Raw genomic sequence first — 72089 nt, 5'->3', positions numbered from 1 at the left:
CGGTCAAGCCAGCCGGCCCTTTACTTATGACACAGGCGCACGCTTGGCACTACTTTGTTGATGCACGTGCGGCTACTGCGCACACAATTCACAAACACAGAAAATAATTTTTTTTTTGGTTTGGACTGGAGTGTACTTTCGGGGGTTACAGCACCCTTAACGGTCAAGCCAGCCGGCCCTTTACTTATGACACAGGCGCACGCTTGGCACTACTTTGTTGATGCACGTGCGGCTACTGCGCACACAATTCACAAACACAGAAAATAATTTTTTTTTTGGTTTGGACTGGAGTGTACTTTGGGGGTTACAGCACCCTTTAACGGTCAAGCCAGCCGGCCCTTTACTTATGACACAGGCGCACGCTTGGCACTACTTTGTTGATGCACGTGTGGCTACTGCGCACACAATTCACAAACACAGAAAATATATTATTTTTTTAGCACTTGGGGGGAGCACCCCTGATGGACAGAGCACCCCCTGGACAACACTACAGCACCCCTTTAGGACTGGGACACTGCACAGGACTTTGGAGTGGACACAGCCCCTATGGAGAACTGACTGCACAACACAGTCCAGCCAGCCCCTATGGACTTTGAAGTAGTGGACACAGCCCCTATTAACAACAGCAGCACAGCCCCTATGGACTTTGAAGTAGTGGACAACAGCAGCACAGCGCAGCACAGCACAACACTACTCTGCATCACACTACACTACACAGCCCAGCCAGCCCTAACTCCCACCCTCCCTCTTCACTGTCCACAGCCGAGTGAGAAAATTGCGCCGACGCGGGTACCTTATATAGGATCCAAAACCCGCGAGACTCGGAAGGCGGGATGATGACGTTTTGCCTCGATTTCAGATCCGAGTCAGCCGGGAAAAGTCGAGCCTGACTCGGATCTGCCTCGGATCGGGGGGGCTCGGGGGGGTTCGGATTTCAGAAATCCGAACCCGCTCACCCCTAGTAAGTAGTTACACACACACCCGGCCTTTAGGGGAGATGCACAAGATGTCACATGTGCTATAGCCAGCGCTATTTGACACTTGCACTGAACATCGGTATGCAGGAGCAGATTGGGAACTAAAGGTAGCCCTGGATATTCTTTTTTGGAAGTGGCCTCATGTGGACGGCACTAATCCACTGCAGGTGGAACCAACACCAAAGTAGGCAGGATAAGTACATAACTATACTTGCAGAACCCACCCCGGCAATGGCTGACACACATGTGTGGTCAGATTGCTTTTGCATGCATTTCACTTCTTAAACATTGCATGGATGGACTCCTTTCAGAGCCCCTGTACTGTGTGTGTGATTAATGATACATCCAGGCAATCAATAGTTTCTTATTGCCACGAATAGCGACGATAAGAAAGTATAATATGGCCCTTGTCACTTCTATGTTTTTTTGCAACTCCTATGTATCCCCTGTGAATGAGTCTTTTCTTACCTATATGATTTCTCTGCAACGGGGAACCTCTGAAGAAATTGATCCTCCCTGGACAGGCAGTGTATTGCGTCGGTATTCATGTAGATCAATCACATGGTCTGAAAGCTGCCTGTTTACGTGAGAATAAAGCCAATGTCATCACCATGCAACAGAGGTTCAACCAAATCATACATAATAACAGAGGTTTTGGGGCAGGGCAAAATGTGACTCTTCCGAATCAAACAATTTTATATTAATAAAATATTTATTTTATTTATTTATTTATTACCAGTTATTTATATAGCGCACACATATTCCACAGCGCTTTACAGAGAATATTTGGCCACTCACATCAATCCCTGCCCCAGTGGAGCTTACAATCTTTATTCCCTACCACATGCGCACACACACACACACTATGGTCAATTTTTGTCGGGAGCCAATTAACCTACCAGTATATTTTTGGCATGTGGGAGGAAACCGGAGTGCCCAGAGGAAACCCACGCAACCACAGGGAGAATATACAAACTCCGCACAGGTAGGGCCATGGTGGGAATCGAACCCATGACCTCAGTGCTGTGAAGCAGTAATGCTAACCATTACACCATCTGTGCTACTATATATTACTAAGTTGGTACCATTTGTATAAGTAATATGATTTCTTTAGAGTTGTTGCCTTTCTGAAGATAACTGCCTACCAGCCTTTTTTTCCAATACTACAACGGTCCTACCTGTGTGTCTCCAGCACCAGCCTCCCCTTCCTCCCCCATGTGTCTCTCTAGTACTAATTCCCTGTGTCTCTCCAGCACCATCTCCCTGTGTATCTCCAACACCAGCCCCCATCCCCTGTGTGTCACTCCAGCACCATCCCCATTTCTCTCTAGCAACATCCATATGCCATCTCCTTTATTCTCAGCATCAACTCCTCTCCACCAGCACCATCTCATGTATTCCTAGCTCTATCTGCTCTCCCCAGTGCCATCTCCTGTATCCCTAACTCCATTTCCTCTCCCCATGACCATCTCCTGAGTCCCTAGCTCCATCTCCTCTCCACCAGCACCATTTCCTCTCTCCCAGCTCCATCTCCTGTGTCCCCAGCTCCATCTCCTCTCCCAGTACCATCCCCTATGTCCCCAGAACCATCTCCTGTATCCCCGGCATCAACTCCTCTCTACCAGCACCATCTCATGTGTTCTTAGCTTTATCTGCTCTCCCCAGTGCCATTTCCTGTATCCCTAACTCCATTCCTATCCCCATGACCATCTCCTGTGTCCCTAGCTACATCTCCTCTCCGCCATTTTTTCTCTACCAGCTCAATTTTTTGTGTCTCCAGCTCCATCTCCTCCCAGTACCATCTACTGTGTACCCAGTGCCATTTCAACTCACCCAACGCCATCTCCTATGTCCCCAGCATCATCTCCTCTCCCCCAGAGTTATCTCCTATGTCCCAAGATCCATCTCCTTTCACCCAGCACCATCTCCTGTATCCACAGCTCATTCGCCTCTTTGTCTATACAGCTCCATTCCCCTGTATCTCCAGCAGCAAGCAATACTTTCCTTTATTTTTTTTTTGCCTTTGTTCCTCTTCGTGGCTCATCTTCACTTTGGTGGCATGGCGCAGCAAATCATCATGATGTCATCCATGTGTGCTGGAAAAGAAAAAATGTATTGAGCTATCTGGCTGCTTGAGAGAACCCCCCCCTCTTCATGCTTGTGCCAAATAGTGCAGCAGCACAGGCAGTGGTCTAAAGACTACCATACTCAATGGTGACAGGCATGGGGTAAAATATCAGGGGACATGATGTAACAACATCTACAGATACCAGTGGGTGGCCCAAGGCACTGAAAATGGCCTGGCACAAGGGCATATTTGCCTACACTCCCGGAAGTTTCGGGAGGCTGCTGATTTTTTGGATAGCCCCCTGAAAGTGTAGGAAGATCTCCCGCATCCTGCCCACTTTCCAGTGAAGTGGGCAGGATGGGGAGATTTTCCTAGGAATAAATGGCTCACTGGAAAGTGGGCGGGGCTAAAACATCGCACATTGCGTCATTTAGCCCCACCCCCTTCTTTCAGACCAGTGAATCTCTGTATTTTCCTGTGGTGGGTGGGGCATAATGATGTCTACAGTGCGGCCCCACCCCCCAAAGATGTTTGCAGAATCTCCTCTCCAGGCTGCTTCCGAGGAGGAGTTCTGCAAAGTAGGAAAGTGTGCCCAGGGAGCATTTAGCACCCTGCACCCCTGGCTCAACCTTACTGAACTTCCCAACACCCTTAACCCAGCCTTACCACATCCCGTGTCCCTGTCTACTCAGCCATACTGCACCTTATGTTACCCTGGTGCCCAGCTTCTGGTCCAGGTACGGCTTGGTCTTCACTATATCTTGGCCATGCTACTGGGGAGAGGAGAGTGTGAGGCTGCAGGAGCTGAGGCAGCAGGTAGGCCTCTTACTTGTTACTGCTTGGGAGAGACTTTACACTGCTTTTAACAATGGATAGAAAAGGATTTAGATGCAATCAGTCATTTCCAGACATCACTAATTTCTCTATAGGAAAGTGGTATACAGCCTTATGGCCTAATTGCGATCACAGCTACAACTACGCACGCAGTTCAACTGCGATAGTATGCTAATTAATTGCGAACACTGGGCCTGATTCAGACCCGGTCGCAAGCGGGTCGATGGTGGGCCAGTGCGCATGCGCACGACAGATGTCTCCGGGTGTCACAACAAAGGGGGCGTGCTGTCGATGTTGAGTGACAGTACACCCCCTTTGGTGGGCGGGCCGGGGGAGTGACTGCCCAAACTGAGGCGTTCCCATGTGAACGCCTCCGTCTGGGGCCGGCCCCACTAACATCATGAGCCAAAATCTCTCTGGGACTTGCGGCAACGAGACCCTACCACAAGGGTCTCGTCGCAAGCCCGATAGTCTCGATGGTCTTGACCATCGCGGCCATCTTCCTGGCCACTCGCTATAGCTGTGGGTGGTCAACCACAGCTATGAGAGCGGCCAGGAGGCCGCTCAAAAAAAAAAAAACAAGCCCGGCCCTGATTCAGAGCGAGCGGCTCTGAATCAGGGCCACTATGCCGCCGCAGCACTACATAAGGATGCCCACTTTACTTTACACACAAACGTAATGTTTAGCAAGAGTGCAAAACCATCAGTACAATCAAGTACCATCACAGCCTCATGCACACTTGCACAAGCTCTGACCTTACTCAGAAATTGCTAACTTCAGCGCATGCTATGAGGCTGCATAGGGCATTGATTATGTGGCACTCACAGGACTTGCCGATAACAGTATAGTCAGATGACTACCCCCTAATCATAGCAGATATCCAAATAGCTGTCAATGTTTCATTATTATTCCAAAAAATGTCGTCCTGACAATTATAACACTCCAGGAATCTACATTTGGACACCAATCCTCTGTCATACTCAGGATTCAAACCCATCACATTGCAGTCAGACCCCTTACACCTGAATCTATTAACTCCTATATTAAAGATCTGTGAATTCTCTATGAAGGTACTTGTATTTGTTGGTTTAAAGTACCCTTTTCAACTAGGCAGATGTATGTAGTGTGCAGCCCCACGTCCAATCCCCTGCAGAGAGATGTCAGGTCTCAAAGAGGAGAAAGATACAAGAATAAAAACGTCGGCGGAGCGGGGAAGGCGCCTCTCCGGCCTGGCAATGCTTACCCCACTTACCACATTGTGCCAGCCCTGAGCACAGCCTAACCAATGGGGACCACTTTCCAGTTACAGCATGTACTGGGGCTAGGCCACATACAGAGCCGGCCCTAGCCAATTTGGAGCCCTAGGCAAGATTTTGGCTGGTGCCCCCTAGCAGATAATCCCACCACCAATACATATATACAATATATATACATACTTACACATATACACGTATATATACATATACATTGGCCGTGGCCTCTATGTACGGTGGGTACACCCCTTTCCCAAACCCAGGCCGGGAGTGCATAGTCACTCAGCAGCATCCCAGCACCACATTTTAGACTCGGTCAGATCCATCCAGCAGGCAGTAACCCTCTCTTCCCAGTGCCCATGCCCATCAGCACTCCAGGCAGCCAGTACCTCTGAGGGGTAAATTTACTAATAATCGAGATAGGTCGAGATGACCATCTCGGGTGATTTATTGATTTTTTTCCTGCTTGTAAATTTACTAAAGGTAAAGTCGGGTGAGTTAGAGAGAGATTTCTCTCATCTCACTCGTAAAACTCGGGTGAGATAGCAATCTCGAATCAAATCACCATCAGGGCAAATCAGAAGTGCTTTTCACCTAAAACATACATCTCTCAAATCTACCAAAAATCGGGATGACAAGCTCGGGTGAGATAGGAGCAAACTCTCTGTCAAAATCACTTTTCAAACTCTCAACCCCCTGAGCTGCACGATGTTCTCCGCAGAATTACAATACGTGCCCCGGATACAGTGTAACAACATGCTTCTGCATGCTGTTACACTGCGCTAATGTCAGCTCGTGGGAACAAGTTGACTTCAGTCCCGGGCCGCTGGCCAATCAGCGGCGGCTAACATTAGCGGCCGTTCATTGGCTGGGACCCACGTGGAGGAGCTGCTCATTGGCTAAGCCCGTGTGGGTCCCAGCCAATGAGTGTCCACTAATGTTAGCCGCCGCTGATTGGCCAGCGGCCCGGGACTGAAGTCAACTCGTTCCCACGAGCTGATATTAGCGCAGTGTAACAGCATGCAGAAGCATGTTGTTACACTGTATCCGTGGCACGTATTGTATTTCTGCGGAGAACATCGTGCAGCTCAGGGGGTTGAGAGTTTGAAAAGTGATTTTGACAGAGAGTTTGCTCTCTGAACATCGAGGGACATAAAGGTGAGTATTGGATTTTTTTTACAGGTAATTCGATGGGATACTTTATGTTGACAAGGGGACATGAACATCTGGAAACAGGTGAGTATGTGTAAGTGTGTTTATGGATGCAATAAAGCTTTATTTTCATGGTGTGTTGTATGTTTTATTAACCATTTCTTTACAGGTATCAGTGGGTCCTTAATGCCCTGCATGCTGGTACTTGTGGTTCTCCAAGTACCAGCATGTGGGGGAGGCTTGCTGGGACCTGTAGTTCCACTGTAAAGACAATGAAGAAAAGTCTAATTTTTACACTACACCTAACAGTATCAACCCGCCACCCACAACCCAGGGGTGGCGGGGATAGCCCCAGGCTATCAGACTAGGCCAGCGGTGCCCTGGAGAAGGTGACCCCTTTATTGGGGGGTCCCAACTCCCCAGGGATCCCTGGCCTGGACTGACTAACGGTCAGGGCTGATGCTGTGGCTGGGGGGCCTGGTGAAGGGCACCCGTGGGTGTGGTATCAGTCCCCCGTTAGAAAGGGTACAGGGCTGGTTTTAAATATACAGGGTACCTCACGTAAATTTTTTCTCCGTATATTTAAAACCAGCTCTATCCCTGCTGCCTGTTGCTGGTTCGTAATTTACAGTGGAACCCTACACATTTTTTTCCCTGTAAATTAAGAACCAGGACAGGCTGGCAAGCCCGGGGCTGGTTAGTGTTTTGGGGGGATATCTCACGTCATTTTTAAAAAAAAACATTTATCTATTTTTTACAAGTCTTAACACACAAGCAGAAAGCACATATCTCACTGATATGTGCAGGCTGCTAGCTCGGGAGAGATTTGCAGAGAGAAAACACTGCAATCTCGGGTGAGTAATCTCCTGCAAAACGAGTTACTCGGGAGAGATATCTCGTTCTGCTTCACCATTGGCAAACTTGTTTAGCCTCAAATCACCTGTTGGTAAATTTGATTAAAAAAAAGGGATCAAATCACCTGAATTTTGGCGAGTACCAGTGAGATAAATCACTTTTAAAATTGGGACCATCTCGAATGTTAGTAAATTTACCCCTGAGAGTCAGGCTCAGATTTCATCCAGTAGGCAGCAGCATCCATCTGCCCAGTGCCCTCCCCTCTCCCAGCTGAGCTAACTTACTTAGATACAGAGTGACTCTGGTCTACCTACCGTCTATCAGTCTGTCTGTCTCTTCTTTAGCCAGACCTGGGGGAGTGGGTCTGTCCCTGCTGCAGCACAGTGGCTTCCCCTGATTGGCTATGGGATGCAATCGGGAAACCGGCTGTCTTAATCCCGACAGCCGGCTTCCCGACTGCTTTATCCCGGCGAGGGTTAAATGACAGGCGTCTATATCTAGACGCCTGTCATTTTCCCGATGCCGGGAGACAGGCGCCCGGCATCCCGATCGAAGGGATGGCGGGCACCGTGGGCAGACAGCCGCAGGGGGGAGGGTTAGGTTTAGGGCACCCGAGGAGGGCTTAGGGTTAGGCACCCCCCCGGGAGGGTTAGGGTTAGGCTAGGGGGAGGGAGGGTTAGGGTTAGGCACCCCGGGGGGGCACTTAGGGTTAGGCAGCAGGGAAGGGGGGGGTTAGGGTTAGGCACTTACAGGGGGAATTAGGTATAGGCACTTGTGGGGGAGGTTAGGGTTAGGCACCCCTAAAGAGGGTTAGGGGGTTAGGTTAGTTTTTACTTACCTACGGACGATCGGTATTTCCAGCGTTGTCGGGCTTCCGCTGCCAGGATCTCTGCTTCTGTCGGCCTGCCGCGGATGGGATTCGAACTGCCGGCCAGAGGGACGGCGGTATTTCATACCGTTTCCATTGGCGATATATGTATCACTTGATGCATCCAGCCAAGTGTCTGAAAATGGGACTTACCAACAGAAATCAGGATAGTTGGGAGGTATGCAGTCCATCATACTCAGATATCGATGCTTGCTCCGGGTGACCGTGACCTGCAGTCAAGGAATAATTACTCTTTGGAGGAAGGCTGACACGGAATGGCATAGGGAGAGCAGATGAACTTTTCATTCATTCACTCACAATAATGTCTGCAAACATTGCAGCGCTGGGGCATGAAGAGTGCATTGGAGGACTGGAAGGTCAGGAGCCCATGAAATAGTGTGTTGCTCTCCACTAGAGAGGCAAGAACAGCCACTAGGGGATGTGCAGAAAGAAGAATCAGTGTTCTAGGCACCTCACCATTCTTCTTTATGTAAGGGACAGGATGAAAGATTGTAGGAGGAGAGGGGTGAAGGGAGGGGGACTACCACAGAAAAAAAAATCAGGTGGAGAAAGAATGATTGTCTGGAGCATATTAATAGTAATTACTGATGTGCTACTGTAGGTTGCGAGCACCGTCAAAACATGCAAACAGGCAGGGAGAGGGCACATGGAGACACAGAGGGGGCACATAGAGACATTGAGTGAGCACATAGAGACATTGAGGGGGCACAAATAGACATTGAGGGGGCACATAGAGACAATGAGGGAGCACATAGAGACATGGAGGGGGCACATAGAGACATGGAGGGGTCACATAGAGACAATGAGGGAGCACATAGAGACATGGAGGGGGCACATAGAGACATTGAGATGGCACATAGAGACAATGAGGGGGCACATAGTGACATATGGAAGAACAAAAAAAGAAAAATGAAAACAGAATAATTTAAACAGAAAATATTTAGTGATTGCAATATTATTGTTAGTATAAAAGCTATATAAATATATAAACCTCAAAATGTCTTATAGAGAAGGTTCATGGGGTCTGTAGTTAGAATAGATAATTGTGAATATTTAATATGTCAGTAATATTCTATAACTACAGAAGCAGTTACCTTCTCTATAAGATATTTTATGGTTTATATATTTGGATAGATACCCTCTATAAATAACATTACTATTGCAATAATAATATATACAGTATTCAGTACAGTATTCTATTTCTTCTGCAGCAGCAGCGAGTGTGTGGTAAGTGTATTGTTGTTAGGGGTGTGCACCGGCCACTTTTCGTGTTTTGTGTTTTGGTTTTGGATCTGGATCTTTCTTCGTGTTTTGGATCTGGATTGGTTTTGCCAAAACCACCCTTCCGTGTTTTGGGTTCTGGGTTTTGTGTTTTGGATCTGTATTTTTTTTAAAAAAAGCATAAAAACAGCTAAAATCACAGAATTTGTTGGTTTCTCTGCTCCTATGCTATTATTAACCTCAATAACCTTAATTTCCACTCATTTCCAGTCTATTCTGAACACCTCACACCTCACAATAGTGTTTTCATGTCCAAAAGGTTGCACCGAGGTAGCTGGATGACTATGCTAAGCGACACGAGTGGGCGGCACAAACACGTGACCCATCTAGGAGTGACACTGCAGTGGCAGACAGGATGGCAGTTAGAAAAACTAGGCCCCAAACTGTACATAATGCAAAGAAAAAAAAGAAGTGCAAGATGGAATTGTCCTTGGGCCCTCCCACCCACCCTTATGTTGTATAAACAGGACATGCACACTTTAACAAATCAATCATTTCAGCGCCAGGGTCTGCCACACAACTGTGGCTGAAATGATTGGTTCGTTTGGGCCCCCACAAAACAAGCTGGCAATTAATGTGTCCCTGCACAAACTGGCTCTACGGAGGCAAGATGTCATCCTCATCCTCCTCATCCACCGATTCCTCACCCTCTTCAGTGTGTACATCCTCATCCTCACAAAGTATTAACTCGTCCCCACTTGAATCCACCACCACAGGTCCCTCTGTACCTTCTGGAGGCTGGTCTCCCTGGAAGAGCTGATAATTCATTTTGATGAACATCATCTTCTCCACATTCTGTGGAAGCAACCTCCTACGCCTTTCGCTGACAAGGTTCCCGGCTGCACTAAACACTCTTTCGGAGTACACACTGGAGGGGGGGCAACTCAGGTAAAATAGAGCCAGCTTGTACAGGGGCCTCCAAATTGCCTCTTTTTCCTGCCAGTACAGGTATGGACTGTCTGACATGCCTACTTGGATGCTGTCACCGATGTAATCCTCCACCATTCTGTCAATGGTGACAGTATCATATGCAGTGACAGTAGACATGTCAGAAATTGTTGCCAGGTCCTTCAGTCCGGACCAGATGTCCAAACTTGGTCCTGCCTGCCCTGCATCACCGCCAGCGGGTTGCTTAGGATACCTAAGTTTTTTCCTGGCAGCCCCAGTTGCGGGAGAAAATGAAGAAGGAGCCGTTGACGTGTCACATTCCGCTTCAGCTGACAGTGTGTTCACCAGCAGGTCTTTGCACCTCTGCAGGCTTGTGTCGGCCGGAAAGAGAGACACCACATAGGCTTTAAACCTAGGATCAAGCACGGTGGCCAAAATGTAGTGGTCTGATTTCAACAGATTGACCACCCTGGAATCCTGGCAAAGCGAATGAAGGGCTTCATCCACAAGTCCCACATGCCGAGCGGAATCGCTCCGTCTTAGCTCCTCCTTCACTTTCTCCAGCTGCTTCTGCAAAAGCCTGATGAGGGGAATGACCTGACTCAAGCTGGCTGTGTCTGAACTAACTTCACGTGTGGCAAGTTCGAAGGGCTGGAGAACCTTGCACAACACGGAAATCATTCTCCACTGCGCTTGAGTCAGGTGCATACCCCCTCCTTTGCCTATGTCATAGGTGGATGTATAGGCTTGTATGGCCTTTTGCTGCTCCTCCATCCTCTGAAGCATATAGAGGGTTGAGTTCCACCGCGTCACAACCTCTTGCTTCAGGTGATGGCGGGGTAGGTTCAAGAGTGTTTGCTGGCGCTCCAGTCTTCGGCACGCAGTCGCTGAATGGCGAAAGTGGCCAGAAATTTTTCGGGCCACCCAAAGCGTCTCCTGCACGCCCCTGTCGCTTTTCAGAAAATTCTGCACCACCAAGTTTATTGTGTGAGCAAAACATGGGACGTGCTGGAATTTGCCCAGATGTAATGCCCGCACAATATTGGTGGCGTTGTCAGATATCACAAATCCCCAGGAGAGTCTAAGTGGGGTAAGCCACTGGGCGATGATTTCCCTCAGTTTCTCTAAGAGGTTGTCGGCGGTGTGCCTCTTACTGAAACCGGTGATACACAGCGTAGCCTGCCTTGTAACGAGCTGGCGTTTCTGAGATGCTGCTACTGGTGACGCTGCTGCTGTTGCTGCGTAAGGTGATACATCTACCCAGTGGGCTGTCACAGTCATATAGTCCTTAGTCTGCCCTGTTCCACTTGTCCACATGTCCGTGGTTAAGTGGACATTGTGTACAACGGCATTTTTCAGGACACTGAGGACACTTTTTCTGACGTTTCTGTACAGTCTCGGTATCGCCTGCCTAGTGAAGTGGAATCTAGACGGGATTTGGAACCGGGGACACACTACCTCCATCAATTGTCTAAATCCCACTGCACTAATGGCGGATACCGGACGCACGTCTAACACCAACATAGCAGTCAAGGCCTCAGTTATACGTTTTGCTTCAGGATGACTGCTGTCGTACTTCATCCTCCTCGCTAAGGACTGTTGGAGGGTCAATTGTTTAGTAAAAGTAGTGGTGTTCCTACTTCCTCTCTGGGATGATGAACGACTCCCAGCAGCAGCAACAGCAGCAGCGGCAGCAGTAGGCGTAGCAATGCAGGATCCTCCAGAGGAATCCCGGATAGGAGAGTCAGTCATGCCAGTGACATGGCCTGCAGGACTACTTCCGATCCTGACTAAGGAGGAAATTGACGAGGAGGGAGTTGACGGTGTGGTTTGCAGGCGCTTGGATACAACAGGACAACGGGATTTAGGTGTCCCTGGACTGCTTACGGTCTTAGCCAAAGTTTCTGAACTTGACAGTAACTTTTTATGAACGCGCTGCAGGTGCCGTATAAGGGAGGATGTTCCTAGGTGGTTGACGTCCCTACCCCTACTTATTTCACCTTTACATATGGTACATATGGCAAGACAGTTGTTGTCCGGATTTGGATAGAAATATTGCCAGACCAAAGAGGTGGAATGTTTGGTCTTCTGCCCAGGCATGACCGCGATGGGCTTTTTCATCCCACGGACAACAACTGTCTCCCCCGGAGCCTGATTTAAACAAACCACATCACCATCAGAATCCTCCTCGCCAACTTCCTCCTCAGCGCCAGCTACACCAGTATCCTCATCCTGTTGTACTTCAACAGTGACATCTTCAATTTGCATATCAGCAAGTGGACTGTGGGTGCTCCTTTCAGCACTTGCAGGGGGCGTGCAAATGGTGGAAAGAGCCACCTCTTCCCGTCCAGTGCTGGGAAGGTCAGGCATCGCAACCACCACCACACTTGGACTCTCCTTGGGGATTTGTGATATCTTCTTAGAAAGCACAGTTCTTCGCTGTGCTTTTGCCAGCTTAACTCTTTTGATTTTTTTAGTGGGAGGAGGGCTTCCATCGTCATGTGAAGCTGAACCACTAGTCATGAACATACTAGGGATCGACCTTAACCGTTCCTTGCCACTCCGTGTCGTAAATGGCATATTGGCAAGTTTACGTTTCTCTTCAGCTGATTTAAATGTCTTTTTCAAGGTCATTTTCCTGAACTTTGCCATTTGGGATTGTATGTGCCCTCTACTATGACATTGGGCATCGGCCTTGGCAGACGACGTTGATGGCATGTTATCGTCTATGTCATGACTAGTGGCAGCAGCTTCAGCACTAGGAGGAAGTGGTTCTTGATCTTTCTCTATTTTATTTTTATCGGAGAAAGTTTGGTCCTCCATTTATGTTATATCGATTTGATATATACGTGCGGCTAAACACAGAAAATAATTTTTTTTTTGGTTTGGACTGGAGTGTACTTTCAGGGGTTACAGCACCCTTTAACGGTCAAGCCAGCCGGCCCTTTACTTATGACACAGGCGCACGCTTGGCACTACTTTGTTGATGCACGTGCGGCTACTGCGCACACAATTCACAAACACAGAAAATAATTTTTTTTTTGGTTTGGACTGGAGTGTACTTTCGGGGGTTACAGCACCCTTAACGGTCAAGCCAGCCGGCCCTTTACTTATGACACAGGCGCACGCTTGGCACTACTTTGTTGATGCACGTGCGGCTACTGCGCACACAATTCACAAACACAGAAAATAATTTTTTTTTTGGTTTGGACTGGAGTGTACTTTCGGGGGGTTACAGCACCCTTAATGGTCAAGCCAGCCGGCCCTTTACTTATGACACAGGCGCACGCTTGGCACTACTTTGTTGATGCACGTGCGGCTACTGCGCACACAATTCACAAACACAGAAAATAATTTTTTTTTTGGTTTGGACTGGAGTGTACTTTCGGGGGTTACAGCACCCTTAACGGTCAAGCCAGCCGGCCCTTTACTTATGACACAGGCGCACGCTTGGCACTACTTTGTTGATGCACGTGCGGCTACTGCGCACACAATTCACAAACACAGAAAATAATTTTTTTTTTGGTTTGGACTGGAGTGTACTTTCGGGGGTTACAGCACCCTTAATGGTCAAGCCAGCCGGCCCTTTACTTATGACACAGGCGCACGCTTGGCACTACTTTGTTGATGCACGTGCGGCTACTGCGCACACAATTCACAAACACAGAAAATAATTTTTTTTTTGGTTTGGACTGGAGTGTACTTTGGGGGTTACAGCACCCTTTAACGGTCAAGCCAGCCGGCCCTTTACTTATGACACAGGCGCACTCTTGGCACTACTTTGTTGATGCACGTGCGGCTACTGCGCACACAATTCACAAACACAGAAAATAATTTTTTTTTTGGTTTGGACTGGAGTGTACTTTCGGGGGTTACAGCACCCTTTAACAGTCAAGCCAGCCGGCCCTTTACTTATGACACAGGCGCACGCTTGGCACTACTTTGTTGATGCACGTGCGGCTACTGCGCACACAATTCACAAACACAGAAAATATTTTTTTTTTTGGTTTGGACTGGAGTGTACTTTGGGGGTTACAGCACCCTTTAACGGTCAAGCCAGCCGGCCCTTTACTTATGACACAGGCGCACGCTTGGCACTACTTTGTTGATGCACATGCGGCTACTGCGCACACAATTCACAAACACAGAAAATAATTTTTTTTTTGGTTTGGACTGGAGTGTACTTTCGGGGGTTACAGCACCCTTAACGGTCAAGCCAGCCGGCCCTTTACTTATGACACAGGCGCACGCTTGGCACTACTTTGTTGATGCACGTGCGGCTACTGCGCACACAATTCACAAACACAGAAAATAATTTTTTTTTTGGTTTGGACTGGAGTGTACTTTCGGGGGTTACAGCACCCTTAACGGTCAAGCCAGCCGGCCCTTTACTTATGACACAGGCGCACGCTTGGCACTACTTTGTTGATGCACGTGCGGCTACTGCGCACACAATTCACAAACACAGAAAATAATTTTTTTTTGGTTTGGACTGGAGTGTACTTTCGGGGGTTACAGCACCCTTTAACGGTCAAGCCAGCCGGCCCTTTACTTATGACACAGGCGCACGCTTGGCACTACTTTGTTGATGCACGTGCGGCTACTGCGCACACAATTCACAAACACAGAAAATAATTTTTTTTTTGGTTTGGACTGGAGTGTACTTTGGGGGTTACAGCACCCTTTAACGGTCAAGCCAGCCGGCCCTTTACTTATGACACAGGCGCACGCTTGGCACTACTTTGTTGATGCACGTGCGGCTACTGCGCACACAATTCACAAACACAGAAAATAATTTTTTTTTTGGTTTGGACTGGAGTGTACTTTCGGGGGTTACAGCACCCTTAACGGTCAAGCCAGCCGGCCCTTTACTTATGACACAGGCGCACGCTTGGCACTACTTTGTTGATGCACGTGCGGCTACTGCGCACACAATTCACAAACACAGAAAATAATTTTTTTTTTGGTTTGGACTGGAGTGTACTTTCGGGGGTTACAGCACCCTTAACGGTCAAGCCAGCCGGCCCTTTACTTATGACACAGGCGCACGCTTGGCACTACTTTGTTGATGCACGTGCGGCTACTGCGCACACAATTCACAAACACAGAAAATAATTTTTTTTTTGGTTTGGACTGGAGTGTACTTTCGGGGGTTACAGCACCCTTAACGGTCAAGCCAGCCGGCCCTTTACTTATGACACAGGCGCACGCTTGGCACTACTTTGTTGATGCACGTGCGGCTACTGCGCACACAATTCACAAACACAGAAAATAATTTTTTTTTTGGTTTGGACTGGAGTGTACTTTGGGGGTTACAGCACCCTTTAACGGTCAAGCCAGCCGGCCCTTTACTTATGACACAGGCGCACTCTTGGCACTACTTTGTTGATGCACGTGCGGCTACTGCGCACACAATTCACAAACACAGAAAATATTTTTTTTTTTGGTTTGGACTGGAGTGTACTTTCGGGGGTTACAGCACCCTTTAACGGTCAAGCCAGCCGGCCCTTTACTTATGACACAGGCGCACGCTTGGCACTACTTTGTTGATGCACGTGCGGCTACTGCGCACACAATTCACAAACACAGAAAATATTATTTTTTTTGGTTTGGACTGGAGTGTACTTTGGGGGTTACAGCACCCTTTAACGGTCAAGCCAGCCGGCCCTTTACTTATGACACAGGCGCACGCTTGGCACTACTTTGTTGATGCACGTGCGGCTACTGCGCACACAATTCACAAACACAGAAAATAATTTTTTTTTTGGTTTGGACTGGAGTGTACTTTCGGGGGTTACAGCACCCTTAACGGTCAAGCCAGCCGGCCCTTTACTTATGACACAGGCGCACGCTTGGCACTACTTTGTTGATGCACGTGCGGCTACTGCGCACACAATTCACAAACACAGAAAATAATTTTTTTTTGGTTTGGACTGGAGTGTACTTTCGGGGGTTACAGCACCCTTTAACGGTCAAGCCAGCCGGCCCTTTACTTATGACACAGGCGCACGCTTGGCACTACTTTGTTGATGCACGTGCGGCTACTGCGCACACAATTCACAAACACAGAAAATAATTTTTTTTTTGGTTTGGACTGGAGTGTACTTTGGGGGTTACAGCACCCTTTAACGGTCAAGCCAGCCGGCCCTTTACTTATGACACAGGCGCACGCTTGGCACTACTTTGTTGATGCACGTGCGGCTACTGCGCACACAATTCACAAACACAGAAAATTATTTTTTTTTTGGTTTGGACTGGAGTGTACTTTCGGGGGTTACAGCACCCTTAACGGTCAAGCCAGCCGGCCCTTTACTTATGACACAGGCGCACGCTTGGCACTACTTTGTTGATGCACGTGCGGCTACTGCGCACACAATTCACAAACACAGAAAATAATTTTTTTTTTGGTTTGGACTGGAGTGTACTTTCGGGGGTTACAGCACCCTTAACGGTCAAGCCAGCCGGCCCTTTACTTATGACACAGGCGCACGCTTGGCACTACTTTGTTGATGCACGTGCGGCTACTGCGCACACAATTCACAAACACAGAAAATAATTTTTTTTTTGGTTTGGACTGGAGTGTACTTTCGGGGGTTACAGCACCCTTAACGGTCAAGCCAGCCGGCCCTTTACTTATGACACAGGCGCACGCTTGGCACTACTTTGTTGATGCACGTGCGGCTACTGCGCACACAATTCACAAACACAGAAAATAATTTTTTTTTTGGTTTGGACTGGAGTGTACTTTGGGGGTTACAGCACCCTTTAACGGTCAAGCCAGCCGGCCCTTTACTTATGACACAGGCGCACTCTTGGCACTACTTTGTTGATGCACGTGCGGCTACTGCGCACACAATTCACAAACACAGAAAATAATTTTTTTTTTGGTTTGGACTGGAGTGTACTTTCGGGGGTTACAGCACCCTTTAACGGTCAAGCCAGCCGGCCCTTTACTTATGACACAGGCGCACGCTTGGCACTACTTTGTTGATGCACGTGCGGCTACTGCGCACACAATTCACAAACACAGAAAATATTATTTTTTTTGGTTTGGACTGGAGTGTACTTTGGGGGTTACAGCACCCTTTAACGGTCAAGCCAGCCGGCCCTTTACTTATGACACAGGCGCACGCTTGGCACTACTTTGTTGATGCACGTGCGGCTACTGCGCACACAATTCACAAACACAGAAAATAATTTTTTTTTTGGTTTGGACTGGAGTGTACTTTGGGGGTTACAGCACCCTTTAACGGTCAAGCCAGCCGGCCCTTTACTTATGACACAGGCGCACGCTTGGCACTACTTTGTTGATGCACGTGCGGCTACTGCGCACACAATTCACAAACACAGAAAATAATTTTTTTTTTGGTTTGGACTGGAGTGTACTTTCGGGGGTTACAGCACCCTTAACGGTCAAGCCAGCCGGCCCTTTACTTATGACACAGGCGCACGCTTGGCACTACTTTGTTGATGCACGTGCGGCTACTGCGCACACAATTCACAAACACAGAAAATAATTTTTTTTGGGGTTTGGACTGGAGTGTACTTTCGGGGGTTACAGCACCCTTAACGGTCAAGCCAGCCGGCCCTTTACTTATGACACAGGCGCACGCTTGGCACTACTTTGTTGATGCACGTGCGGCTACTGCGCACACAATTCACAAACACAGAAAATAATTTTTTTTTTGGTTTGGACTGGAGTGTACTTTGGGGGTTACAGCACCCTTTAACGGTCAAGCCAGCCGGCCCTTTACTTATGACACAGGCGCACTCTTGGCACTACTTTGTTGATGCACGTGCGGCTACTGCGCACACAATTCACAAACACAGAAAATAATTTTTTTTTTGGTTTGGACTGGAGTGTACTTTCGGGGGTTACAGCACCCTTTAACGGTCAAGCCAGCCGGCCCTTTACTTATGACACAGGCGCACGCTTGGCACTACTTTGTTGATGCACGTGCGGCTACTGCGCACACAATTCACAAACACAGAAAATATTTTTTTTTTTGGTTTGGACTGGAGTGTACTTTGGGGGTTACAGCACCCTTTAACGGTCAAGCCAGCCGGCCCTTTACTTATGACACAGGCGCACGCTTGGCACTACTTTGTTGATGCACGTGCGGCTACTGCGCACACAATTCACAAACACAGAAAATAATTTTTTTTTTGGTTTGGACTGGAGTGTACTTTCGGGGGTTACAGCACCCTTAACGGTCAAGCCAGCCGGCCCTTTACTTATGACACAGGCGCACGCTTGGCACTACTTTGTTGATGCACGTGCGGCTACTGCGCACACAATTCACAAACACAGAAAATAATTTTTTTTTTGGTTTGGACTGGAGTGTACTTTCGGGGGTTACAGCACCCTTAACGGTCAAGCCAGCCGGCCCTTTACTTATGACACAGGCGCACGCTTGGCACTACTTTGTTGATGCACGTGCGGCTACTGCGCACACAATTCACAAACACAGAAAATAATTTTTTTTTGGTTTGGACTGGAGTGTACTTTCGGGGGTTACAGCACCCTTTAACGGTCAAGCCAGCCGGCCCTTTACTTATGACACAGGCGCACGCTTGGCACTACTTTGTTGATGCACGTGCGGCTACTGCGCACACAATTCACAAACACAGAAAATAATTTTTTTTTTGGTTTGGACTGGAGTGTACTTTGGGGGTTACAGCACCCTTTAACGGTCAAGCCAGCCGGCCCTTTACTTATGACACAGGCGCACGCTTGGCACTACTTTGTTGATGCACGTGCGGCTACTGCGCACACAATTCACAAACACAGAAAATAATTTTTTTTTTGGTTTGGACTGGAGTGTACTTTCGGGGGTTACAGCACCCTTAACGGTCAAGCCAGCCGGCCCTTTACTTATGACACAGGCGCACGCTTGGCACTACTTTGTTGATGCACGTGCGGCTACTGCGCACACAATTCACAAACACAGAAAATAATTTTTTTTTTGGTTTGGACTGGAGTGTACTTTCGGGGGTTACAGCACCCTTAACGGTCAAGCCAGCCGGCCCTTTACTTATGACACAGGCGCACGCTTGGCACTACTTTGTTGATGCACGTGCGGCTACTGCGCACACAATTCACAAACACAGAAAATAATTTTTTTTTTGGTTTGGACTGGAGTGTACTTTCGGGGGTTACAGCACCCTTAACGGTCAAGCCAGCCGGCCCTTTACTTATGACACAGGCGCACGCTTGGCACTACTTTGTTGATGCACGTGCGGCTACTGCGCACACAATTCACAAACACAGAAAATAATTTTTTTTTTGGTTTGGACTGGAGTGTACTTTCGGGGGTTACAGCACCCTTAACGGTCAAGCCAGCCGGCCCTTTACTTATGACACAGGCGCACGCTTGGCACTACTTTGTTGATGCACGTGCGGCTACTGCGCACACAATTCACAAACACAGAAAATAATTTCTTTTTGGTTTGGACTGGAGTGTACTTTCGGGGGTTACAGCACCCTTTAACGGTCAAGCCAGCCGGCCCTTTACTTATGACACAGGCGCACGCTTGGCACTACTTTGTTGATGCACGTGCGGCTACTGCGCACACAATTCACAAACACAGAAAATATATAATTTTTTTAGCACTTGGGGGGAGCACCCCTGATGGACAGAGCACCCCCTGGACAACACTACAGCACTCCTTTAGGACTGGGACACTGCACAGGACTTTGGAGTGGACACAGCCCCTATGGAGAACTGACTGCACAACACAGTCCAGCCAGCCCCTATGGACTTTGAAGTAGTGGACACAGCCCCTATTAACAACAGCAGCACAGCACAACACAGCCAGCCCCTATGGACTTTGAAGTAGTGGACAACAGCAGCACTACACTACACTACACTACACAGCCCTAACTCCCACCCTCCCTCTTCACTGTCCACAGCCGAGTGAGAAAATGGCGCCGACGCGGGTACCTTATATAGGATCCAAAACCCGCGAGACTCGGAAGGCGGGATGATGACGTTTTGCCTCGATTTCAGATCCGAGTCAGGCGGGAAAAGTCGAGCCTGACTCGGATCAGACTCGGATCGGGGGGGTTCGGGGGGGTTCGGATTTCAGAAATCCGAACCCGCTCACCCCTAATTGTTGTCTCTCTCTCTCTCTATATATATATATATATTATATATGCAGAGGTGTAAAAGTGTGTGCTATATAATATAACTGCTATATATATATATATATATATATATATATATATATATATATGGCAGGGTCACACATACATACAGGCTGGGTCACACATACATACATACATTCATACATACATACACAGACAGGCAGGATCACACATACATGCATACATACACATACAGGCAGGATCCCACATACATACATACACATACAGGCAGGATCACACATACAGGCAGGATCACACATACATACATACATACATACATACATACACATACAGGCAGGATCACACATACATACATACATACATACATACATACACATACAGGCAGGATCACACATACATACACATACAGGCAGGGTCACACATACAGGGCTGCCAAGAGAAATCCTGGGCCCCGGTACAGCAAGCACCTGGGGCCCCCCCAGCCATACGCAGCGCATGACATTACCGCTGTCTATTGGAGGGGAAGACAGGGCAAGATGTTATTGGCCGCAGTGCATAGCAGCCGGATTAGTGTTCCCGCTAGACCACGGACAGGAAGTCTCAGTGCACTGCCAAGGCGTAGCTGACCGGGGAGGAGGCATGTCCTTGTAACACGCTCAAAAATCAGCACACTTGGGGGAATGCCCAACACTCACAGAGGTCCTAGCAGGAACACTACTGGATGCTATTGTCTGATGTGCATCTCATCTGTCATTAGTTGCAGAGCGCATCCCCCAGGACCCCATTATTTTGCAAAAGTGGGTCCTCCACTCTAATGCCGCATACACTCAATATGATAAAGTGAACGATCTGAATAATATTGTTCAGATCATCCAGTGTGTATGCCCAATATTGTTAACGATGCGCGCTCCCGAGAATCGCTAATGATGTCTTTAGTCGGCTGAACATGCAGGAACTGCATGTTCGGGGAGGTTAGTGTTCACTCTAGGTCCGGCAGCAGGCAGGGTGCTGGACCTAGAGCTAGGGTACATGTGCGCGCGCCGAAGGTGGGCGTGGCCAATGAAAAGGGGGCATGTCTTTATGACGCTTCCCCTTTTCGTCACTTTTGGGGGCGTGCCCGGCACTTACGGAAATGCCGAGCAGCCCCCAAGCGTCGCGGTCACTGTGAATGGATGCCGGGCGCATGCGCCCGCCGTCCATTCACCGGTAGTGACAGCTGCTCTGCCGTTTTCCCCATCCGCAGGACATTGCGGCCCGCGGGTGGAGGACAGAACCCGCAGGCTGTTCAGCGGGGCATGGTGTTTTCTGCCCTTCAGAAATAGCGCAGGGCGCGGTGCCCCACTGAAACAGCCTAGCAGGAAAGCTAGAGGTGCTGAGTGACGTCACTGAACAATATCCATCAGTCACACTTTACACCACCCCGAGCCCAGCCTTCCTTTCTATTGTCCTTCCCAGTCCCCGCCCACCTCACAGAGCCTGGTGAAGAATGAGAGGGCCTTGCAAGATGATGCCGTCATCATCTCGCAGGACTATTAGCTCTGCAGTGGCGCGGCAGCTGGGTGTTAGTGACACACAGTTGGGTGACCAAGACATCCCCCCCACAAACTCTTACACCTGAACTGCTTGCCGCTGTTAGCGGGGATTTAATAAAGGCGATTATTTTTAATAAAAAGGTAAAAAAAAAAAAAAGCTAACTACTATGCACCCCTTCATATGTTTACACCCATGTCTAAATTGATATACCTATTATAAATACGATGTACAGTATTATGATATATATTATATATATCTATAGTTGTCCATTCTTGTATTGATATATACCCCTCCAGTTGCAAAGCACTATATTGAAAAAGGCCACAGCATGTTGGACTTTAAGGTTATCCCCATCGATCATGTTGCTCCCCTTAAACGTGGTGGTAACCGAGAACAGCTTCTACTTCAAAAAGAAGCACGCTGAATTTATGATTTAAACTGCCTAGCACCAGCAGGGTTAAATGAAGAATTCAACCTAACCTGTTTTCTTTAATTATTACTTGTGGTTTTTTGTCCTACACAGAATTGATTTTCTTTTTTTCATGTAACATGTGGTTAAATAACTGTGTAACATTATTTTTGTTGTATGTTTATTTCATCCCCTATGTGTGACCATATTGGGTCTCCTAAACTCACCTGCTCTATTCTGTTCCTTTGACTAATATACCTCTATCAATTATTAGCTTTTATGCACCCTGGATTTTTCCGGCATAACATAGTCACCATGGTTACCATGGTAATCGATTGTTTTCTATTCCACTGATTTTTGTCCCTAGTGGTACTGCCGTTGTTGTTGCTTGGCAGTTGGAACGCTATGCCCGATTCACTATCACCTCCGGGTTTTCCGTTGGTTGACACGCACGCGTCACTTCTGGGTTTTCCGGTGGTTGAGACGCTGCATGTATGTGTCTCTTTTGAGACTGATTGATTTCTTATAGCAGGTGAGTATTGTTCCTAATTATGGTCATGCATTGGGTGGGCGTTTTGCCACTTTATATACTCTTGCTTTGGTTGTACACCTTAGTTGGTGTTGTGCCCCGTGATGACGGTCATCGGGCTGCCTTTGCTTTTAGATCATAAGCTTTTTTTGCACTATGCACTTTAATATGTGACTGACGGTACCTTTCCAGAAGCTGATATGCTTTATTAAAACATGCACAATACAGAATACTTTGCATCTATATAAAGGTGTACTGGTAGTTCCTTTGCTTTTGGAATAGCTGCTATATATATATATATATATATATATATATATATATACACACACACGGGCACATATATATATATATATATATATAATATGTTAACATACATGCAGATATATACATGCATATGCATATATATATATTATATATATATATACACAAACATACATATATATTTATATATATATATATATATATGTGTATATATATATTAGTTATCTAATATACTCTTGATGGGCAGTGTCATAGTCACCCACACAGTGACAGACTCACAGTCAGTGGCGTGCTCGGGCTCTTCCTTTACACAATGCAGTGCACCTGCCTCGGCCTCAAACAGGATGCCGGGCGCACGCTGTCATTCGCTTATCTGTGATCCCTCCCAGTCTCCGCCCGCCGCTTCCCGGAGCCTAGAAATGGTGCGTGCCTGCTGGTGATAAGAGAGTCTTGCGAGATGATGATGACATCTCGCAAGAGCATCGGCTCCGCAGCGGCGTGGCTGCAGCCTACGGCATATAAGTGACACCGTCTGTGTGACACATTGACACACAGACAGTGCAGTGATAGAGACCTCCCGCCCCCTATCACCCCCTCCCCCCCTCCCTGAACTGATGCCCGCCACCACCAGTGGTAGTTTAGTAAAGGTGAATTAAAAAAAAAAAAACTTGAAAAACATATAAAAACGGTGGTGTGCTGTGGGCGGCCCGGGCCCCCTGCCATGCCCGGGCTCCGGTAATCTGTACCCGCTCCCCTCCCCTCTTGGCGCCCCTGCACACATACATACATACACACACACGCATACAGGCAGGGTCACATACATACACACATACATACACATAAAGGCAGGATCACACATACATGCATACATACATACATACACACACACAGGCAGGGTCACAAATACATACATACACACACACACATACAGGCAAGGTCACATACATACATACATACACACACATACAGGCAGGGTCACATACATATATACATACAGACATGAAGGGTTACACATACAGGCAGGGAGGGTGATAGACATAACCGGGGTACCTCACTCACCTTAATGTGGACCCTGCAGCTTCTTCCTCATCGACAACATGCTGTTGTAGCCCCGACCTCTGCTGGGGTCAGAGGAACATCATGTGCTAAGCTACACCAATCAGGGCTCAGCACAAGCTCCTCTGACCACAGAGTCTCTCACTAGAGCAGCAGGTAGTAGGGATGGACAGATGATCGATTCCCGTACTGAGTTGTCTCGAGACAGTCTTGGGAAATGGCTCTTTAGAGCTGTAGGTAGCAGCTGAGTGACTCGCTGACAGCTTCGCCCCCCGCAGCTGATCAGTGCAGATCATGCTTCTGCACAGAACACCCCCGAGCACTGGCAGTAGCAGCGCGACTACGAGTGAGTCGCTGACAGATCTACCCCCTACACTGCTGATCCGACCTGATCATACTTCTGCACTGATTCAGTGCAGAAGTATGATCAGGTCAGATCAGCAGTATAGAGGGTGAAGCTGCCACTGACTCAGGCTCCCACTGAGAAAGAGGCTAGGGAGGTGAGTGTCTCGACACACCAATCGTTGAATGACTCAAATCATTCGAACATCTGAATTTGAGTCATTGTGTTGAGACACTCACTCAGTAGCCATCTCTAGCAGGAAGGCAGGACAGGACGCTGCTGCTGCAGCTGCTCTGTATCACAGCACCTGGCAGTCTGGACAGGGACCCGGCAGGATGTCAACTACTTGACAGCTGCTTCTGGAGTCTGACTTCAGGGCGTCCTCTGGCAACTAAGGTGCCTGGAGCTCACGCTCCGGTGGAACTGCCCACCCTATGCCAGTGCTGTCTTAGCAGTGTGGGCCCTGGGCAAAGCAATGCACTAGGGCCCCTACCCACCCATTCATGGGGTGGAGGGCTCCCGGCGTAGGTCTAATGACAGGCGTCGAGATTTCAACGTCTGTCATTTCTACTTTGCCAGGATTTGACAGTCAGGAAGCCGGCGGTCGGCATTGCGACCGTCGGCTTCCTGACTGCATCCCCAGACAGACACAGAGGTAAGAGGGCCCCTGATAACTATTAACATTAAGGTACAAACATTATCCCATCTAGGATGGATACAAAATGGTGTATGCAAGAAAACTGCTCCCTCCTGCGACTACCCTGTCACACTCACTTCACTTCAGCCTAAGGCAATGTAGCGCCAGCCACCGCATCCAGTCTCTAGTGATCCCTCTTAAAACCCAGCAATATTGTTGATAACCATGTAGCTGGAGTTAGGAACCCGGCTATAGCGCTTCCTTGCCTCCTAGGGCTTACATGACGCACCTTACTACTGCACTCTGTGGTGGCTCGCCTGTCAGAGGAGAGGAGTCTCGTGTCCTGACTCTGAAGAGGCTGTGAGAGACCGGGATGGACGACGACGGAGACGGACTAGACCTGTACGGATCGTCAAGTGACCAGCAGCCCGGCTCCAGACACTGCCTGTGCGGCAGGCAGTGGGCGGAAGCAGAACAGCAGAAGGAGCCAGGGACGGAGCTGCTGTGGCTTGCGCGTCCAATCAGCAGTCGTTTCTTTGACTGGCGCAGGTGGCACAATGGAGCAATGGTGTCGGCGGTGGGTCTGGGTGAGTACTTTTCTACTGCAGAGCAGAGGGAGGGGTTGTGAGGGGGGTCCGCGGTCATCTCGTCACCGATGAAACACAGTGGTGCTTTGAAAAAAAAAAGAGAAAAAACTGGCCACGGCTGCAGGGGGCTGGCGGGCCCCTTGATGCTCCTGGCCCTTGGGCACCTGCCCAACAAGCCCAATGGAAGAGACGGCCCTGCTCTACGTCCCTGTATATGTGGACTTACTAGTTAAAACACACATCACAGGCAGACAACAATCCAACATATCTGTAATTCAAACGAAAAAACCTGGGTGATACAAATGCCCATCTTGCATTACGTGTGGCTTTATGGAGGCAGGACATTACTTAAGCATCCCCACACGGGCTCTAAGTATAAAATCCGTCATGTCCTCACATGTACCACACAATTTGTGGTATACTTAATCATTTGTCCGTATGGACTCTACTATGTGGGCCAAACTATAAGAAACTTCAGAGAAAGAATGGCACTACACAGGTCAGCAATCAGAGCTGCACTTCAAGGAAAGAACATTGACCAACCTGTGGCCCGCCACTTCAAGATAAAAAATCATACCTTAACCAGCCTGAGATATAAAATCATAGACCACATACCAAGTTCCATACAAGGGGGGGACAGGAACAAATTATTCGCACAGTGCGAATCGAAATGGATTTTTCAACTAGAAACGTTAGCACCCAGGGGTCTAAATGAAACTAACTCCTGGAATATACACCTATAGGAAACACAACCACCAGAGGATGTCCTAAGATTCACAGACATCCATCTAGCCCCTTACAAAACTAGTCCAGGAAAAAGGAGGACACAATTATTGGGCTTCCTGGATACAAACTGTCACCGTTTTTATAAGAACCTCGACACATCACGTAATGTTTACAGGCATAATCATTACGGAGCCTCATTGAGTATCAGAAAGTCGATAACATCCATTTCATCATTGAGGAGCCACATTGACTCTATGTTTCCCGTTTGTATATTTTTGCTTGACATCCCTTTCTCTTGGATTTTCATTGCATGATAAGCATATACAGTTTTTTTTTTATGTACAGTGATGTACACAGCTACATATATAGCTTTTGATACATAGTCCCTGACAGTATGATTCTACAAACATACTTACTTTGCATTTTGTTACAACATTCTTTCAATAGTTACACTATACAGTATTTAGAGTAATATTTTATTGGTTTTAATCACTTCACGTAGCATTTTAATCCCTGTTGGTATCATTCTTGCGGTAGCTGCCGCACACAGCACACAGTAACACTTTGCACATTTTTTTCACTTCTCTTTCCCAGTCAGCGGGACAGCGCACAGCGTCCGGGTTGCCATAGATACGTCATCACGGCAGGACGGGTCCGGGCTCCCCCCATCGGGTGTGCGAGACCCATGTGAGTACACGCGCCCAGCATATTACCTACACACTATTTAAGGTAAGACATTTTGATGGTTTCACTTTATATACACTAGTCCTGAGGAAAAGACCCGCCGTGGTCTTGAAATGTTGACACATTTTTGTGTACTATGTAATTGTTTCAATACAAATACTTTTTTTCATCATTCGGAGTGCCGCCTATCCTTTTGCTTTGGAGCTTGCATAGCTCCTAAGAGAAAATACCTCATTTATCTATCTATCTATCTATCTATCTATCTATCTATCTATCTATCTATCTATCTATCTATCTATCTATAACTCCCAGAATGAACGGCACTAGGAGGCAACAGAAATTGTAATCAAATGTATTAAGTCTAACGTTTTCAGGGTCTCAGTCCCGTCATCAGGACAATACACACAAACAAACACATAACACTTACCCCATCATTGTAAACCCCTCTCGTGGCCATTGGCTGTCCCACTGCGTTCCGGACGTAGGCACCACCCACCAGTTCCAGTCACTGACGCACTTCCGGGATCCGCTGCAGCCGTAACCATAGGAACGACACGCTTGCGTGCCACCGGCCGTCCGCAAGTGTTCCTGCTACGTTCACTCGATGTCCTGGACATGGGGGGCCACCTTCGACAAACCTGGAGCCGGGGAAGCTGTGGACACCACAAGAATAATAATTATATTATTGACAAGCAAACAAATAAAATACAAGTACAAAACAACAAACACAGTGTATAAATAAAATATCAAATACATGGCATACACCACCATACTAACCCATGACCCCATGGGGCAATAGAGCCCTCATCAAATACAGAAGCTATAGCAAAACATTATACTAAATTAAGATGAAATGCTATAGATAAGTTAAGGAAAAATAATATATCGTAACTAGGGCAGCCTAATAAAGTGTAAAATAGCTATAGAAGGCTACTCCAATTAATTTTATCGTTAAGTCCACCTGGCTTAGTGTTACCAAGTCGGGTAATCCATCTAGATTCTTTAAATAGTAGGGTTTTAGTCCGATCACCCCCTCGTAGAGAGGGCGGAACATAATCAATGATAAAATATCTTAGGGAGTCCAACGAATGGCCTGCCTCCGAAAAGTGTCTGGCAACTGGCTGATCTATATTTTTACCATTCAGTAACATACAAATGGCCGAACGGTTCCCAGTCATGCATTCCCTGAATTTCCTTATTGTTTTGCCCACGTAGTAGAGACCACAGGGGCATATAATAACATACACAACGTGGGTGGTCATACCGGTATGTACAAATCTGATGTCATAGAAAATGTTTTTATGAGGATGTTTAAGCTTTTTGCAGGATACCAGGAATTTACAAGTCGTGCACCCACTACACTTATAGCACCCCGGTGGCTTAAATTATACATTAGGATGGTGTGTTTTATCAAAGTCAGAAATGTCTGAATGGACCAGTCTGTCTTTTAAATTATGGCCCCTTTGAAAGGCCGCTAAAGGTCTCTTATTACGTAACATGGGTAAATCCTTGTCTGTACTAACAATTGGCCACAAAGCCTTAGTGGCCCTCCTTATTACTAAACTAGCAACTGCAAATTCACTGGTCCATGGGATCACAATATCTTCATCCCGTTTCAGTGGATTCAATAGCACAGACCTCTGCATATTAAGAATTTCCTGTTTCTGCTCCTTAAGTAGATCAGCATTATAGCCCCTCGCTACAAATTTGTCAATCAAGATGTCCAGCTCAACTTCAACACCAGCGGGATCACTGGTGATGTGAGCCACACGCATCATTTGAGATCTTGGCAGACCTTTCTTTAAAGCTGGTGGATGGTGACTGGACGCCATCAAAAATGTGTTCCTATCACTGGTTTTACGGAATAGCCCTGTATGTATTACACTATCTACCACTGTTACATTTACATCCAAAAGTGGCCACTATTGGGGCTATGGGAAAATGTAAATTTAATTGGTGAATTCAGCTGATTAATTTCATGCATAAGGAGTTCAAAACATTCAACTCTCCCTAGCCAAATGAGGAACACATCATCTATGTATCTAGTGAACATAAATATGTATTTGCTTTTCTCTGGATCATTGAAAAACATGCGTGCTTCTTGGTCAAACATATAAATATTAGCTTACGAAGGGGCCACAGATGAACCCATGGCACACCCTCGCATCTGTAAAAAGTCAGATCATCAAATAAAAAATAATTGCGACGCAATGTTAATTCCAACAAATTCAGGAAAAGCTCATGATCAAACACTGAGACAGATTGTCCCTCAAAAACTTTTGCATAGCCATCATGCCCCCTTCATGGGGCATAAAGGTATATAGGCTGCACACATCTAAACAGCACAATAGTGCCCCCTCGGGTAACCTATCAATGTCAATCAGCTTCTTATATATATAGTCAAAAAAAGGTACTAGATATAGCGCTTCACCCTAGTATTCTGAATGTCCGAATAACATGAAGTATTAGATACTTCCACGGAATACACTTCCCAAAAACTGGTGGCCACTGAATGTTCTCCAAAAGGATTATTGTTGTAAATCCCAAATGATTATGAAAGACAAAAGGTGAGAACACAGCGCCTTATAGTGTAATAATCAAATTATTATGTGGAATATGGTAATAGTAATATATTATGCATACCACATAGGTTAGAATAAAGTGCATATAATCAAATGCTCCTACGTCTCTATGGCAAAGTTCTCCCCTCTTTTAGGTGGTTCTGATTCATCAATGCCCCACGTTGTTTATAGTTCCATATGATGTATAAGATGTATACATAGGGAGAGAACAAAAAACTCTCATAGTGCAGAAGCATAAACATTTATTACATATAATACACAAAGAGTGGATAAAAAAATCGCAATTACAATAAAAAATTATTTAAAAGCTTATCTGAGTATTCCCGACTGAAGGGAGTTTGTGTCACGGTAACCTCTACGCGTTTCATCCCTTACGCTCACATTACCTGGACTTGGACAGCCCCTACTAGAACCACCTACGCCTCTGTTCCAGGCCAATGTTGAATACAGCAGCAGTCTCAAGCTGAAAGAAAGCCTCAGAGAAATACAGTTGTCAGGAGAAGGAATGAATAGAAATGGTGCCATTTAGAGGTGGAACAATTATATTTAAGAAATAAATACGGTGTTTATTTTATTTGTGAGATTTTGGATAGGGTATTTCTGTGGGTGAAGTATAGTGCCAGGGGGCGGTATTACAGTGATAAAGGCATAGTGTCAAGGATGGGTAGTGGGTGAGAGGTACTGTATTTCAATGGGTGAGGTATGACTTCAGGGAGTGATATGAGTGAGGGGTATTACAGTGAGTAAGGCTTGGGGGCCCATTTATCAATGTATATTTGAGGTATAACCCCCGAAAAAAATTTTTTTTCGGGGTTTAACCACAAATATTTAGTATCCCCCTGATCAGGGGAGTTTCTAGTGAGGAGGGGGCCCGTGTGCAGTCTCCCACATGGGTCCCCTCCTCTCCGTCCAGCTGTGCACTGAGCAGTCTAGAGTGTGCCCAAAGTCTATAGCGCACGCACAGGTCACCGGGAAAATGGCAGCGGCGGCCATATTCCTTGTACTGCGCTTGCGTAAATGACGAGAAAATGGCTGCAGTGGCCATTTTCCAGCCATTTTTACAGGCGGAGACACCGGAGCTGATGTGGGACTCCGGAGAGGTAAGTTTTATGGGTGCAGGGTGTGCGGTGGAGGCCCCCCTGGACTCAGGGGCCCGTGTGCCCCACACACCCTGCACGCATTATAAATACACCCCTGCCCCGGATGTATGAAGGAGGGACAGCAGCATATATCGCCGATACCTGCTGTGATCCCTCCATTTCCACAGGCAACTGCATCCCCCTGCCAAATTCACCAATTCCGGATATTGGCCCCCGCAGTAAACGCCATCGGAAGATGGCATTAGCCTATGGACTACACCGCATATAATTAGCCCGCAGCTCTGCGGGCACATCCTTTCAGAGCCCGTGCCCCTGCATTTCCCAGGTGATAAATCTGGGTACTATGACCGCATATTGCAATGTGATCATACGCAGTAATGTCATGCCCAGATCACATTGTGGTCATTAATAAATGGGGGCCTTGGTGTCAGGGAGTGATGGTGAGTGAGGGAAATTATAGTGGGTGAGGTATGTTGCCAAAGGTTGGTGTGAGGAGTATTATGTGGATGAGGTATTATATTATTTTATGGGGCCCCTCTTATTTTTTCTGCCTCGGGCCCTGCAAAACCTAGGGCCCATGTGCACACGTGGAGGTGGAACCGCCCCTGGGCATAACACCATCTTCTAGGGACTGCATCGGCTGCAGCTCCTAGAAGTCAGGTAGGGCTGCCTAAAAGGCAGTGGAGCGAAGTGGAAGCACGCTCTCTGCTAATTGCAGTGCGGAATGGCAGTTCCAGGGGAAGATTTTTGTATGTGGCTGGCAGGTCATACTTTCAGTGGGAAGCTAGTGCCAGTCATTGTAAAGCCAGTGCAGTCACGGACTGCAACTGGCTCACTGAGGCGGCAGATTTTACTGGGGGGCTGCAACCCCAAGAGAAAATTCGCCGCTGGATGTATACATTCAAATGGGATCATCAGTGCTATTTCCCTGCATTAGTTATAAGGCACAATAATCCCTATGACTACATGTATTTTCAAATAATGTTTCTCTTGGCCACTTATATGGAATCACTTGTGAGTAAAACACAATATATGAACAAGCCCTCTAAAGTACCAGTGTATTGACATCAACAAATAGATCTTACTGAGTAACAACTGCAACATACAGTTGCAGATAAGTGGTTGGAGGGCAGTGGCGCAACTATAAATTTTACTCCCTCCTGCCAAAAAAGTTTCTGGCTCCCTCTCCCTCATGGCATTTTGGTAAAACTAATACAGGGTCGTTTCTAGACAATTTGGCTCCCAGTGTGAACAGTTAAAAATGCGCCCCCACCCCCGTAGACAGTTTACATTATTTGTCATTTTTCCTCCTTATAGTAATGCCCCTTACACATTATGCTACACACTGTAATGCCCCTTACACATTATGCCACACACTGTATTGACCCTTACACATTATGCCACACACTGTAATGCCCATTACACATTATGGGACACACCGTAATGCCCAATACACATTATTCCACAAACCGTAATGCCCATTACACATTATGCCACACCGTAATGCCCATTACACATTATGCCACATACAGTTATGACCCAGACACCATTTTATGCCCCGCAGTAAGGCTTCTAATTACTTTTAAATTACCTGCTCATTGTCAGGGGTCTCATGCTCATTGTAAGGGGTTTCATGCTCTGGGTTCCATGCTCGTTGCCAAGGGTTTCATGCTATGGGTTTCCATGCTCATTGTCAGGGGTTCCATGCTAGTTGCCAGTGGTTTCATGGCAGAAGATGCAGCTTTCTGCATCTTCTCCAGGTGGCGCCTCCATTCCTGGCAATTCCAAGTAATACTATGGGCCTGATTCAGACCCGCTCGCAAGCGCATTGCGCTTGCAAGCGGGTCGATGGTGGCTCAGTGCGCATGCGCGGCGTGTGCACTGCGCGTGCGCAAGCCCCGGAGCGAGTGCTTTTTTCGGACTCACTACAAAAGGGGTGGCTATCGATGTTGATCGACAGCTCGCCCCATTTTGTAGGCGTGGCCGGGGGGTGGCTTCACAAATGGAGGCATTCCCATGCGAACACCTGCCGATTGTGGGTGGCCCCACTGACATCACCAGTGATGTCAGTGGGAGAGCTTCCGGCTCTATTTGAGCCAGCAGCTCTCTGGGGCTTGCGGCCACGAGACCCTACCACACGCAAGCCCGATGGTCGCGATAGTCTTGACCATCGCGACCATCATCATGACCACTCGCTATAGCTGTGGGTGGTCACCCACAGCTATGCCAGAAGCCAGGAGGCCGCTCCTAAAAAAACCGGCGCCCGCCCTGATTCAGAGCAAGCGCCCGCCCTGATTCAGAGCGAGCGAGCGCCTCTGAATCAGGCCCTATGTGCGCTGTGCTTCACTGACAGATGTTAGGTCATTTAGGACCTCTAGCATCTGTCTCCTCCTAGGCTGTGGCCATTTTTGGGGGGCCATTTTTGACAGATTCCATGCAGACTGCTAGCCCGCATTGGAATCTGCAAAAACATTGCCCCCCAAGCCACAGCTATTGTTAAACCCTTGTTGGAGGGTATACTGGTCTTTGTAGTGCCACTTGGAGGATACTGGGGTGCCTGTGGGTGAGTTACTCTCAATTTAGAAATATATAAATATGTGTGCTAATATCATATAGCATAACAATAAATTAAAATGTATGACCCAAAGTGGGTGCTATTATCATGTAGTGTTAGGACCACCATATTAAATACACTGTGAAGTGGCTGGTGGCATATGTGTGCGCATATATGTGTAAACTGAGATCTCTGCATTTCTACTATCATATAGGATGTAAATCTCATTTACATATCTATTATGGTGAGCTGGGGGAATTTTGTGTTTCTTGTATTCTAGACTAGCCCCTCCCATACAAGCACCAGTAGTATTTGGCAGAAATTTGATTTATTAAAGGAGTAAAATTTGACTTATATAAGTCGTTTCATTTGGACAGTATATATATATATATATATATATATATATATATATGTGTGTATTTACATTTTGAGGAGGCAAGGTGGAATTTAGTGATAGCTGATGCAATATCCAGGGAGAAAGGTGAAGAGGTGACAGAGAAGTTCGGATGTGTTCATGTTAATTTTAAAAACAGTGAAGACACCGAAAGACAATAATAATATCAAGGAGTGCAGGAATGGAGGTGGCAGGGTCAGAAATAAACATCATATCGCCTGCAAACAATGTAGGTTTCAACTCAGTTTTATTCAAATGAATACCACGAAATGTAGTGGCGGCAGGGCTGCCATCAGAAATAGTGGGACCCAGAACTGTCAAAATATTAATGGCCCCTCTAGTGACATAAGTTCATCACAGATGCCCGGAGGCAAGTTATAATTTGGTGCCCCCCCCTATAAAGATAGTGAAAATAAATATGGTTCATATCTATCAATCTAATTTGTCTATTACATTTACACAAAAACACTTTTAAAATAGCCTTAAGTGGGGTGAATATATTGTGGGCAAAGGAAGAGGTGCCCCTCCAATGCTGCCGCCCGATATGTTTTATCACTCTGTAATGTTAGGGGGGTGGGAGATTTGAGCATATGTTTTATCATTCTGTCATGTTAAATAATTTAACATGGCACTTGCAGAGTGATAAGAGATATGATCTTTAACTATACCCCCCCTAACATGACTGAGTGATAAAATATGTGCTTTTTAAATATATAATCCCTCCCACTGAGTCCTACGCCCTGTGACGACCCCACCCCACCCCACCCTCATAGGGCTTGCACTTGACAGGCACTGAGACAGACTTATAATGTTTTATACTGCCTGCAGTGCCACAGTCCACAGAGACTCTCTCCCGGATCCCGGCCACTCTTTCTCCCCGCAGCCAGCCGCCGGTGCTAAGTAAGTTGCAGCAGTGTGTCGGAATCTCGGCTACTTAGAAGGGGCAGGCACAGGGTCGCAGGCGGTCACGATACGTGACGTCCACGCAGTGGCGGAACTTGTGAGTGGTGGGCCCAGGTGCAAAAATTTGCTTTGGGCCACCCTCCTCCAAGTTCGAAGTGCAGTGGGTGACAAGGATAGCTAGAGGGTAATAGGGAGAGGCAAGAGGTAGACAAAGAGAGGCAAGAAGGTGACAAGCAGATAGTGACAGGGAGAAGCAGTGGGTGACAGGGAGAGATAACATGCAGTGCAGTAGCAGAACTAGCAAGTGGTGGGCCCACTACGCAAAAGAAAAACTGTGGACACAGGAGATTACCAATTTAATTTAGCTTGTATTTATTACACTGTGTGACACAAATATTGTAATAAATGCAACACAAATTACATTTGTAATTTCCTGATATGACAATGAGCCAGATATTGGGCCTAATGATGTCCCTACATTTACAATATAATGGGCATATTACTACTTGCACACATAATGGTGCATACACACGATCAGATTTTTCCTTCAGATATGAACGATAACGATTTAAAAATCGTTCAGTCGTTCATATCTGAAGGAAAATCGTTCATATCTGACATGCCTGAACGATGGATGATCAACGATGCGCGTTCCCGTTTGTCAGATAACGATATCTGACATCTGATGGGTTTGCAGTCAGACTTGGACGATTCCATTCATTTTAATGCAGCCAAAAATCGTTCAATCGTTCAAATCGTTCAAAACTTTGGTAAAATCGTTCAAATCGTTCAGATCGTTTAATCGTTCAATCGTTCATCTGACAAATCTGACAAGTCTGACAAATCTGACCGTGTGTACGCTCCATTAGACTACACTATGTAGAAGAAAACTAGCTGCATTCTAATGTCTATTCAAAAACTGTTTGTCTGATCTGCACCAATCATAACATGTTTGAACCCTTAAATATAACAAGAAATTTCTGGTAAAAAGCACTACATATTCTGGAAATTAGCATATTTTTACTAGAGGTGAGCGGTTCGGATTCTGAGGAATCCAACCGCTCCGAACAGGTGGAATCCGAGTTCACCCGAAGTGCAAGTTCGGGTGTTCCCGTCTGACTCGGATTCACCTCGAGGCCGAACATCACCCGGCCGGCGTCGGATTCTCGCGAGACCTGGGTGACGTTCGACCTCTATAAAAGGCACCCGGCAGTCGGCGCCATTTCGCGTGACTGTGTCGGACAGAAGTCACGCTTAGTTAGTTAGTGCTAGTGTTAGAGAGAATAGAGAGAATTGAGTGAGACTAGAGTTAGAGAGAGTAGGCAGTGTTCTTGCAGCTGGCATTTAGAATATAAAAAATAACCTCTGTGACTTTACTGGGCAGTGGGCATAAGCCCACTGTGTGTGCTCTGTGACTGGGCATAGCCCACTGTGTGTATTAAACAAGCTCAGTTACAGGGCATAGCCCACTGTGTGTATTATACAAGCTCCATGACAGGGCATAGCCCACTGTGTGTATAATACAAGCTCCATGACAGGGCATAGCCCACTGTGTGTATTATACAAGATCTGTTACTTGGCATAGCCCACTGTGTGTATTATACAAGTTCCGTGACAGGGCATAGCCCACTGTGTATATTATACAAGCTCCGTGACAGGGCTTAGCCCACTGTGTGTATTATACAAGCTCCGTGACTGGGCATAGCCCACTGTGTGTATTATACAAGCTCCGTGACAGGGCTTAGCCCACTGTGTGTATTATACAAGCTCCGTGAAAGGGCATAGCCCACTGTGTGTATTATACAAGCTCCGTGGCAGGGCATAGCCCACTGTGTGTATTATACAAGCTCCGTGACAGGGCTTAGCCCACTGTGTGTATATACTAGCTCTATATTTTTTTTCTTCCATTTCATTTCCCTCCATTTCACACTGCCCCCCTTGCAGCACACACTTACCTACTCTCATCTCACAGCACCCTTCACAGCTCACTGTCCCAACACAACACTAACTGCAACCATCACACACAGCTTATATCCCCCTTATAGACCACTGTCCCTCCTTGCAGTACTCACTGCCCCCTTATAACACACACTGACTCCCTAACAGCTCACCTCCCCCTCAAAGTTCACTGCACACCCACTTGCAGCACTTACTGATCCCCTCCAAAGCTTACAACCCCCTCATTGTACACAATGACCCCCTCACAGCCTACCTCCCTCTCAGAGAGCACTGCTCCTCCCACAGATCATGACCCCATCATAGCAGGCACTAACCCCCTCATAGCTCACAGTCCTCCCCTCACAGCTTAGCTCCCCATCATAACCCCCCCCAACAGCTTACTGTTCCCCCTTGCAGCACACATTGGCACCTCTCCCTGGCAGCACCAGCACACTTACCTGCAGTGGCGTCCCTTCCTCAGCTTGCACCAGGAGCGGGCAGGGACCTATACAACACTGATAAATAAGGGGCGTGGCCTCATGGATAGGGGCGTGGCCTCACATATGGGGGCATGGCCTTGTGACCCGGACCCCCGTTTTTTCCCAGAGGTGCAGGCTACTCCAGGGCCCCTGTTGCAACTGTGGATGTTCTGCCTTTGGGGACCTTCCCTCCTATGGCCGGACCACGCCAGCATACTCCTTCTTTGTTAGCGTCTGGCCTGGGCATACTGTAATGAGTCAATCTGACTCATTAGTATGCATCTGATAAAGCCGTGGTGGAGCCGGAGGAGGAGCGCCGCTGATGCTGATCGGCTCTCAGCTCAGCGGCTCCTCTACTACTCGTTAGAACTGAAGCCAGTAGGTGGAATGGCCGGGACCAGGGTGACAATGAAGCCAGGTGTGGCGCCCGGCGGCAACTGACTCCATTGTCTCCGGGAGTTCCGCCACTGGCCCCCTCTAATGCGTGGAGCTACAGCGCAGAAGGGGCATCAATTGGTGTGTAAACTACTTTTTTAAGAAAATGACAAAGTTTGAGCTGTGGGTGTGGGTGTTATTATGAAATGTCAATCTATCATACAATTTATATGATACCTAGCCCTGCCTCAGCAACCTTTTAATGGTGCATAAATAGCTTCATGGCAGCTCCACCTCACTCACGCACACACACCAACCATCTCTCTGCCCCAGCCACCTCCCTCTCACACACATATACCCCAGCCACCTCCATCTCATACATATATGCTCCTGCACCAGCCACCTCCCTCTCACACACATATACCCCAGCCACCTCCATCTCATACATATATACTCCTGCACCAGCCACCTCCATCTCATACATATATACTCCTGCAACAGCCACCTCCCTCTCACACATATATACCCCAGCCACCTCCCTCTCATACATGTATGCTCCAGCACCAGCCACCTCCCTCTCACACACATATACCCCAGCCACCTCCATCTCATACATATTTGCTCCTGCACCAGCCACCTCCCTCTCATACATATATACTCCTGCACCAGCCACCTCCATCTCATACATATTTGCTCCTGCACCAGCCACCTCCCTCTCACACACATATATACACAGCCACCTCCCTCTCATACATATATACTCCTGCACCAGCAACCTCCCTCTCACACACATATATACACAGCCACCTCCCTCTCATACATATATACTCCTGCACCAGCCACCTTCCTCTCACACACATATATACACAGCCACCTCCCTCTCATACATATATACTCCTGCACCAGCCACCTCCCTCTCACACACATATATACACAGCCACCTCCCTCTCATACATATATGCTCCAGCACCAGCCACCTCCCTCTCACACACATATACCCCAGCCATCTCCATCTCATACATATTTGCTCCTGCACCAGCCACCTCCCTCTCACACACATATATACACAGCCACCTCCCTCTCATACATATATACTCCTGCACCAGCCACCTCCCTCTCACACACATATATACACAGCCACCTCCCTCTCATACATATATACTCCTGCACCAGCCACCTCCCTCTCACACACATATATACACAGCCACCTCCCTCTCACACACATATACCCCAGCCGCCATCTCATACATATACAGGTTGAGTCTCCCATATCCAAATATTCCGAAATACGGAATATTCCAAAATATGGAATATTTTTAGCATGACTGAGATAGTGAAACCTTTGCTTTTTGATGGTTCAAAGTGCACAAACTTTGTTTAAGGTACAAAATTATTAAGAATAAAGGATAAAACTACCTATAGGCTGTGTGTATAAGGTGTATATGAAATATAAAGGAATTTCATGTATGTACACTCACTTTGTTTGAGCCACAAAATTATTGAAAATATTGTATAAAATTACCTTCAGGCTGTGTGTATAAGGTGTATAAGGTGTATATATTTCACATAAATACATTCTGTGTATAGATTTGGGCTCTATTCTTAAGACATTTCAATATGAAATGCAAATATTCCAAAATAAGGAATATTCCAATATCCAAAATACCCCTGGTTCCAAGCATTTTTGATATGGGAGACTCAACCTGTATGCTCCTGCACGAGCCACCTCCTTCTCATACATACATACTCCTGCACCAGCCACCTCCCTCTCACACACATATACCCCAGCACCTCCATCTCATACATATATACTCCTGCACCAGCCACCTCCCTCTCATACATATATACTCCTGCACCAGCCACCTCCCTCTCATACATATATACTCCTGCACCAGCCACCTCCCTCTCACACACATATACCCCAGCCACCTCCATCTCATACATATATACTCCTGCACCAGCCACCTCCCTCTCATACATATATACTCCTGCACCAGACACCTCCCTCTCATACATATATACTCCTGCACCAGCCACCTCCCTCTCACACACATATACTCCAGCACCTCCATCTCATACATATATACTCCTGCACCAGCCACCTTCCTCTCATACATATATACTCCTGCACCAGCCACCTCCCTCTCACACACATATACCCCAGCACCTCCATCTCATACATATATACTCCTGCACCAGCCACCTCCCTCTCATACATATATACTCCTGCACCAGCCACCTCCCTCTCATACATATATACTCCTGCACCAGCCACCTCCCTCTCACACACATATACCCCAGCCACCTCCATCTCATACATATATACTCCTGCACCAGCCACCTCCCTCTCATACATATATACTCCTGCACCAGACACCTCCCTCTCATACATATATACTCCTGCACCAGCCACCTCCCTCTCACACACATATACTCCAGCACCTCCATCTCATACATATATACTCCTGCACCAGCCACCTTCCTCTCATACATATATACTCCTGCACCAGCCACCTCCCTCTCATACATATATGCTCCTGCACCAGCCACCTCCCTCTCACACACATATACCCCAGCCACCTCCATCTCATACATATATACTCCTGCACCAGCCACCTCCCTCTCATACATATATACTATTGATACCGTTTGAACAGCATCGATATTAGAGAGATTTGATTGCACAGACCAGATTGCCCATACCTCCCATTTCAATATAAAATAACTTTGTCACACAGAAACAGTTTGCGGTTCCAACACACACAAAGGTACTATATTGTAAAAAGGGTATAATCAGCCTTAATCTATACAATGCAGCTATATACAGGATAAAGACAAAGATACAATTACCAACACTTCGCCATGCGGTCTGGATCCTAGACTAACAGTTGTCCATCAGGATTGCTGTGTGTTTCTTTAGGGTCAGGCAGGGAGAAAGGTAGCAAAGGAAAAGGGGCTGGGATCCAGACAGCATGGCAATTTATAGGTGTACAATTACCTTTGAACATAAGCTGAATACTCAGAGGGGTTCCCTATTGGCCCTTTATTACTGAGTCACAATGGTTGTTGCTATTCATTTGTTAGTAAATGGTTGACGTCACTGGAGGTTGCACTGTTAGAAAATCCCTTTGTACTAACATTTGGCATGCAAATCTACAGGGGAGGTGTACAGTGATTTATACAGTATAGAGTATAATTCTTGGCAGGTCTTCATAACTCGATAGTGATCCCTTCCATATTCATTCTGTTGGTTTCATATTCCTGTTGAGACAGAGGGAAATCGGTAGATACTACTCATGACCCATTTATCTTATTCCTAATCCCAGATATCATATAACTGCTATTTAACATGTAACATTCACTGCATACCTTTAAAACACATAGCATTGTGCGTATCTCAGTCAGTTTAGGGTTAAATGGGATATAAGTTTATTGTAAGGAAAGGCTGCTGTCCGTCGGGGTAAGGTTTCCGACAATAATACTTAAAAGCTGGCTATGCGATTGAAACGCAAAACTGTATTTAAACAGTATTGCTGTACTAACTTTATGTGTTTATGTAATGTAAAAATGGCGCTTAACTGTTGTGAGCACAGAAGCATGGCTCGCCATTCACAATATGATGAGTTGCGGGGGCATGGGATGCGTGTGCATGTATAGCGAGCATGTGCAATTGCGCGTGTGCAAGTGCGTGCGCAAATGCGGCGGGAGCCTGTGTTCGCATAAAATGGCCGTGGACGATCAAATCGTCCAATGGATGTCATGTTGCGATTCGTGCGCAATTAAGTGATCGCAACCAATTTATACGGTTTCGACAGTCCACCCTTTGATAGCAATTATACGCTATCACCATACGCAAGCAACAATTAATAATTGGTTATCTGATTAGCCATACTATAAGACATTAGTTAATGTTATTGTTATGGGATGGCATGAGTTGTTAATTTACCCATCAATGAAGCGCTCTTGGGGGAAGGGACATAAAACTAGCCTTATGTGCACACCACAGGCCAGACTGAAGAGGTCGTGACCATATGTTAGATGTGGGAATGCACCTAACCCCTAAGGATAATTTTGAATTGTTTAGAGACTTCATTTTAAGATGTTTTGAAATAGCATTAATAACACTTTTATGCACTGCTAAACAAATCCAAATCACATCATTACAAGGTACGTGTTCTTATGGGACTTCTACTATCATTCGGCTCTTATTTCATGTGGACACTGTATTATAAAGTATTGTTCAATGTTCTTAACGATATGACTCCGTGTGGTCATTTGAATCGTTGAATAATGCGCCCCTGGGGACATAAAGTAGCCCCTCGTACGCATACCACGTGGACTCTAAGTCGAGGACCAATGGGGAGCTAGTGTGGGAAAGCACCACTCCATGGAGAGGACAACATTGGAAGAAAGGGGAGATGAAGACTACATTTAAACTAGGGTGTTCTAAAGAAACATTGACAATACTTTATTATACATGGCAATATGCAAGCAAACATTAGATCGTACTCTCTAATTCAGGGTTATAATGTAGGGTATTAGTTACATTAGTATTCACAGCATCATGGGTAACTACCATCATTATTTCATTTTCCTGGTTTCCATTGGAACAACCTTTTGCACACTTCATAGCCGCTGGAACACATCTGATACATATGCCAATTATTAGGATGACCACCAACACTAGGATCAGGAGTTTCCCTATACTCACAATCAGTCCTTGGACCCACTCTCCTAGACCCGAGAACCATTTCATAGGGTTCAACCAGGAGAACCACTCTTCGACCTGTTCCTCCACTTCAGCGATTGAAGCATTATGGTTCTTCCGAAATTCCCATTTCAACTGCAGAATTTCATCCATTTTCCGGTCTATCACCTCCTTGGGGTCACTAGTGCTATTGGTGATATAAGTACAACATTTAACACCAAACTGGGTGGCTAGGGTTACGCAATACCCTCCAGTGACAGCAGTTAAATAATTCAGCACTAAATGATGTTGGACCAGCTCTTTCTTGTACACTTGCAACTCCTTACCAGTGTACCTAAAGGTGTCATCATATAGCTCGGTGATATTATCTATTAATTTTGCGAGATCTTGAATATACCTAAAATTTAGAGATCCCCGAGCAATCCTGGTGGGATCAAGTGCAACTAAAATCTGGAAGCCAGTCGTCTTACTTATCATTTGAGTGGCTTTATGCACATCACCAGGAATCATGTTTCTCTTATTTCTGTGTTCATAATGCGTATGAAGGTATGGAGAAGGTATGTTCCTATGGACATCAATCATTTCATTATGTGCAAGAGTCATGACTTCAGGGAGTACCTTTCCCAAATAGCATAGTCCACTGGAACTTGGAGAGAGCCATTTATACGCTTTTCTACCACAAATATAATATACATCATCTGGGAGGATGAATGGGATGGAATGTTTCATGATACCGGTACACATCTTTTCTATGAATGATCCCATCCCTATGTCCTCCATTTGGCTAATACAAGTATCAGGTTGTGTGATCTTCGCACAGTACCCGGGTGGTACTCTAACCAAACCATCACTTTAACATTACTCCGCGTATACCTGTACCTATAGAATTTCCCACTTGTAACAATGTTGTATAAAAGTGCTGAGTCTATAGATACATTATCGGCTCTCAGTGAGAAGGTCATTGTCTGATTAATTCCTGTGACTTCCCAATTCCCAGGTTTGTTGGGATTGGTGAAGTTGAAACATAACAGGGATTTATCTACTTGATATTGGTGGAGCTTCAAATTAGGGGAATCGGATATGTTAAATTTTCTGTCCACCGGTTTGCCTCCCTGTATGTCAATGACTTCAGAGACCTTTAAGGGGAATGGGACTAACCCTACATTATGCTGTCCTTGAGGAACCTGGGAGCATACCCAACATTCGGTTTGGTTCAAAACCTTGCCTACTAGGGAATGGTAGTCCTCTAACGGATGCTCGCCCAAGTATAAATTACTCTGGGTCTGACATCGTAGGATGCATTTATCATTGACTACAGGCCCACAATTTGCGCATATACAATACTCTTCAGACAATAAACCTTCACACTGCCACCGAGATTCCAAGAGAGCAGATCTTTTAAACATTACTGTGCTAATATTGGTCAGGTACTGGCCTTGTTTTTGCAGCTCTTTCTCTCCCAGCTCCTCTCCACCGACACCACTACCGATCTCTCTCTCCATCCTCTGACCACCAGCACAGAACCAGGACATCCCGAACCACAACAGTATTATATGAACTCTGGGAGGATACACAAAAGCAGTTACAACCTGAAACCCCATCACCATACCAGGTCTTACCAGCCTTGTTCAAGTGCTACTGATACAATTAGTAGCTTTCACGGAACAGGCTTGCAATCGACAGGTCCAGGTTCTCTGTCTCTCCCCTGGTCTGGTTCTCCTCAGGATTTTTGACCTTCCGACAATGGCTGGAATGGACCCAGGTGTCTCTCTCAGCTACTTTCACGGATGTTGTACTTGTCAGTAGCACTTGGTATGGTCCTTCCCAACGGTCAGTCAAACAACCTGAACGTAAAAAGTTTTGGATCATAACATACTCTCCAGGTTCAACATCATGACAGTTCATTTGAGGCATATCAGGTGATAACAGTTTTCGTTTCTGCTGCTGCTGTTGGAGCTGCTTACTCATCCCTATAAGGTACCTCACAGTAACCTCGTTGTTACTTTTCAAATCTTCCTGAGGACTTATAATTAAATGAGGTTGCCTCCCGAACAGTATTTCGAATGGGGAAAGATTAAGAGGGGATCTAGGGGTGGTCCTGATACTATGGAGCACAAGAGGCAGAGCTTCTGGCCATCCCAAACCAGTTTCAGCCATGATTTTACTCAGCTTGTTTTTAATAGTACCATTTACCCTCTCCACCTTGGCACTGGCCTGCGGTCGATATGGGGTGTGAAGCTTACTATTAATACCCATCAACTTACACATACATTGAAAAACATCTCCGGTAAAATGGGTACCCCTATCACTTTCAATTACTCTAGGGATACCATACCTACATACAAACTCCTGAACTATTTTCTTTGCCGTGAATGCAGCAGTGTTGGTAGCAGCTGGGTATGCCTCTACCCAATTAGAGAATACATCTATGCAAACCAAAACATACTTCAAGTTCCTGCAGGGTGGTAACTGGATGAAGTCAATTTGTATGACCTGGAAAGGGCCGTCTGCTGGAGGGATGTGAGATGGTTTGGTGGGTACAGTTTTTCCTATATTCTTCCTTAAGCAGGTCAAACAGGACATTGCCCTCTTCTCTGCTTGGGAAGAAAAGCCAGGTGCATACCAGTATGCCTTCACTAACTTACACATACCCTGCTTACCCAGATGGGTCAGACCATGTGCTGCTTCTGCTAAGCTTGGGTAGTATGCCTTAGGAGCTACTGGCTTCCCTTGTCCATTTCTCCAGAGCCCAGAGGACTCTTGCTCACATCCCTTGGATCTCCAGCTTGCCTTTTCCTGATGGGTACACACACCTTGCATTTCAACCAGTTTCTGCATGTCAACCGTTTCAAATACCAACACTTTATCCATTTGATTAAATTTTAAACCTGCTGCCCATTTGGCAGCTTCATCAGCCCTGTTGTTACCCAATGATACTGGATCATCTTCGCAGGTGTGGGCTTTACACTTAATGACAGCTACTGTCTTGGGTAGCTGTATTGCCGTCAACAGTCGTTTTATGTGATGTGCATGTGCGATTGGTGTGCCTGCTGCCGTTAGAAAATTTCTTAGACGCCATAGGGCCCCTAAATCGTGCACCACCCCAAAAGCGTACCTGGAGTCTGTGTAAATATTGGCCGTTTTTCCTTCGGCCAACTCACACGCTCTCCTTAGTGCCACGAGTTCCGCCACCTGCGCTGAATGGGGTGGACCGAGTGGTTCAGCCACTATAACGTCCTTGTCATCAACCACAGCATAACCTGTACATAACTCACCTGTATCAGTCTGTCTATGGCAACTCCCATCCGTGTAAAACGTTAAGTCTGCATTTTCTAACGGTGTGTCATGAATGTCAGGCCTAGCTGTAAAATTTTGATTTAAATACTCCATACAGTCATGCCTATTAATTCCTGTACCAAACTCACCTTCTACCACTGGTAACGATTCACCTTTACCTTCCACCCTTTGTGCATCATGAGGCACACTTGGTAAATATGTAGCAGGGTTTAAAGTATTACACCTCTTTATAGTAATGTTGGTCGGTGCAATTAACGCTAGTTCCCATTTAGTGAACCTAGCGGAGGAAACGTGTCTGGTCTGGGCTGAATTTAACAGGGCAGAAACAGCATGTGGTGTATGTACAGTCATGTCATGGCCTAACACTACATCCTCACTCTTTTCCACTAAGAGTGCGGTTGCAGCTACGCTCCTTAAACACGTTGGGAGTGCTCTTGCCATAGCGTCCAACTGGGCATTGTAGTATGCTACTGGTCTATTGGCATCACCATGTTTTTGTGTGAGAACTCCTACCGCACAACCAGCAGCCTCCGTACAAAATAAATCAAAGGGTTTCCCATAGTCTGGAATCCCCAATGCAGGTGCTCTTATCAGACTGTCCTTAAGATTAAGGAAGGCTTGCTCTGACTCTTCAGAGTGCAAGACACGGTCTGGTTTTGTGGAAGATACTAACTCCTGCAGTGGTAAAGCCAGAATGGAAAAACCGGGTATCCATGACCAGCAATACCCACACATGCCCAAGAAGGTACGGATCTGGTGCTGGTTCTGCGGTAGTGTCATGGTCTGTATGGCGTGGATTCTGTCCGCTGTCAGATGTCGGAGGCCTTGGGTAAGACAGTGTCCCAAGTATTTAACCCTGGTCTGGCACGGCTGTAACTTGTCCTTAGCAACCTTATGCCCTGTGTGCGAGAGGTGAAGCAACAAAAGTTTAGTATCATTTAAACATGACATAAACGAATCAGAGCATAACAACAAATCATCTACATATTGGATTAGTACCGATCCATTGGCAGGTTGAAAAGACTGTAAACAATCATGTAAGGCCTGGGAGAAGATACTGGGGCTGTCAATGAAGCCCTGGGGTAGTCGTGTCCATGTGTACTGTACGCCTTTGTATGTGAAGGCAAATAGGTATTGGCAATCAGGATGGACGGAGAAGAAAGCGGAGCATAAATCTATTACCGTGAAATAGTTGCGGTTGATGGGATTTGCATAAGGATGACAGCTGGGTTAGGCACTACGGGAAATTGACTTTCTACCACCTTATTAACCCCTCTAAGGTCCTGTACCAGCCTGTACCCCTCCCACCACTCTTTTTCACAGGGAAGATGGGACTGTTGGCTACACTGGCTGTACGGACTAAAATTCCCTGCTGTAGTAAACGCTCAATTATGGGGTGAACCCCTAACTCCACTTCTGGCTTTAATGGGTATTGGGGAATTTTAGGAGCGTGTCTACCGTTTTTCAGGTTTACCATGACGGGAGCTACATTTGCCATTAACCCAGTGTCCTGTCCATCCTTAGTCCAAAGGAAACTAGGTATTTGTTCTAACATTTCATCTACCTGAGCTGAACCCTTGTCTGATGTTATGGTGTGCAGCATTAACCTTTGGGGAGTGTCTAGCACATCCCTTACCTCGTGTGCAAACCTTCCTGGGACATCCATAAATATCCCGTCAGGGGTACAATAGATAATACATCCCATTTTGCACAATAAATCTCTTCCCAGGAGATTAGTAGGGGCTGTTGCTGCCAGGAGGAAAGAATGCCTGGCATGCAAAGGCCCAATGGTAACCTCCGTGGGTTTGGTTAAAGGGTAATGATGTACGCTACCTGTTACACCCATTGCTGGTACTGTCTGGTTTGTTATCTGTAGATTTTCAAGAGATTTTAAAACAGACCTGGTCGCCCCTGTGTCTACTAGGAAGGAACGTTCAGTACCAGCTACATTAACCTTTATTACCGGCTCTTCCCTAGTACCTCCCGTTATCCTGACTGCCTGCAGACTACAGGTATGACCTAACCCCTATAGTTGGCTATCTTCCCCCAGCAAGGCATTTGCAGCAACTATGTGGGCAGGATTTATCTGGTAGTTCTTATGGTTACGAGATGCATCAATACGTTGCTGCATGTGGGATTCCTGAATTATGACTCTACAGTCCTTCCTAAAGTGTCCTACTTGGTTACAGTTAAAACATTTCTTAGCTGATCTGTTGGGGAAATTTTGTTGAAATCCGGGAGGAGGGGATTTTGAGTGTGGGTATGATGGTTTTGGGTGTGTGTGAAGAGTGTGTTGTGGTCTGGTGTGGTATGTGTGAGGGAATTGTATGGGTTGGGCCTGCGCAGGATGGTAGGTGTTTAAAACTTGTAACTGTGCAGGTGGATATGTGTCTGTTGGCTGTAAGTGCATATCTTCTAGAGCTCGAATGCTAACAGCCATCAATTTCTCGCTCTGAGCTTCACGTTTCCTGGTGATATTTTTGTCATGGTCTATTGCAGTTTTCCTGAGCGCGTCAACTGTTATCCCTCTCCAACCAGGGTGTGAGGTCTGAACTCTGTCTTTCAAACTGTCTTTTACACCGTCCATTAGAACAGTGATGACCATTCCCCGGTAGTGCGTGCTATCCTTAATGTTTTCGATCCCAGTGTACTGAGTGATCGTCTGCAGCCCACGATTAAAGTAATCTTCTGCAGGTTCACTTTCCTTTTGTTTAATGGAGAAGATTTTACTCCAATTAACAACTAACGGGAAAAATATGGCTAGTTGGGCAACTATACGGGCAATGCAATCCTGATTACCTTGATCAGTTAAGGGGATGTCTGCATCCAGAGTACATGCTGTGACAAACTTTTTCACATCTGTACCTTCTGGGAGACATGCTCTTAACACCACTCGCCAATCCTTGTTGGTTGGCTCATGGGCATTGCCTAGATCCTTTATGAAATGCTGACATTTTGCCAGATGTTTCTTGGGGTCAGGAAATTCAGACATAATGGAATGTAGTTCCGCCCGTGTCCAAGGACAGTGCATCGCTACTTCCCTTGTGGGTACGACACCATTCGCATCTGCGTTCCCATTAGGGACAATAATTGTCCTTACAGGGTGGATGCCTCCCACCTCTATACCTTTAAGCCTATTACTGCAGCGAACGGTATTAGTAACCTCCGCTATTGAAACAGTTGGTTCTAATACTTCCTGCACCCTTATTAAAGGAGCCTCCCCCACCATGGGTTCTACTAGGGCCTCCCCCCATGAGCTAAGGATCCCTCCCCCCCTCTTGATGCCATAGGGGCAGCTACTTGTACTTGCTGGGAAGGGACATTTAATAACTGCACAGCATGGGATACAGCAGACATTGCTACAGGATCACTTTTTGCATCATAGATATTTTCCAAATATTCACTCAGGACCGGGTACAACTTACTTGGTTCAGTTACAACATTTTTATAGTTTTTGTTATGTGGTAATGTATCATCACCGCCCACCACATAAGGTGGCGGGGGTGCGCAAGCGCGATTCGCAATACCTTTGGCAACGCTACCGTACCGCAAGTTTGCATTTCCCTGTGATGCGTACGCTACGCTGTGTAGCGTTGCATGCGCATCACCCCTAGGCATGCACGTGGCTCCACGCAGTGCCCCATGCACGCCATTAACCCATGTGCGACTCTCATTCAGCCAGAGTTTCAAAGAATCATCATACTCCACTCTTTTCTTTAGGGATTTCACTCTACATATGTGATCCCTAAGGTTATTTAAAATCTCCATATTAAAGCTTCCAATCTTTGGGAAAGGTTTCTCACTCTTACTCGTCATCTTAACCCACACAGTACAGTGCGTCGTTGCGTACGCACCATATTTAGTGTACATTATATGAAGAGCCGACCCGGTCGGACCTTGCATACACAGCGCATCGTCTACCATCCCTGTTGACTGTTTTGCGCCCATTTTGCGAAAAAAACAACAACAATGATGAGACCGGTGGAAGAATTAACCGATAGGCTGCCTCCACGCACCTATTCTACAGTTAGCTAATATCTAAAAATAGGGAACACAGCAATACATACTAAGGCAAGCACAGTACCACCTATAATAGGGAACACAAGAGTTATCTAGCTATAGATAAAACCACAGTAACCACCTATTGTCCTTTTGTCCCCGCAACCAGCCTCAGTCAGAGATGCCACACTCGTATGGTCCGGTCGCTACACTCAAAGGCCCTAACTGACCGATGAATATTACAACTACACTGGAAGCTATATTTTATCGTTAACTCTCTTTAACGATAGGAAACCAGGAGGATCCCCTCTGCCAGTATACCTGTTATGTATACCCTGTATTTATTACCTAAAATAGGGACCACGAAGGCACAACCTATTTAACAATCTCAATCATACACCTTACACACTTCTATATTGTGGCCAAATAACAAAAATAAAAAAAAATACCTTTCTTTTGATTAATAGCCTTTTGGAGATTACAGCCCTATCAATATGACGTATTTCAGTCTTGATGATTTATTTGAATTCTAACAGAAATGCTAGTCACATGCTTCAATTGCTATTGTGCATTCGGTTACAAACAATTAGATGTAATCACTACACATGGCAGGAAGTGGCCGTACATCCGGTCGCACGCACTATGCTGCGACTGTTTGCACGTGGTGTACACTAAAACCTTTGTGGCGTTATTGTGCGATCGGTTGCGCATGCAATGCGCGGCCGTTCTACAACAACGTGGGCAAGCACAAATCTCTCTCCACTATCCCAGATTCTAATCAGCCCTCTCTGAATTCGCAAACTGCGAGTCTCCGTCTCTGAACAAAAATAGGAACGCAGGAAAAAAATCTGCGGGCGCCTTTCCAGTCTTTTGTTCCAAGACGAGGGGAGCAGTTCAAAAACACAGTGATGGGTGATATCCAACTCGGTGAGCCCCCATTTATTGATACAGTTTGAACAGCATCGATATTAGAGAGATTTGATTGCACAGACCAGATTGCCCATACCTCCCTTTTCAATATAAAATAACTTTGTCACACAGAAACAGTTTGCGGTTCCAACACACACAAAGGTACTATATTGTAAAAAGGGTATAATCAGCCTTAATCTATACAATGCAGCTATACACAGGATAAAGACAAAGATACAATTACCAACACTTCGCCATGCGGTCTGGATCCTAGACTAACAGCTGTCCATCAGGATTGCTGTGTGTTTCTTTAGGGTCAGGTAGGGAGAAAGGTAGCAAAGGAAAAGGGGCTGGGATCCAGACTGCATGGCAATTTATAGGTGTACAATTACCTTTGAACATAAGCTGAATACTCAGAGGGGTTCCCTATTGGCCCTTTATTACTGAGTCACAATGGTTGTTGCTATTCATTTGTTAGTAAATGGTTGACGTCACTGGAGGTTGAACTGTTAGAAAATCCCTTTGTACTAACATTTGGCATGCAAATCTACAGGGGAGGTGTACAGTGATTTATACAGTATAGAGTATAATTCTTGGCAGGTCTTCATAACTCGATAGTGATCCCTTCCATATTCATTCTGTTGGTTTCATATTCCTGTTGAGACAGAGGGAAATCGGTAGATACTACTCATGACCTATTTATCTTATTCCTAATCCCAGATATCATATAACTGCTATTTAACATGTAACATTCACTGCATACCTTTAAAACACATAGCATTGTGCGTATCTCAGTCAGTTTAGGGTTAAATGGGATATAAGTTTATTGTAAGGAAAGGCTGCTGTCCGTCGGGGTAAGGTTTCCGACAATAATACTTAAAAGCTGGCTATGCGATTGAAACGCAAAACTGTATTTAAACAGTATTGCTGTACTAACTTTATGTGTTTATGTAATGTAAAAATGGCGCTTAACTGTTGTGAGCACAGAAGCATGGCTCGCCATTCACAATATGACGAGTTGCGGGGGCATGGGATGCGTGTGCATGTATAGCGAGCATGATGCGGCGGGAGCCTGTGTTCGCATAAAATGGCCGTGGACGATCGAATCGTCCAATGGATGTCGTGTTGCGATTCGTGCGCAATTAAGCGATCGCAACCAATTTATACGGTTTCGACAATACTCCTGCACCAGCCACCTCCCTCTCGCACACATATACCCCAGCCACCTCCATCTCATACATATATACTCCTGCACCAGCCACCTCCCTCTCACACACATATATACACAGCCACTTCCCTCATCCATATATACGCCTGCACCAGCCACCTCCCTCTCACACACTTATACCCCAGCACCTCCATTTCATACATATATAATCCTGCACCAGCCACCTCCCTCTCCCACACATATACCCCAGCACCTCCATCTCATACATATATGCTCCTGCATCAGCCACCTCCCTCTCACACACATATATACACAGCCACCTCCCTCTCACACACATATACCCCAGCACCTCCATTTCATACATATATACTTCTGCACCAGCCACCTCCCTCTCACACACATATACCCCAGCCACTTCCATCTCATACATATATGCTCCTGCACCAGCCACCTCCCTTTCACACATATATATACACAGCCACCTCCCTCTCATACATATATACTCCTGCACCAGCCACCTCCCTCTCACACACATATATACACAGCCACCTCCCTCTCATACATATATGCTCCTGCACCAGTCACCTCCCTCTCACACACATATATACACAGCCACCTCCATCTCATACATATATACTCCTGCACCAGCCACCTCCATCTCATACATATATGCTCCTGCACCAGCCACCTCCATCTCATACATATATACTCCTGCACCAGCCACCTCCCTCTCACACACATATACTCCAGCACCTCCATCTCATACATATTACCTCCTGCACCAGCCACCTCCCTCTCATACATATATGCTCCTGCACCAGCCACCTCCCTCTCACACACATATACCCCAGCACCTCCATCTCATACATATATGCTCCTGCACCAGCCACCTCCCTCTCATACATATATGCTCCTGCACCAGTCACCTCCCTCTCACACACATATATACACAGCCACCTCCCTCTCATACATATATACTCCTGCACCAGCCACCTCCATCTCATACATATATGCTCCTGCACCAGCCACCTCCCTCTCACACACATATATACACAGCCACCTCCCTCTCATACATATATACTCCTGCACCAGCCACCTCCCTCTCACACACATATACTCCAGCACCTCCATCTCATACATATTACCTCCTGCACCAGCCACCTCCCTCTCATACATATATGCTCCTGCACCAGCCACCTCCCTCTCACACACATATACCCCAGCACCTCCATCTCATACATATATGCTCCTGCATCAGCCACCTCCCTCTCACACACATATATACACAGCCACCTCCCTCTCACACACATATACCCCAGCACCTCCATTTCATACATATATACTTCTGCACCAGCCACCTCCCTCTCACACACATATACCCCAGCCACTTCCATCTCATACATATATGCTCCTGCACCAGCCACCTCCCTCTCACACATATATATACACAGCCACCTCCCTCTCATACATATATACTCCTGCACCAGCCACCTCCCTCTCACACACATATATACACAGCCACCTCCCTCTCATACATATATGCTCCTGCACCAGTCACCTCCCTCTCACACACATATATACACAGCCACCTCCATCTCATACATATATACTCCTGCACCAGCCACCTCCATCTCATACATATATACTCCTGCACCAGCCACCTCCCTCTCACACACATATACCCCAGCCACCTCCATCTCACACACATATACTCCTGCACCAGCCACCTCCCTCTCACATATATGCTCCTGCACCAGCCACCTCCCTCTCACACACATATACCCCAGCACCTCCATCTCATACATATATGCTCCTGCATCAGCCACCTCCCTCTCACACACATATATACACAGCCACCTCCCTCTCACACACATATAACCCAGCAACTCCATTTCATACATATATACTCCTGCACCAGCCACCTCCCTCTCACACACATATATACACAGCCACCTCCCTCTCACACACATATACCCCAGCACCTCCATTTCATACATATATACTCCTGCACCAGCCACCTCCCTCTCACACACATATACCCCAGCACCTCCATCTCATACATATATGCTCCTGCACCAGCCACCTCCCTCTCATACATATATATACACAGCCACCTCCATCTCATACATATATGCTCCTGCACCAGCCACCTCCCTCTCACACACATATATACACAGCCACTTCCCTCTCATACATATATACTCCTGCACCAGCCACCTCCCTCTCACTACATATATACCCCAGCCACCTCCATCTCATACATATATGCTCCTGCACCAGCTACCTCCCTCTCAATACATATAGATACACTAACCCCACCTCAGTATGATACATGCAGACCGTCATGGCACGTGCACGCACACACATACCCCAACCACCTCCCTCTCACACACATAGGACCTCATTCAGAGTCGGTCGAAGTGGCCGCACGGTCGTACGGAAAAAGGGGCCGGATATTCAAATGATTCCCTCACAAGTTGCGTCCCTAAGTTCGGATCAGTAGTTGGCCGACCAAGGGGAGGAAGCGGTCGGAAGATAAAAAAATACGCCCCCTTCTCGTACGCTTTGCACGTCATCTCTGGGCATATAAGGATTAATCGAGACCATCGGCACTGGTCGTAAAGCTTAAGGTTGACCATACCCTCTCTTAAGCTCTACGATCATGTCAGTGTAAAAACCTCCCATATCACATGTGCCATGACGCTACTTTGTTAATTATACACTCCCATAATCCGTATGCACTCCCATAAAACGCCGTTCGCATAATGAGGCACGCCTGCGTTCGGATCTCCACTCCCCCGTTTTCAAGCACCTTCCCCTGTTACCACCCACAAACGCCTCCATCTGTCACTCAAACTACCGACCTGGCTGTGTTCAAGGAGAGAGAAATTTCTGATCGTAGCAGCTAGTTTGCGCACGCGCATTGCGAACTTTACGCATGCGCAATATAGCGAACATCGGTGGCGTACGACTGTGCGGCCGCTTCGACCGACTCTGAATGAGGTCCTCATTCCCCAGCCCTGCCCCATCAAACTCCCTCTCACAGACATATATACCAAGTTCCTAGCCCTGCCTCACTGCTGTCAGACCCAGACGGAGTCCCTAGTGCACTTGCTAGCTGCTGATCCTGCAGACATAATGTTGCCTTCTCTCAAGACATCGGTTACATTGATTCTTCCTTGTGTTCCTATGTATTTTTTACTCCATATTGTTGGTTCTTTTGTCTCCTTCAAGGTAGCGACCATTTTGAGGTGGTCATTTCTAAATAGTTATATTCCAGGCATGGGGAACAGTAGGCCCGGGAGCCGTATAAGGCCTGCAGAATCATTTGGACTGGCCCTCAGAGCTTTTTTCTGAAAGCCTCATATGGCTAGCTGGGTGCCTAGAATGACACCCTGCAGGCAGGATCTATGCAGCAGTGCCGCCTGGAGTGCCATTAGGATGCGTCAGACGGTCACACTGCTGCCCTTACAGCTCCCCGGAGCATCCTCAGGATGCTTCGGGCATTGCTATAATCACTGTTGAATGTGGCCCCGCCCCTGTGTGACATCACATGAAAGGCGGCGTGGCCTGCTCTGGACCTGCAAATAATGTTATATACAGTCAGGTGCATAAATATTGGGACTTTGACAGAATTTTCATATTTTGTCCTCTATTTACCACCACAATGGCTTTGAAATGAAACAAACAAGATGTGCTTTAACTGCAGACTTTCAGATTTAATTTGAGGGTAATTACATTCAAATCAGGTGAACGGTGTAGAAATTACAACGGTTTCTATATGTGCCTCCCACTTTTTAAGGGGCCAAAAGTAATGGGACAAACTAAACAATCCCAAATCTAACTTTCACTTTTTAATACTTTGTTGCAAATCCTTTGCAGGCAATTACAGCCTGAAGTCTGGAACGCATAGACATCACCAGACCCTGGATTTCATCCCTGGTGATGCTCTGCCAGGCCTCTACTACAAATGTCTTCAGTTCCTGCTTGTTCTTGGGGCATTTTCCCTTCAGTTTTGTCTTCATCAAGTGAAATGCATGCTCAATCGGATTCAGGTCAGGGGATTGACTTGGCCATTGCATAACATTCCACTTTTTATCCTTAAAAAACTCTTTGGGTGCTTTTGCAGTATGCTTCGGGTCATTGTCCATCTGCACTGTGAAGCGCTGTCCAATGAGTTCTGAAGCTGATTATGAGCATATAATATTGCCTGAAACACTTCAGAATTAATTCTGCTGCTTTTGTCAGCAGTCACATCATCAATAAATACAAGGGAACCAGTTCCATTGGCAGCCATACATGCCCACGCCATGACACTACCACCACCATGCTTCACTGATGAGGTGGTATGTTTTGGATCATGAGCAGTTCCTTTCCTTCTCATCTCTTCCCATCACTCTGGTACAAGTTGATCTTTGTCTCATATGTCAATAGGATGTTGTTCCAGAACTGTAATGGCTTTTTTAGATGTTGTCTGGCAAACTGTAATCTGGTCTTCCTGTTTTTGTGGCTCACCAATGGTTTGCATCTTGTGGTGAACCCTCTATATTCACTCTTGTGAAGTCTTCTCTTGATTGTTGACTTTGACACATATACATCTACCTCCTGGAGAGTGTTCTTGATTTGGCCAACTGTTGTGAAGGGGTTTTTCTTCACCAGGGAAATAATTCTTTTGTCATCCACCACAGTTGTTTTCCGTGGTCTTCCGTGTCTTTTGGTGTTGCTGAGCTATCCGGTGCGTTCTATTTAAAAATGTTCCAAACACTTGATTTGGCCACACCTAATGTTTTTGCTATCTCTCTGATGGGTTTGTTTTGATTTTTCAGCCTAATGATGGCTTGCTTCACTGATAGTGACAGCTCTTTGGATCTCATATTGGGCTCTATTTACTACAATCCGCATATTGAATGCGGATTGTAGTGTGATATTACCGAGTGAATTCGCATTGCTAATTCAGGCAATATCACAGGGATTTACTAGAAATCCCTTGCAGGGACAGAGCTTGTGATAAAGCTCTGTCCCTGCGGATCCCATCCGCACTCTAGTTGCGGTATTTTCTGAAAAAATACTGCGACTAAGAGCCTGCGCATGCGCCAACCTACTGTCGCTGCTACCCCTACCGATGCTAAGCCCCGCCCCCCGTGATCGCGAACCCCCACGACCCCCCCCCGCGACCCCCCCCTCCCTTCATTACACTTACCTGCATCCTCCTGGCCTCCGGTGATCTTCTCCCGGCTTTCCGATCAGGTGATCTCTCATACTGCACTGGGACCCGATCACCTGATGACCGGGCAGCAGTGCACTGTGGGAGACGAGCTGACCAGAGAGGAGCCATCACCGGAGGCCTGATCACCGGTCCTTGGATTCAAGTAAGTAAAAAAAAATGTTTACATTTTTTTTTCTTTTTTTTACAGCAATCAGCTTGTGGTCTGTTTAGACCACACAGCTGATTACTGGTACCGGCTCCCGCCTCTGCTCTCCCCGTTAGAGCAGAGTGGGAGCCCGGTAACCGGGGGAGACCCTGGATAACGCCACCTCCAGGTGGCGTTATTATCACAGGGCTTCCCCCGGTATTTTTTTACAATTTATTTTTAGTAACTCTGGTCGGATCACATTTCCTATTACAATTATGGGAAATGCGATCTGCTTTACTAAAAATAAGTGATACTTAGGGGTTGGAGTACAATTTTACTAATTCTACTCCAATTGCCCTATAGTAACTATAGGTGAAACTAAAATAATGTGAAAAGGGTGTGAAAACACCCTTTTTCACTTTATTTTAGTAAAAATAATGTTAATAAATAGAGCCCCTAGAATCAACTCCAGACCTTTTACCTGCTTAATTGATAATGAAATAACGAGGGAATAGCCCACACCTGTCCATGAAATAGCTTTTGAGTTGATAGTCCCATTACTTTTGGCCCCTTAAAAAGTGGGAGGCACATATTGAAACTGTTGTAATTCCTACACCGTTCACCCGATTTGGATGTAATTACCCTCAAATTAAATCTGAAAGTCTGCAGTTAAAGCACATCTTGTTTGTTTCATTTCAAAACCATTGTGGTGGTGAATAGAGGCCAAAATCTGAAAATTCTGTCAATGTCCCAATATTTATGGACCTGACTGTATATCAAAATGGCCCTCGGCAGAAAAAAGGTTCCCAACCCCTGTTATAGTCCTACCCTGATCCGCAGCTGCAGAGGTGGGTGCCCTCTCTGCCTGGGCCCGGGACAGGAGTACCGGCAGGACCCCCCTGATGGCGTCCATGGGTGAGGTACCTTTCATATTTGTCATTAACAAAAAGTGTTACAGATTTTTTTTTTTACTTGACATTACAGAAATTATTATGATGAACTGCTGTAAGAATTTTTAAATAAATCCATTCTGATTTCACAATGTAATAAAAACAAATGTGAAACATGGGGAAACTATCATAGTTATACCCAATGTAGTATTACTGCAGTCCCTGCTTGCCTACTTTTGAAAGAGCATTTCAGGGAGATTGTAAAAGCAACATCTATGAGCATGGCGGTAAAGTGGACGTGTACTGCTACATCTGAGAGGAGTGTCATAAAAATTATTTACATCCTAATGTAATCGAGCCCCAAAGCAGTTAGTAAGATCTGCTTGTTGATGAAAACACACTGATACTTTTCAGAAAATGCATTTAGCCATAGGGATCATGCAGGGATATGATACTAATGATCCCATTTGAATTAGGGGTGTGCACCGGCCACTTTTTGTGTTTTGTGTTTTGGTTTTGGATCTGGATCTTTCTTCGTGTTTTGGATCTGGATTGGTTTTGCCAAAACCACCCTTCCGTGTTTTGGGTTCTGGGTTTTGTGTTTTGGATCTGTATTTTTTTTAAAAAAGCATAAAAACAGCTAAAATCACAGAATTTGTAGGTTTTTCTGCTCCTATGCTATTATTAACCTCAATAACCTTCATTTCCACTCATTTCCAGTCTATTCTGAACACCTCACACCTCACAATAGTGTTTTTATGTCCAAAAGGTTGCACCGAGGTAGCTGGATGACTATGCTAAGCGACACGAGTGGGCGGCACAAACACGTGACCCATCTAGGAGTGACACTGCAGTGGCAGACAGGATGGCAGTTAGAAAAACTAGGCCCCAAACTGTACATAATGCAAAGAAAAAAAAGAGGTGCAAGATGGAATTGTCCTTGGGCCCTCCCACCCACCCTTATTTTGTATAAACAGGACATGCACACTTTAACAAATCAATAATTTCAGCGCCAGGGTCTGCCACACAACTGTGGCTGAAATGATTGGTTCGTTTGGGCCCCCACAAAACAAGCTGGCAATTAATGTGTCCCTGCACAAACTGGCTCTACGGAGGCAAGATGTCATCCTCATCCTCCTCATCCACCGATTCCTCACCCTCTTCAGTGTGTACATCCTCATCCTCACAGAGTATTAACTCGTCCCCTCTTGAATCCACCACCACAGGTCCCTCTGTACCTTCTGGAGGCTGGTCTCCCTGGAAGAGCTGATAATTCATTTTGATGAACATCATCTTCTCCACATTCTGTGGAAGCAACCTCCTACGCCTTTCGCTGACAAGGTTCCCGGCTGCACTAAACACTCTTTCGGAGTACACACTGGAGGGGGGGCAACTCAGGTAAAATAGAGCCAGTTTGTACAGGGGCCTCCAAATTGCCTCTTTTTCCTGCCAGTACAGGTATGGACTGTCTGACATGCCTACTTGGATGCTGTCACCGATGTAATCCTCCACCATTCTGTCAATGGTGACAGTATCATATGCAGTGACAGTAGACATGTCAGAAATTGTTGCCAGGTCCTTCAGTCCGGACCAGATGTCCAAACTTGGTCCTGCCTGCCCTGCATCACCGCCAGCGGGTTGCTTAGGATACCTAAGTTTTTTCCTGGCAGCCCCAGTTGCGGGAGAAAATGAAGAAGGAGCCGTTGACGTGTCACGTTCCGCTTCAGCTGACAGTGTGTTCACCAGCAGGTCTTTGCACCTCTGCAGGCTTGTGTCGGCCGGAAAGAGAGACACCACATAGGCTTTAAACCTAGGATCGAGCACGGTGGCCAAAATGTAGTGGTCTGATTTCAACAGATTGACCACCCTGGAATCCTGGCAAAGCGAATGAAGGGCTTCATCCACAAGTCCCACATGCCGAGCGGAATCGCTCCGTCTTAGCTTCGCCTTCACTTTCTCCAGCTGCTTCTGCAAAAGCCTGATGAGGGGAATGACCTGACTCAAGCTGGCAGTGTCTGAACTGACTTCACGTGTGGCAAGTTCGAAGGGCTGGAGAACCTTGCACAACACGGAAATCATTCTCCACTGCGCTTGAGTCAGGTGCATACCCCCTCCTTTGCCTATGTCATAGGTGGATGTATAGGCTTGTATGGCCTTTTGCTGCTCCTCCATCCTCTGAAGCATATAGAGGGTTGAGTTCCACCGCGTCACAACCTCTTGCTTCAGGTGATGGCGGGGCAGGTTCAAGAGTGTTTGCTGGCGTTCCAGTCTTCGGCACGCAGTCGCTGAATGGCGAAAGTGGCCAGAAATTTTTCGGGCCACCCAAAGCGTCTCCTGCACGCCCCTGTCGGTTTTCAGAAAATTCTGCACCACCAAGTTTATTGTGTGAGTAAAACATGGGACGTGCTGGAATTTGCCCAGATGTAATGCCCGCACAATATTGGTGGCGTTGTCAGATATCACAAATCCCCAGGAGAGTCTAAGTGGGGTAAGCCACTGGGCGATGATTTCCCTCAGTTTCTCTAAGAGGTTGTCGGCGGTGTGCCTCTTACTGAAACCGGTGATACACAGCGTAGCCTGCCTTGTAACGAGCTGGCCTTTCTGAGATGCTGCTACTGGTGACGCTGCTGCTGTTGCTGCGTAAGGTGATACATCTACCCAGTGGGCTGTCACTGTCATATAGTCCTTAGTCTGCCCTGTTCCACTTGTCCACATGTCCGTGGTTAAGTGGACATTGTGTACAACGGCATTTTTCAGGACACTGAGGACACTTTTTCTGACGTTTCTGTACAGTCTCGGTATCGCCTGCCTAGTGAAGTGGAATCTAGACGGGATTTGGAACCGGGGACACACTACCTCCATCAATTGTCTAAATCCCACTGCACTAATGGCGGATACCAGACGCACGTCTAACACCAACATAGCAGTCAAGGCCTCAGTTATACGTTTTGCTTCAGGATGACTGCTGTCATACTTCATTCTCCTCGCTAAGGACTGTTGGAGGGTCAATTGTTTAGTAAAAGTAGTGGTGTTCCTACTTCCTCTCTGGGATGATGAACGACTCCCAGCAGCAGCAACAGCAGCAGCGGCAGCAGTAGGCGTAGCAATGCAGGATCCTCCGGAGGAATCCCGGATAGGAGAGTCAGTCATGCCAGTGACATGGCCTGCAGGACTACTTCCGATCCTGACTAAGGAGGAAATTGACGAGGAGGGAGTTGACGGTGTGGTTTGCAGGCGCTTGGATACAACAGGACAACGGGATTTAGGTGTCCCTGGACTGCTTACGGTCTTAGCCAAAGTTTCTGAACTTGACAGTAACTTTTTATGAACGCGCTGCAGGTGCCGTATAAGGGAGGATGTTCCTAGGTGGTTGACGTCCCTACCCCTACTTATTTCACCTTTACATATGGTACATATGGCAAGACAGTTGTTGTCCGGATTTGGATAGAAATATTGCCAGACCAAAGAGGTGGAATGTTTGGTCTTCTGCCCAGGCATGACCGTGATGGGCTTTTTCATCCCGCTGACAACAACTGTCTCCCCCGGAGCCTGATTTAAACAAACCACATCACCATCAGAATCCTCCTCGCCAACTTCCTCCTCAGCGCCAGCTACACCAGTATCCTCATCCTGTTGTACTTCAACAGTGACATCTTCAATTTGCATATCAGCAAGTGGACTGTGGGTGCTCCTTTCAGCACTTGCAGGGGGCGTGCAAATGGTGGAAAGAGCCACCTCTTCCCGTCCAGTGCTGGGAAGGTCAGGCATCGCAACCACCACCACACTTGGACTCTCCTTGGGGATTTGTGATATCTTCTTAGAAAGCACAGTTCTTCGCTGTGCTTTTGCCAGCTTAACTCTTTTGATTTTTTTAGTGGGAGGAGGGCTTCCATCGTCATGTGAAGCTGAACCACTAGTCATGAACATACTAGGGATCGACCTTAGCCGTTCCTTGCCACTCCGTGTCGCAAATGGCATATTGGCAAGTTTACGTTTCTCTTCAGCTGATTTAAATGTCTTTTTCAAGGTCATTTTCCTGAACTTTGCCATTTGGGATTGTATGTGCCCTCTACTATGACATTGGGCATCGGCCTTGGCAGACGACGTTGATGGCATGTTATCGTCTATGTCATGACTAGTGGCAGCAGCTTCAGCACTAGGAGGAAGTGGTTCTTGATCTTTCTCTATTTTATTTTTATCGGAGAAAGTTTGGTCCTCCATTTATGTTATATCGATTTGATATATACGTGCGGCTAAACACAGAAAATAATTTTTTTTTTGGTTTGGACTGGAGTGTACTTTCGGGGGATAGAGCACCCTTTAACGGTCAAGCCAGCCGGCCCTTTACTTATGACACAGGCGCACGCTTGGCACTACTTTGTTGATGCACGTGCGGCTTCTGCGCACACAATTCACAAACACAGAAAATAATTTTTTTTTTGGTTTGGACTGGAGTGTACTTTCGGGGGTTACAGCACCCTTAACGGTCAAGCCAGCCGGCCCTTTACTTATGACACAGGCGCACGCTTGGCACTACTTTGTTGATGCACGTGCGGCTACTGCGCACACAATTCACAAACACAGAAAATAATTTTTTTTTTGGTTTGGACTGGAGTGTACTTTCGGGGGATACAGCACCCTTTAACGGTCAAGCCAGCCGGCCCTTTACTTATGACACAGGCGCACGCTTGGCACTACTTTGTTGATGCACGTGCGGCTACTGCACACACAATTCACAAACACAGAAAATAATTTTTTTTTGGTTTGGACTGGAGTGTACTTTGGGGGTTACAGCACCCTTTAACGGTCAAGCCAGCTGGCCCTTTACTTATGACACAGGCGCACGCTTGGCACTACTTTGTTGATGCACATGCGGCTACTGCGCACACAATTCACAAACACAGAAAATAATTTTTTTTTGGTTTGGACTGGAGTGTACTTTGGGGGTTACAGCACCCTTTAACGGTCAAGCCAGCCGGCCCTTTACTTATGACACAGGCGCACGCTTGGCACTACTTTGTTGATGCACGTGCGGCTACTGTGCACACAATTCACAAACACAGAAAATAATTTTTTTTTTGGTTTGGACTGGAGTGTACTTTGGGGGTTACAGCACCCTTTAACGGTCAAGCCAGCCGGCCCTTTACTTATGACACAGGCGCACGCTTGGCACTACTTTGTTGATGCACGTGCGGCTACTGCGCACACAATTCACAAACACAGAAAATATATTATTTTTTTAGCACTTGGGGGGAGCACCCCTGATGGACAGAGCACCCCCTGGACAACACTACAGCACCCCTTTAGGACTGGGACACTGCACAGGACTTTGGAGTGGACACAGCCCCTATGGAGAACTGACTGCACAACACAGTCCAGCCAGCCCCTATGGACTTTGAAGTAGTGGACACAGCCCCTATTAACAACAGCAGCACAGCACAACACAGCCAGCCCCTATGGACTTTGAAGTAGTGGACAACAGCAGCACTACACTACACTACACTACACAGCCCTAACTCCCACCCTCCCTCTTCACTGTCCACAGCCGAGTGAGAAAATGGCGCCGACGCGGGTACCTTATATAGGATCCAAAACCCGCGAGACTCGGAAGGCGGGATGATGACGTTTTGCCTCGATTTCAGATCCGAGTCAGGCGGGAAAAGTCGAGCCTGACTCGGATCGGACTCGGATCGGGGGGGCTCGGGGGGGTTCGGATTTCAGAAATCCGAACCCGCTCACCCCTAATTTGAATGTACATATCTCTGTTTTTTTCTTTTACCTAACAGCTTTATAATGGGGGTAAGGTGCAATCAGGGAGATTGCTAGACTGTTCAGGGAGTCAGGGAGATTGCTACTATTTCAGGGAGACTGTTCAGGGAGGGTTGGCAAGTATGCTGCAGTCATTACAGAACTGATATATCTGGGTGTCTGGTGGAGCAATTAAATTCTCTTTTCGGGCGTGAATAGCTGCGGTAGCACAGATTTATGTTCGCACCCTCCTGTTGGGCAGGAATGTGCGAAAAGTCCCTGATTTGGTCGTGCTAACCAGGACTTTAGATGGGTTTAGCCGTTTTACATGGCTAAACCCTGTCTATTTGGGCACGACATGTACGATAAGGCATTGCCATCCAAAAACAATTGAATATCGCACCCCAATTACCCGTGACTTTAGATGGGAGATTGGGCGTGATAAAACAATTGAATTGTACCCATAGTGAGGTCATCATAGTGATGTCAACATACTACTGGTGACACAGTGCGTGTCTTCCTCCTGACCGAATGCCAAATGTCACACTGGGCTCCCAATTCACAATATATTCCCCAAACTGCCGCAATTAAAAAAATACAAGGCTCTTAGGGGTATATTTACTAAAGTGACTGTTTTTAGAAGTGGAGATGTTGCCTATAGCAGCCAAGCAGATTCTACTTAACATTAAACTAGCACCTTCTTGAAAATAATATCTAGAATCTGATTGGTTGCTATGGGCAACATCCCCACTTCTAGAAACTCTCACCTTAGTAAATATACCCCTTATTGTGCAACAATAAATTAGGAGCAGCTCTCCTCTAAGTGGTTTCACCTCCCCACCTTTTCATGAGATAAACAAAACAAACAGGCTAAGTTCTCGCTTTTTGGAAAAACTACAAACAGAAATGTTTGTCACTAAAAAATTGTCCTATAAATACCGAAGTGATAAATTAAATTAGTCCCAATAGATGATCAATAATCCAACATAGGGAAAGTTCAAAAGGTCTTCACAAAAGGAGAGAACATACACATGTGTGAACCAGCCTTGCTCACATCAATTCCAAAAAGTACAAATTTACTCACAGAAATCGGCAGAGTAATTTTACTTGGTCAAATTTTATCTTAATTCTGGCATGATAGTGCATACTGTAATTTCATATGTATGTAGTACAATTGCCATACTGCACTAAATTAAAATGTATGTGACATTACATGTAATGTCCCTTTTCCACCAAACTTATAACCCAGGTTATTGCCGACAACCCGGGTCGAGGTTTGATGTGAAAGGGTCAACCCAGGCCGTGTTACCCAGGAATCCGACCCTTGTAGCTACCAGGGTTGAACCCAGCACAGTCCTGGGTAATGGTGCGGTGTGAACAGTGCGACCCGGTTGCTGTGGAGACAAAAACAGAATAGATGACCTCAAAAACAGTGGGCTGGATGTACTAAAGCTGAAATGAAAGGCAAGCCTCAGAAAAACAAGAGATATGGTAAGAACTTACCTTTGTTATCTCTGTTTCTACGAAGTCCATAGGGTCCACAGGGTTGACCTTGGGGTATAGGTTGGGAACCAAATCCGGGCACCACGCAGTTAAAGCTTTTAGCTCCCAGGATGCACTTGGGTCCACTCTCCCTATAACCCCACCCCCAAGCCAGAGGCACCTCAGTTTGTAAGTAGCCAAAGGCCGGAGGAGGAGAAAAAAAAGAGAGAGAAAACTGGAACACTCGATAACCATACTCACAGAAATGGGAGACGGAAAACCGGTGACCAGCCACACAGCCCATTTGAAGCCAGGTGCGTCAGGGCGGGTGCCCTGTGGACCCTATGGACTTCGTAGAAACAGAGATAACAAAGGTAAGTTCTTACCATATCTCTTGTTTTCTACTTCAGGGTCCATAGGGGGTCCACAGGGTTGACCTTGGGGATGTCCCAAAGCAGTTCAACCAAGGGAGGGGACGCTCCTGTGCTGAGAGGAGAATCCGCCGCCAAAAAGGAAGCATCCGGAGAGGCAAAGGAAACCAATGCCTAGAACCTTAAAAAGGTGTGGGCAGAAGACCACGTGGCCATCTAGCAAGGCAAAACAGCCAAGGCGCCACAGCGAGCCACCCACGAGGGTTACATGGCCGAAGAAAAAACAACCATCAACAACAGAAAGGCCTACCCATGGGTAGGCCCCTGAAGAAGACATACGAGGCCGTCCAGCCAACATTTGGCCATAGGCCGGCCATCCTTTCCTGTTAAAACCAGAAATCTCAGACCACCAATAAGGAGTCCGATTTCCGTCAGGAACTTGAACGGATCACATAAATCCACAGAGGCCGGACCACAGTCAATGAGGCCACACCAGCCGATAAGACCGGGGACTGAATGGCCTCACCATAAGTTCCAGAATAATATGGAACCTAAAAATCACTAAGAAGAAACACAGGGTGAGAGCAACTCACACCCTGACAAGATGCCCTCCAGAAGAGGGAGCCACATGAGAACGCTCCCAATTCCGACACTCACCTGGGTGATATAAACTCCCTGAGAGAAAGAGAGAAAGCCAAAGCAATAGACCATGTAATGGCAATCACAACCAGCGGTTCCATTAACTTTCCCCGGAGTCAACGAAGAACCACTACTAACTCCCAAGGAGTCCCTAGGGAGGACAAACGGAGGCATAATCCAGAAAACACTCCAAAGGATGAACTGGATACCAGAGCGGAGCAATTCCATATCTTAATCATACTGACAGTGTAGAGATCCGCACTGTCAGGAAGGCCAGGCCGAGGGTGAAACCCAAGCCAGCCGGAAGGAATGCCAGAATATCTGGAAATCCTGGACACCAGAGGATCATATCGACAGGTATAATACCATAAGAATTATGGCTGCCACAGTTTGTGGTAGGTCCCAGCAAAAACTGATCCATGTGCTCTAATCATTCCAATGATGACAAAGCCAGGGAAGCCGTAAGACCACTGTAGGGACGCAGTCAAAGACAAACGACCCAGGTCCAAGACAAACCCCAGGACCCTGAGACAACAGGTCTGGGCAGTGAAGCATCAGGAATGGAGTATCGATGGAGAGACTCCGAAAAACCAAGTACCCCTGACATCTGGGGCAATCAGGAGCCACCAGCAGGAAAGCATCTCCGTCTCGATTGAAACACTTCCCTCGAGGAAGAATGGAGACCGGAGAACACAGGTACGCAAATTGGAAGAACTACTTCACCGACAAAGAGTCACTGAAGGTTGCTTCAGAATCCCCAGAGTTGGACTGTAACACCATAGTGTGATAGAGTCAGAAGGCCATGAGGGTCACCTCAGGAGGACCCCCCCCCCTGCTCACCAGGAGATGAAACCTCTCTTGGGGAAGAGACTAGTCCCCTGGATGCACGTCGTGACGGCTGAGGACTCCCGCTTACCAATGGAGAGCACCTGAAATGAACACTGTCGAGATGGTCGGGAGGAGACCCTCAGACAATGTCCGAATGTATGACATACCTGACATTGCCACCCAACGAACAGTATTGCTAAAAAGGAAGCCACTGTTCTGACCCTGTCGGACTGAACTTTTTCAGGTTCACCGGGAAACAAGGGTTATGCCAGAGTGAAGGCCCAAGACAGGCTAAAGTTCCAACCAGTTAATTGACAGGGTGGAATCGACAGACATCCAACTGCACTGAAATGGATGCGAACCAGACACTGTCCTTAGCAAAGAATACCCTGGACGAGATGGCCATAGTCACCCGAAAAGGGACCGACTTGCCTCCGGGGAGAGCATCATCGTTTGAACAGTGATCAGACAGAAATAACTTGTTCCATCTGGAGATAAGCCAATTATGGAAAGGCCTGGAATGGAACTAAGCCCATTCCACCCTTCCAAAGGCAGACACTGAATAGTGGACCATGCATCCCAGAGTGTAAAGACATATGTCGACTGCGCAGACATCCATGTACTCCTAATGGAAGAGTGGAGATGCCGTCTTATGCCAGAAGAATTCTCAGATTCTGAGAATCCAGCAGGGCTCCTAGGTGAAGAATACCCAGAGAGGGATGCAGGGAGGACTTTTTCCCCATTGATTAAACGTCTGCAGTCAACCCCCCTGTCAGTCAGTCAGACCCGGCTGTAAAGTACCCCGGTGATCCTGCTAAGAGCAGGAGGCCATCCAGGTACAGGAGCATTGGGATATACTGAACAGAAGAACTGTCAGAAAATCCAAAACGCTGGTAAACCCCTGTGGGGCTGAGAGCAGTCCCAACAGGCAGAGCCCGAAAAATCGTAAGTGCTGTGATACAGCAAACCTCAGTCCATGCTGAGGTAAGGTCTCTGTAAGTACCCGTAGGCACGCGTCCTGTATATCCAGTGATACCATAAAGTCCCCAGGTTCCAAACATAGTATGATGGAGCATAGGGATTGCTTCCTGAGCCCAGGTAGCTTTAGGAACTGGTTCGGGGAATTGAGACAGAGAATAGGCCAAAGAGGACCATTCAGCCACCGCACCAGAAAGAAAGCAGAACAACCAGTCCCTCGCTGAGAAAGTGGGGATGGCCCAATTAGCTCCGCTTACCGCAACAACTGTATAGCTTTCTGGATTTGTAAGGCCCTGTTCCGAATAAGGGCCTGCGTACCATCACATGGAAATAGGCCGCCTGAGCAAAGAGAGTGCGTACCCTCCTACCCACGTAGCCGCGGCAACTAGACACTAGTACCGGGCAAACTGAGAAATCGCCATCTCCCAGTGGTAGGCCTGTCTCGTCAGGCTGACGATATATCCGTAGGTTCAGAAGCAGGATCGGCTGGCAGTCCAGGTCTGCTCGGAACTGGATATGTCGGCCCTTGTAAAGGCCGACAGTCTATGAAGAAACAGACCTTTAGGCTGACCCAGAGGACAAAAAGACTTAATAGTCTGAGGCCCCGTAGTGAGCATAGCTGACGGCGAGAAATTTGTACTGCCACTGTCAAGGTCAGGACCCAACAAGATATACCCTATAGATGGTATCTGCACCTCTGCATTCCCAGAGCGCAGCCATAGGGTATTACGGAGGATACAGTCGCAGCCGGAACTCTGAAAATTAGGAGCTGGTATCCAATATAGGCATGTCCACCTATGACAACTGCATATATTACGTGAGCAACCAAATACATTTGAACCCCAGACGTGTTGGAGGGGAAAAAACATTACAAATGCATCAGCTCAGTATGCAATAGTATTAACCAACCATGCTATCGCCATGGTAGGATGGGTAACAACCCCTGAAAGCGAGTATACTGATTTCAGGCAGAGTTACCACCTACGGATCAGAAGAATCCAACCACGCAGGAATGGGATGCGTAGTAACGTCTGTAATCCGACGAGTAACACGCCCATCCACCCCAGGAGGGGCTCATGATGACCCTCAGGGAATTTGGGACAGGAGACCAAACACTGTTGTAATACCTCATATCTGGCAACAGCCAGAGTCCCGCCATGCGATCCACCCGCTAGTCAGCAACAGGGACCCAAAAGGCACGTAATACTGAGGGTGTATGATACAGGTGCAGAATGGACCTGCTACCAGCCCTAAAACAGGGATAATACTACTTGAGATAGGCTTCCCCCCGTGTAAGAGGGAAAGAGCCCAAAACAGTATCCAGTTCACGGTAGAGCCAAGTGGGAAGTAAGCACAGGGCGTCAACCACGCCAATTTGCGTTTCATAGAAAAACAACATCCACCCAGGGTGGCTGTTGTGGTAATCCCTGCAAGGGGCATGACAGACTATTGTGGCACCAGGGGGAATTCATATACTCGAAAAACCCCTGTAGGGAGCGGTAGTCTGTGTCACAGGCGAAGAGTGCAAGAAACTGCGAGATACCCTGAGATGAAAAAGGGCAGTATGGTGAAGTAACCCCAAGTGAGGTACAACAATGGGGCCCGCCCGGCGATCCCGGCGTCCCCTGCCCTGTTAGTAAATGCCCTCACCCCTCAGCGCCAGGGTCGGACTTGCCCGCTAACCACAGTGCAGCTGCTTGCCGGCCATGTGCAGCAGCAGTAGCACCAAGGATTCACGAAGGAGGAGAGGAGACAAGCTCCAGCAGGGTACTCAAGGCTCCTTGCAGCCGCAGACAGGCATACCCCCTTCTACACTGCTCGCATGCAGGGGCGGAGCCAATATGACTAGCACCACCCCTTTCCCATTTCCCCACAAATTACGGGAGCATTCCATCCACACCTGTTAGCAACTACATTGAGGTATCTGGTATGTTATGTATAATGTGTGTGTATGTATGTATGTATGTGTGTGTGTATGTATGTATGCATGTATGTATGTTTGTGTCTAATAAAATGTGTGTGTGTTTCATTATTTATTTTATAACTAAGGGTGATGTGTCTGTGGTGGTGGGGTGGTGGGAAGGGGGTATATTAATAATGTGTCACTGTGTAGTGTATTTATATTATCTTTGTTAAATGTGGGTCACTGCAACACTCTTCATTACTTAGCAGGCACTGCGACACTTTGCTTTACATGGAAGACATCACAACACTGCATTATCTGGTGGGCATTGCAAAACTCTGCAGTATATGGCAGGCACTGTGACACTCAACATTATATGGCACAACACTCTGCATTATATAGTGAGCACTGCGACCCTCTGCATTACATGGCGGGCACTGTGACACTGCATTACATGGTGGGCACTGTGACACTGCATTACATGGCGGGCACTGCGACACTGCATTATATGGCAGGCACTGCGACACTCTGCATTACATGGTGGGCACTGTGACACTCTGCATTACATGGCGGACACTGCTAAACTGCATTATATGGCGGGCACTGTAACGCTCTCTACATTACATGGCGGGCACTGCGACACTGCATTATATGGCACAACACTGCATTATATCGTGAGCACTGCTACCCTCTGCATTACATGGCGGGCACTGTGACACCACATTGCATGGCGGGCACTGCGACACTCTCTACATTACATGGCGGGCACTACAACAATCTGCATTATATGGCAGGTACTGTAACACTCTCTACATTACATGGCGGGTACTGCGACACTCTGCAATATATTGGTGTCACTGTGACATACTCTGCATTATATGGGGGTCACTGTGACACTCCCTTCATTACATGGAAGGCACTGCAACACTCTACATTATGCAGCGGGCACTACAACACTCTGCATTATATGGCGGGCACTGCAACACTCTGCATTATATGGTGGGCACTGCAACACTTTCTAAATTATATGGTGGGCACTGCAACGCTCTCTGCATATGGTGGGCACTGATGGTTTCTGTATTATATGGTGGGCATTGCAATCCTCTCTGTATATGGTGGGCACTGATGCTCTTTACATTACATGGCGGTCACTGATACTTTCTGCAATATATAGCAATCACTGTGACATCCTCTGCATTATATAGTGGTTGCTGTGATGTTCTCTGCATTATATGGTGATCACTATAATGCTTTCCAAATTGTCTGGCGGTCACAAAAATGCTTTCAGTTGTCTATGGCAGGTACTAAATTGCTATCAGTATTTTATGGTATTTCTTAAAAGTATTGTCTATCTAGAGTCAGTAAAATGCTCTCCGTATAGTCTGGCAGTCACAAAGATTGCAAAAAGAATAAGCGTTTTTTACACTACTGCGTCATTTTCTGAGATATCGCTCTGCGCATGCGTCATATTAGCAGTGCAGAATCGCATGGATCTGAATCAATGGTTGAAGTGAGCTGTAACAGGTTAGCGGGAAATGGGCTGTAACTGAATTGGAAGTATTGAGTCAAATATTACAACTCATTTTCATAGGGATATCAAGGGTGTGTCATTTGTTTTACAAAGTTGAAGAGTCAGCATGGGACAAGGAGGGGCCACCTACATCTATCTTGCCTCCGGGAAACTGGGAGGAAGTTACGCCACTGGTTACGACTGCTGTCAGAAATGAAGATAGATAGATAGATAGATAGATAGATAGATAGATAGATAGATAGATAGATAGATCTAGGTTTACATACTGTCTATGCGCTTAAAACGTGATCATCCCACATAAATATAAAATATATAACCATCTTCCTGGAAACATATAGAAAACATTCCCAGGTATACTGTACATATTTGTGTTTAAAACGTGATTATCCCACATAGATAAAAAAGTTACAGCCATCTTTCTATTGGAAACACATAGAAAACAGTCCCACATATACGGAAATGCACCTAAAACGCAATCACGTAAATTTAAATTGATTTTTTTGTCACTTAGGGTGTCTTTCTTACATATCATTTGATGTTATATGTGTTTTTTAGTTTGTAAAACTTGAAATTTAGTTAAAAAAATATGAGATATGGTAAGAACTTACCCTTGTTATCTCTATTTCTACGAAGTCCATAGGGTTCCACAGGATACCTTGGGGTATAGGTGTGACGTCAGTCGCAGGGCACCAAAGAGTTAAGCTTTCAGCCTCCCAGGATGCACTAGGTCCCCCTCCTATACCCCGCCCCCGGGCCAAGGCACCTCAGTTAGTTACCAAGCCATAGGCCGGAGGAGGAGAAGGAAGAGAGAGAACAAAGATCTGGACACATACAAGAATCACATTCTCACCAGAGGGAGACGGAAAACCGGTGACCAGAGCAAAGCCC

The sequence above is a fragment of the Taudactylus pleione genome, unplaced genomic scaffold, assembly GCF_031769625.1.
Source record: "Taudactylus pleione unplaced genomic scaffold, aTauple2 ptg000044l, whole genome shotgun sequence".
Lineage (NCBI taxonomy): Eukaryota > Metazoa > Chordata > Amphibia > Anura > Myobatrachidae > Taudactylus > Taudactylus pleione.
Note: the sequence above shows the minus strand (reverse complement) of the source record.